Genomic DNA, 72,089 nt, shown 5'->3' on the forward strand with positions numbered 1-72,089 from the left:
GTATTCAATTATAATTTGAATAAATATAAATTCTGAATAATAGTTGAAATGTGTAAGATTATCTATGAACAAGAAATGAAATAAAAAATACTTTTCATTTCAATTCTCCTTATTTTCCGCTTTGGTCGTTCATTCTTGATCTCGTTTTAGTAACTAGCTTTTACCTTATTTTCTTTCATTTCTAACATTTCAACTACCCAGCATATTTTCTTTAAAGTAAAAAAGCTGCTATAAGTTTATGTGTGCACATATTCTTGATAATACAGCTAAACCATCAGCTTCAGAATTTTGACTAATGGATCGTAAAGGAAATTGTTTGTCAGCCAGTCGAACGATTTTGATGATCGTACCCTCTGACCCTTTCCTTCTTTCTCACACCACTTCCCTTTCATGACCACATTTTTTTACTTTTCTTGTTTCTTCATGCTACAGGCTTTGGCTTTTAGTGAAAAATTCCGTGACAACGATGTTTTTAAAAAAATGTATTTTAAATTATTTTAAGGGGATATATTTTTCATTTTTAATTTGAAAACGTAAAAGCAAATAATTCATATTATATTAAAAAAAAAAAAAAAAAAAAAAAAAAAAAAAAAAAAAAAAATGAAATTCTAGGACAAGTTGTGGAACTGATTTCAAATTAAATTCAACTGCAGTTCAATTTATGCAGCTCAATTTAATTATATGTAGATACAGTGATCTTACTGATCCTTTTATTTTGAAGAAAAATATTTTAATATAATTAAACATGATTTACAATTCATAATAATGTGTTAATCACATAATTTATTAATGAATTTAAATTTATTTTTGAAAACTGTATAAATAATTAGATAATTTAAATGTATACTTAAAATAAAATATGAAATTCAAATTACCTTAATTATTAATAGCAGATAAATATTAAATTATATTAAAGAAATTCTTGGGAAAATTACTATTTTTTAATAAATAGCTAATAATTCTTTAGCTTCATACAAAAATCATTATTGTTTTCTCTAATATTTACTTATATTTGGTAAAGAGGGCAGTTTGAATAATCAAGTATTAATATGTAGTCTAACAATGGAGTAAAATGTTCACAATTAATTTTCAGTAATTATTTACATGTTAAAAAATATATCAATACTAATTTGAGTAATTGCTATACATTGCAAATTTGTATAGTAGGTACAGACATGCTCAGTTACAATTACTTTTCCAGTTCTTAAAAGTCGAATTAATCTTAAATTTGATGAACACATTTTTATTTCTCTTGTCTATTGTTTTGTACTTCTAGAGCATTTATATATAGTATAAGAATAAGAAGGAAACATCGATGTTTTATATGTATTACTACTATTTTTACAGGTTAACTGTTAACAGAGAAGAAAAACAAGCTCACTTGACTAAAACACAATTCATATTATTGTCTAATATTATTTTTATTTAAAATTGATTGCAGTTTCAAATTACGAAACTATATAATGTAGATTATGGTATTATTGAAACTATGAATTGTAGTTATAAATCATTTATAAATGTAGAAATATTAAGCAATGGCTGTATAGAATAATTATAATAATAATTTTAAGCAAGATTTAAAGGAAATAATTTCTTTTATACTTTGATGCTTGTTAAATATATGGTAATAATGGTATAATTGATTAATTTATAATTATATTAGTGTCAGGTTTTGCGTTAAAATCTTTAAATAATTTCGTTTAGAAGGAAACAAATACAGGTATTTTAAAATTCATATTTATATGTTTATATATATATATATTTTTAAATTTTTTATTGAAAAAAGAAATTTTGAACTCCTAAGGTTGAAATAAAAAATAATATCTTTTTACTCATTTCAAAATTTTAATCTTTATATACATTTGTTAAATAAAAAAAAATTGATAATGAATTACTACGAAGTATAATTATTTAACAATATTATAATTACTTAATTTCCTGAGTATATTAATAATGTAATGTGGATGTGCACAAGTAATATATTTTATGAACAATTTGTGTGCTTGGAAAGATAATACTTATAAATTTTACTTGCTGTAACCAAAAAATCGAAAAATTTATGTATTTTTCAGAATAAAACTATCACTATAAAACTATCACTATCACTAAAGGGTATAGTGCCCTTTAGTAGATTTAACATTTTTTAATTATTAATTTATTATTATAATAATGCTAGTGAAAAGTTTAACAGCATTTTTAAATTATAGTTTTCAACGTATATTTTTCTTTTTCTTTTTCAGAATATAATGTAGAAGAATTTAAAAAAGTTTGCAGTAGATAATGTCGAAGAATCAAAACTTTCTTTTACAACAATAATTAAGTAATATGTTTTTATACGTAAATTTTTGAAACCTCATTTTTAACAATAATAATACTTTTATTTCAATTTATAATTTGTATGTTTATGTCGCTTTATATACACTATATTATATATACATTGTATGTATATTATACCTATTGATGATACAAAATACAAAATAGAAAAATTTTAAATACAAACAACATTAATTTATTTATTTTATTTCATTAGATTTCTATGTTTTCAAATATAAATATTTTATAATCTAATGTATCACAGTTTAGTATATCCACATATAAGGAGAGAATTAGTCTTAAAATGGGATGAGATAATGCCTTCCTTGTTTCTTATGTGTTGCTGTTTAATGAAGTTAAAGTGTATTAAATAAGACCAGAGACCTGAGTAAGTCGTAGTGGCCTTGTATAGTTTAATTTTCCAAGACAGTTTGCTCGTACCATTTATCCAAAGACTGCTTAATATTTATCTTTATTAAGTTCTTTATCCGTCTCTTTTAATAGTTGTATTTTGTAAAGGAAATTTTAAAAATCACTTTTATGATTTAGTGTATAGTTAATAAAATATATTAGAGTATAGTGAATATTTAGCAATAGTAGTAAAATATTTAGCATATATTTAGCATTCTCGTGAGTATGTATTAGTAATAAATATTCATATGATTATTATTTTACTTACAATACCGATTCGGATAAAATCTGTCGAATAAGAACAGACAGCAATACAAGTACCAAAGATATGTAATCTCAAGATTTTATCCACAAAAAAAAGGAAAGATTTCTATAAACATTACGTGAAACATTTAAAATTAAACTTAAATAATACTAGTTTTATTAAGCCTCGGAAGTATTATTGACATCATTAAAAATATATAGTAAAATAATATAGGTTCATGTAAACTTATAATGATAAAAATGCATAAATGAAAATTAAATAATTATCCTATAAAAATTTGTCCTAATTTTCTAATAATACCGTTAGACTTAATACTTGCATAATTATTTTATACATAAAATCCCTTGAAAGCTTTCAGTAGCAAAAATAAAGGCAAATACCTTACCAATGCTAATTTAACCTACGGGACAAAAATTTTTGCTTCGTTCATTACTTCTTCAATTTTGTTCTTTTGAAGAATTATAAAGTGAGAATTAAAAACCCCCTAAGTTGTTCATTAAGTTCCTATAATGAAACATCTAAATTAATTTTTGTTTTTTTTATAGAATATTACATTATTTGTAGTAATACTTATTTTTTGATAGTTTAATTTAATTTATAATTTATCAATAACATACTTTTTAATACAAACTGATGATTTCGATGAGAATCATTTTTTCTTAGACTTATATAAAATAAATATAAGAGTTTAATTATAATATATAATTGAAAACTCTAAAATATATAAACATACTCATTATAGATATCAAACAAATAATTGGTGGAAACATAAAATAACACTAAAAAATTCAAGCTTTATAAATCTTATTATTCATTATTCGTTTATCAAGAATTTTCAGTTTCAAGCATGAAACTTTCGACTACATAAAGATATACATTTAATACTTATATAAATAGATATGATAGATTATATCACAGAACGCGCCTTCTTTATCGTCATTTAATAAATATTGTAACTAATCAAAATGTACTGCTAGAAAAAGTATAAAAATTTAGAACTCGTGAATTCAATTCGATACAACGAATTCTACGTCCACCTAACTTTTAATTACGGTACTTATTTTTAAATCACTATTGTCTTTGGATATAACATAAGCTCGCTTAATATAGACTACAAATTTCTATCGTTTTGTATCTCAGAAAACTTATTGAATAAATATTATATACAAGAAATTATTATTTCTAATCTTTTAAAGTAAGTATTGAAATAAGGGAAAAAGTTTGTTTTTGATTCATACCTTATTAAATGTGGTCATCTGTTGTATACACACATGTATATAAGTATATATATATATATATATATATATATATATATATATAGATATGTGTGTATAGATATATATATAAACAATAATTATCATAAAAAAATATTTAACATACTTATTGATTTTCTATATCATTATTTTTTCATTTTCTACAATTATTTTATACAGTTTATTTGGACTTAAAACCATATTAAATAAAAGTTTCCATGTGAAAATAGTTTTCAATGAAAATTAATATAAATTTGGCATATTGATATATTTATTCACAAGTCTTTATTGAATCGAATTAAATGAAGGTGCGTAGAATTCGAAATATTTTTTTATTATCAGTGAATATGTATTATCGGTGAAATATATTTCACGTTTAAAATAAATAATTTAATAGTGACTTACATTTTTCTATGGACCATTTTTAATTAAAAAAATAAAAAAATAATGATGAAATAACATTTCTTACTCTAAATTAATATTAAATTGTAAGAAATATTCTTCAATTATATTTTTTAATGATACATCATAAAAATGATATCGATGTATTATTTTTTACGGATTCTATAAACAAAATATTTTTTGGATATAACTATATAATTCACCATTTTTCTAAACAGTATGTTATTAAATAATTAAAAATTAGAAGATAAATTATATAATATAAAAACTGAAAGATCAAAATAATAAATAACATAGTTCCATAATTTTAAATATTTCTTGGTTATGTAAGTTAGTCATTGTAACCCTATAATAAATAATACGATATTACTTTATTGAAGTAGCTGAATAGAGTTACGCAATGGCTTTCTTGCGGATTTATTATCAACATGAGTTACGTTAAAACGACAGATTTTATTACGTAACAAATTCTACTTGATTATGTAACAGTTTTCAAGTTTGAATTTTGTATTGAAAGAAATGCAGAACTAATGAATAATGGAAATTCAATTTTTTTATTCTTTATTAAAAATTTCTTATCTATATTCGCATTAAACGTTACGTATTTCTATATACACTATCATTAGTAATATTCTTGTTTCCTGCTATTATATTATAATATCAATTTTATTATTTTTTGTTTTACAAATTCATCTACTTATTTAAAATACTTAACACCGTTCATACAATAATTTAAAACTTTGTTCACAAGTTGCATAATTGATTCCTATGAAGTATTAACTTAATTATATAATGCTAATTAAATATTATATTAATGTTTATCTTTTTGTTTAATTGTTTGTTAAAGTGTTTGAAATTTTTTAAATTATACAGAATTTTATACTATAGTTGACTAAATTTATATTTTAACTTTTTTTTATACTATAGTTATATATTATAGTTATATAGTATTATTTATACTATAGTTGAATTAAAGTTATATTTTAACTTTTCTTGAACAGTTAAAAAAAATTTTTTTAATATAATAATAATGAATTATTAATAATTTATTACCATTATTTAACAAATTTTTGAAAATATTATTATGAACAAAAAAAAATTTTCCATATTATTTGTTTTAGGTTCGTTTTGAAACAAATTTTTGTTTATTTGAAGAAAAACATAATTCTCTATACTTAAATTTGAAAACGAGAAAAATGTCGACAGTATCAAATAATCTTGTGAATGCGACTAAAGTAGCAAGATCATCTTTCTCCGAATAAAATAAGATTCCGCGTTATTCATATTATATGAATTAGATATAAAATGGTTTGTGAGGAATTCATTCATTTTCAATGTTTTCAAGTCTTATTTATTTAAATGTGATATGGCTAATCAGTTATCAGAATACGGATTATTTAATGTCTTGTCGGAATTTTAAGTTAAGTTATTATTCATGCATGTTATAATACAATTCATTATTACATAATTCAGCTTATTTATATATATTTATATATAACAAAAAATTATTATATATATATATATATATATATATATATATATATATATATATATATATATAAGTTGTTATTTATATAACAATTTTTTGTTATTAACAAATGATTTATTTTGTAAAGTAATAAATGTAGTTGTAACTACATCATTTGCTACCGTTTGAAATATTATATGCGTTTTGATAATTTAGGCTTTATAAAATTGAACTATAGATGCAAAACTTTCCTTAATATTTAATAAAATAATTATCTAAAGTTGTTTAGATATTTACGCAATAATAAAGATAAAGGATTAAAATTTATAAGATTGTGCTTTTATTCGAAAAGTATTAGTAAGAAAAACAATAAATTTATTCATAAGTTATGTCAAGTAATTTTGTATGTAAACTCCATAGATTCATTATAATTAATAGCTTATGTCCCCCTTACGTCTGCGTTATCGATAAAAACATCGAGTCGTATTAAAGGAAGATTTCAACCGGGAAACAAATTTTTTTTAAAGTATATAAGACAATTAACACTAATTAAATACTCGATATCGCAATCACGTCCGGTATAATCCAGGCCCTATGTACAGCAGCTGGTACAAGGATGTCAGAGGCGGAAGCCCGCTAAGAGAAACGACATCAAACAATGCCAGTCGAATAGACCGGCGGGAGTGGAGACGAGTAGCAATTCGCATGACTGAGGCCGTAACCATGGCGCTCCGCTTTCCTCCTCGTCCCATAAAATATTGAATTTCCCGTTGGCTTTTTGAAAAAGGGGATGAATGGACGCTCAGCTTCTTCGGCGCGCATGTTCCTTTGGAAAAATAGTCGCGTGTTCCGGGAGAAGCTCGCACCAATAGACTAACACGTAGGAAGGAAAGAAAAGTAATAAAAGCTTGATGCGTGCATACGATCTTTGGAGCATGACGAAGTGACCCATATTTTATCGCCTTACTTAAATACCGTACATAATAGATAACACTGTACGTCCCTTAATAGATATAAAACAGATGAATTCAAAAAGCCAGATTAGAGTTTAGCTGTGCATTGTTCTTTTTTATTGAAAATATCAAGTGATTTTAAGTATATTATTTTATTAGACTTGCCCTTTAATAATGATATTTAATTAAAGAAATGGTAAATAGAATAAATTTATTTAGTTAAATTATTATAAATTAGTATGTAATAAAAGGAAATTCAACTAATTCCTTCAGGGTTTAATTTCAAATATTTATATGATGTGCAGATATGTACATGTGAAAAAAATCATTAGAATAAAGACGGAAGTATGAAAAGAACAAGTATAATGAAGAAAAAAAATTAAAAAATTATATTCCGATCTTCGAGACTATTTTAATTTATGATCAATTTAATACATAATTCTAATTGTAAAAATAAGCTTGATATCTTTTATTATGAACCTCAAAATGTCAAACATTAAATTGATATGATCACTTAAATTAATGCAATTATATATACTTCATTGCTATAAACTTATGAAATGTATTATTTAATAAATAATATCCTTAATTTACTTATCAACGATAAATAATAATACTAATCAACAGTAAATCAAACAATAATAATAATATATAGTATAGTATAGTAAATAAATAATAATATACTTAAAAAGGATTCGTTTTCAATTTTTTTATTACTCGCTATACATCTATATGTATATATATATATATATTATAGTTGTAAAAGAGTTTTTAAAGTTCTCAATGTTTACGTTTAGAGACTCTTCATGCTTTCTATTTTAAGCGACGGATATTTTGTACTCTCAGAGGACCTTAGATAAATAAAAACATTACACCACAAAAGAAGAAAATACACCGCAGATAATGCATTTATCAATTGCATAGGTGATGTACGATTATTTATTTTATACTTATATCTGTAGCGTAAATATATAGTTATTGAATTAAATAAATTAAATGTTCCAGTTATATATTCATATATTATTACGAGGAGTATTTTTACATTATTTGAGTGTAATTTTTATTTTAATTAATTTTGTTTTAAAATTTTAATTATTGAATTCACACATACATCTGATATTTATGTTATCTTCCATATTTACATCTAAATTTTACAATATTCTTTAAGTCGTACCAATAATCTTCAGCTCTGGTATAAAAAAATCTGAAAATTATCAGACGTAAACTTTTTACTAACCTTTGTTTTCATTATTTTTATTTTAATTTTCATTTTTATATAAATTACAAAGGAAGAAAATAATACTGAAGTAAATTCATGTAAATCAATAATTTTATTTAAAATTGTTGTTATACACTGAATTTTTTTTAATTATAGAAAGAATTGTCAATTAAAAAATTATTTTCATTGAAACTGTAAAAATAAAATTATCTATAATGATTTTAGCTGAAATTTCTGTGCTTAATCTTAGAGATGAATTATGTATGAATTTGAAAAAATTGATAAATTGTCTGTTATTTGCTGATTTAACAAACTTCGTTACACCGGCAGTGTTGGACGGTTAAAGAGCGAAGAGAGAAACGAATGCAAACTTAGCGTCCCACTACTGCGCCAAAGCTTAAACTTAGAAAGAAGTGGAAGGCAACCAACTCTGCCGTAAGCATAACTTGCGGTCATCATTATTTCTACAATTTTCTGAATATTGGTACGATGTTCATGTCTTGACTGATTTGATCAATATATATATATATATATATTTTTTTTTTTTTTTTTTTTGTTTCAAATATTGAAAAATAGAAGAAAGTAACTTGAAAGAAGAAAAAACTATTGATTCGATCAACGCATTATTTTATCTCTCCTGGAATATATTATTCTTAGGAGAAAAGAGCTCTATGGTTAATTGTACAATCCGCTAAAGAAAGTAACTTGAAAGAAGAAAAAACTATTGATTCGATCAACGCATTATTTTATCTCTCCTGGAATATATTATTCTTAGGAGAAAAGAGCTCTATGGTTAATTGTACAATCCGCTAAGTGAGAAATGAAATTTATTAGATTTCTCTTACTTAACAATTTATAACGATCCTCACTCAAAGATCGAAACATCAAACTATCGATTCTCAGTTTTAAATAGTATTAGAAAATAACTCTTTGGTGAAAATAATTAATTGTTTTACTATATTTATTAGAAAAGATTAATAGCCTTTTTATATTCACAAATAATATAAAAGTTGGTAATTTATATTTTCAATGGTGTGTTTAAAAAAAAATTAATTGTAAGATTCCCATAAAATTGTAGGTAATCAATAGAATGCTGTGAGAAAAAATGACACTTTAGAAACATTAGTAGAGTCGTAGAACATTCCTTTTGTTCAAGTTTATGTGATAATGCAGTTTAATGTTAATTAATGTTAATTAGTTTATAATATAATTATATTACATTTTCTATGAATGTTAAATATACACTTATCTTTATGAAATAGGCAAAAATTATAAATAAATTTTTTTTATGAAGGAACGAAGTTCAAACATACATTTACTTTTACAAAATATTAATTTTTTTTCCTCGTTCTATAAAATATCTGTATAAAAAAATTCTTTTTGATTTTTCATGCGTAATTCTCATCAAATGTTGGAGAAAGAAGAGAAAACGACATTCGAACGGAAAAAGGTGATAAAGTAACAACTTTTTATAACTTTTTTTCTCAACTCTCTTGAAAACTTTAATAAGAACTTCGTCAGTCTGTCGTTTCTTCAGGTCTTTTCAGTTCTTTTGTTTTACATTATTAATCAGTAAATTTTAACTGAGAACTTTCTTTGATTTAGAGAAACTTAAATATATTCGTAGTAAAACAGTTGTTTATACATCTCTTATATTCCAATACATATTATTATTATTTTACGATTAAATAATTTTTTAAACAAGTTTTCTTATTAAACATCATATACTTCTATTTTCGATTCATAAATATTCTTATACTAATAATTAAAATATTTTTATATAAATAATTTAAAAATAATATATAATAATATATAATGTAAGTGTTTCGTAATTAAGTATCGTCTGATTTTAATTTAAAGCAACAATTTATATCAGAATATTAATAACTTATATTTCCTAATTGAAAGTGTACATTCCAATTTAATTATCAATTTTGACTATTACAGCTACATAGCTCCAAAGAAATTTATAATAAAATATAATTTTATTAATCGACATAAAACCCATGTATTAACAATGTATTAATTATCTTTAGTTTTTATAGTATTACATGCGATTTCAATTAAATCTTAATTAAAAAAATAATTTACATATATAGTTATTGATATTTATTATGCGATTGATTAAAAAACTTTTCACTATAATAGCCAATTATGGTAATGAAAAATGTTTTTTCATTCGACTCCGATCTAAATATAGAATTGTAATCAATTACCATTACATTAATTGTATATTGATTACATTAATTGTGTATTGAGATTTACCATAACTCTAATTATAGATATTTTCCTACAAAAAAAATTTTTTAATATTTTCTCTATTGCGGCAATTAACTTACTCTATTTTAAATTTCGAAAATTATAAAGTAAATAATAAAATTCTATAATAATAAATAAAGTTCTGTAATAAATAAAATTCTTCCTTTCATCATCCTTTCCCATATTCTTTAATATTTTCTCTATTTTCATTGAATTTCAATATCTATTTTTATCATAATTATGTATAGATAATCAACAAGTTGTTTGTAACACGTCTAGATTTCTTCTTTAGTAATTACATATTTCATTCTATCGGTTGTTATATAGGCTCCACACGCAAAACTAATATTTCGTTATTAATATTCAATTTAGTGAAATAATATTATTTGGCAGGATTCTGGAGTTACAAATATTGTCTCATCTCACACGATCAAATTTCATGTAAAATGTTGTGATATCCAGTGAATTTAATACCTAGTAAATTTAATACGGCTGTTGGCGTTCGAATAATAAAAAACCTGCACTCTTCTGTTAACTTCCTGTATTTAAAGAAACTAATAAAATGATTTTTAAGATTTTTTGTTATTCAGGATTCGTTTATTTAATGTATTCACACATCCGATATATACGCTTTTTAAGACTTTGTATATATATTTTTATATTATTTATATTTTTATATATATATTTGAAAAAATTTAGCGAAGTACATATATATATATATATATATATATACACGGGTATACGTGTGTATGGTGCGTTTTTGTGTAGGAGTATGTATTAATATATATAGGATAAATTTGACATAAATGCAAATTATTATTATATATAAGCTATTATAGAGGTATATATATACACATGAAGGAATTTAAACAAATAAAAAGCTATTAAGAGATTTGAAAATATAAAACGATGAATGGTTTGACGGGAGCACTCATGCATAATTTTACAAAAAAAATGATGTTTGGTAATAGAATCATTGTTAATACTTTATTACGTTAGAGACATCTAAATATTTGCCTGCAATACTAGTATTTTTATAATAATTTTATAATATATATTCAACATTTTAAAACTAATAGATATTGGTATTATCTGTTCATTTAAAATATTTGATGTGCATAAGATGACAGGCTCTATTATTCTTGTACCGCAACAATAGCAAGCATTGAAAATTTCTTTTCACGAATCGTCTTTTCATCTTGCTTATTATGCATAGCATGAAAAATGTACAAAATTAGCTTTCAGTCATGAAAAGTAAATAAATATTAGAACATCAAGTATTGATAAAGCAATTGCAAATTGAAACTAAATCTTATTTATACAACGTACTACATTGGCTAAAATATTGAACGAATGTATGATAAAGATCAGTACGCCCTTAGTTAATAAACCGAATATCTACATAGGAAGTGAACAATAACCATTCGCATTTTCAATGACCATCCCTGATTAGATAAGTCTACCTGTTAATTAAAATCTACGTACCTCACCCTCATGATCACACGTTCAATGTAAAAACGGGGTGGCGATCATTCCGATATTTTTGGCATTATCACCCCATCGACTTTTATGCGCACGAGCACGCGCCACTGAATTGCCTCTCGCGCATAAAGTCTATCGTGCGGACCCAAATTCAGCCTCGTTGCGCAGTGAAATTTACTAGCTGTACAGATGATGCTCGTGACGCCTGATCATTTGTTCGTATGCTCGCTGGCGCCTGCTGTCGATTCGACACCTCCTGCATTTGTCAGCGGCTTGACTGTCTTTGTGAAAGCGCCTCGCTACGTTGATTTTTATGCGGAAGGGGCGGAAATTTAACTCGACAACTTCATTCAACTGTATCTGGGGAAAATTTCGGTTAGTTTCTCTTGTTTTGCCTCGTTTTTAAATTTTCTCGTGAGAAAAGGCCTGTCGGTACTAATATTCGATTATTGAGTCAGTTTACACGTGTAGAAGGATTTACAATGCTCCTAGTATCCTTCGATAATGAATTAAAAAATTTTAACATAATCGTTAAAAATTGTTTTTTAAACTATTTACTTCCAATGGGGTAAGGTATTTTCATAACAATGAAGAATATGAAAATTGGGCGGTCTAAAATATCAATATTCATCTATAGAAATTAATTCCTGCATAAAAACTATATCGTAATGGATATATAAATTGTCCAATTAATTTCTAATTATTTACAATAGAATTACTTCTATTAAGTCTATAGATTTCAAATTTTTGAATAATATTTAAAATATTGATTTGATGTATATAGTGGAATTTTATATAATAATTTATGGAATATATAGAAAAATTTTAAAATCAAATACTTTCATATAATATAAATATAAATAAATAATATAAATATATAATATAATATAAATATAAATGATAATATAAACATATAATCTTTCGTGAAATGCGACTATAAGTATTTCTTTACTAAATATTTTTCAGTTTAATTAACTTTTTATATTTTAATATAATAAAACATAATATATAATTTACTTATTTTGCGTTTCTTACTGAAAAGTTAATATTTATGAGTAACATTCAAGTTTATTATGCATAAGATTTTTTAAGAATCTATGTTTTTGAAAAAACACAACATGTATAAATCATCGGTATTCGTATAAATCAGAGATTAATTTTTCATTCCATCGTCCAATGAACATCACATTCAAAGTCAAAACATAAAAAATCTAGATAAATAATTGAATCATATTTTTAACCAGATAGCATAAAAGTAGTACTACGATAATAAATTTATATAAATAATAAACAGAATGAAGATTAGAGGAAATTGCATGAGCAAAATATTTTCGAATTTCCTTTTGTTACGTTTAAAACTAGATACTGAAACAATGAATTAGATAATATCAATAAATATATTGGTATGAGTATTTGTCTGATCTTTATACAAACAGTTTATGATTGATTTTCATTGGTTCGTTACAAAATATTATATTTTACTTTCAATCGTATATTCGCGTATACAGTAGCTTATATTGCAAAATAAAATAAAAACATACAATACGCTGCTTTATTTTCGCATTTATCAGAGATATTTTTATATAAAAATATGAAAGAAGATATAAAAATGAATGATACTCTATAAAAATTTGAATAGCGCGGAGATCAAAAACTATAATAATATGTGCAAGTTTTACAAATTGAATAATATTTATTAGTATTTTGAACTAAGAAATTTATATTAAGCTCCAATATTCGTGATATTACTTACATTTTGATATAAAATATTAAGTATAAGTCAGTTTGACTGATACGACATTCACAAGCTCTAAATGAAATATTGATGTAAATGTGAAAACAAAATGAAATCATTATTTGCTATATAAATCATTGCATTATGAAAATATCACAAGCATAAAAATGAAAAAATTTATAAAATCTTCTGATATCGGTTTAAGAAACATACTAATGCTTGCAATTAGTAAAAAAAAATTGATGATAATAGTATTGAACTAACTAGTGTGCTTCGCCTCTTTGTATTCTACTATATTCATTTAATGTCTGCAACTTCTGGGTCATGATGTTATTTGTCTCTCTCGAGAATAACAATTATGTTTGGCAATGACAGCTGTCGGATTTTACTCATATTACTACGAATTAGAGATTTTAATGTACATACTTTGTTACAAATACGAAAATAGATAAAATCCATTGTTATGACGTTATAAAAAGTTTATAGAAAATTTATGTATATATATAGCTCAATTTTTCCAAATTCCTTCATTAATAGAAAGTAAATAAAGATTACTAATAAACTTTAAAGCATAAATTAGTATAATGAATTAGTTATAGGCTTAATTTGGGCATAGAATAAATAGTAAGATAAGATATATTTGCTGAAACCTAAATTTTGTATTGTGTGTAAATTTTTAATTTTCATTATAATGTATAAAGAATATATTCCATAACATATGTATTTTAATTAATTTATTATAATAGTCTTAATAATGTTAAATAGAACATAAAATATTTAAGTTCGTGTGATTATTTAATGGAGTTAATGAACCAAATTGTTAACATTATTTATCCAACAACCAAATAAACATTTTTTCTTTGTACAGTCAATACAATAATGTTTAAGTAAATTTGCTTGTAATTATAGAATATATTATTCGTACATTTACATATAAAACAGCTCAAATACGTTATTTGAACTGTGAAAATCTCTGTATTTCAGTACTTCACTATCAATTATGGAATAACAGATCATGACAATTTTCTTGTTTGTCTATATAATTTTATATTTAACCAAAAATTATATTTATGTTTCATCCAAGTTATTTCATTTTCTCTTTTAGTGAAAAAAAATCTCGATGAAAATATAGTAATGAACATAATAATCATTAAAATCATTAAATTATTTTTCGTAACTAAAAAGTAAATATGTTTTCAAGAAAGCAATATCTGAAGTATAGGATCGTAAGTAACAAATAGAAAAAGATAAAACGTAAATGGATGAAAATTAATATATATATTATAATATTATATATTTTCATAGTGTTAAGCCTAATTATATTCATAATATGTATATATACTACTTATCTATCTGTTGATCTATATATTATCTATATAAATTTGTATAAAATTAATAAATTGAATCGTATACAATTTTTATTCAAGAATACTAATGATACGTAAAATAAAATATATGGATATAATTATAATAATTTACAATACGAGTAGTATAAAATGTATATAACAAGTTTTATAAAAAATCATATTGCAAGTCAAAAATTCAAATATATTCTAATAGTATCAGTACAACATCATAGCTTGATAGGAAATAATTAACGTGATAAGAAATTAGAAGGAATAAGCTAATAAAGTTATGTCTTTTTTTATTACGGATCGCAGTATTATACTTCTATAAATGTATTTTTTATGATATCCGTAAATATAAATTTATACATACATTTGTGTATGTTTTATCTTTATTTTTTTTTTAAATTGTTTTTTTCCACAGTTCATTTCTTCTTATGTCAACTCTTTCAAGGTAACTTACAAAATTTTCATTGCTTTACAATAATACGTTCTTCGACTTCTTCAACTCATAATGCTCGATGCCGTTTAATTTATGAATGATGTGATAAAAATATTTGTAATTGTTATTTTTAATATTTATTTCTTGTGATTTTTATTAATAACATTTTTAATTATATTCTAATTTATAATAATTTATAAATTTATCCTTAAATAGTATTTTTAATAATTATTCTTAATATTTTAATATGGATATAGCAAATTTCATAGATTAAAATTTTAAATTTTATGTAGTTATATTGATATATTGTGTAATTATATATTCGCTAAAATTTGGTAAATACAATTTCAAAACCAAAGAAATGCACGAAATTTTATTACTGCTTTATCTTTTTATCATCAATTTTGTGTAATTATACTTAACTAATGTACAGATAAATATCCTCTAGTTCCTACAATAATCGTAACAAAAAGAAAGAAAAAAAAGAATAAATAATGTTTGAAAAATATAAACTCTTCATTAAAAAAAAAATTAAAATTGGTAACAGCTTCTTTAGGTTTAATTTGTATCCATATTGAGTCTTTGGTATTTCGAGCATTTCACTTATGCAAAAGATCGATGGAAATAGTACTCGGTATAAAATAGTACAGTCGGCGCCCTTTAATTAGCACTCACAGAAAAAACCGATATTATTCAAAACAGCCGTGGTCAGAATGGTATCCACATATCAAACTTGGCACCTTGACAAACTCGGTGACTGTCGTTCAAACGAGCCAAATCATTAGCTGGAGTTACTGTACGTCATAGGGCTGGCTGTATGATCGGAAACGGAACATGCAACCAATGTAGTTATGGATGTAGTCGGTATGGCGGAGCCACCATCAGGAAGGGAAAACTTCCGTCGCGTCGACGCGGCAGATTGCCAGGAGAAGGCTTGGTTTGGCTCTCGCCTCTTGCCTCTTGCCTCACGCAGGTGCGCCAGAATTCGGAGGATAGGTCGAGCCCTCGTTGTGGACTGAGTCTCCAATGAGTGAATTGGAGGCGGGGCAAGCGGAGGCAGGACGGAGAGTCTGCGTGAAGGAATATGGGTCAATGATGCCGGCTAATAAAAGGCGGCAAGTAGCTTGTGGCTCATTGTGACGCGCGACCAAGGCGCGATTATCACTTGATCCGAGGTGCAAATTCCCCCAAAATTTATACTTGAATATAAGGAACGAATGTCGCTTGTGTTAGACGTTTCGTATGGCTGTAGTGCGTCATTAAAGAAATAAACATCGCGGTCATTGCGACGTCAAGTCCAATTAAGCTAGAGATAGTCTTGCTTGTACTTAGAAAATGATTCATTATTATCAAGGACGATGACAAATTACACCTATGCTATATTTCCTATGTACATGGAGGAGCAAAAAATTATTATAATAATGAAATAGGATTCGGTATCTATGTATTGCTTATTTCATAACTTAACATAGTTTGATTTACGAGGTAATTAAATCGACTTAATTCTACATATAATAATTACAACCAATTAATCATTACAATAATTACTACCAAATGTAATATTACTATTTAATGCCAGTTCATTCTTTATAAATCTTGTTCGTTATTCTTCATCTATTTTAGCTATATTAATTACTTGCTTAAATATGTAATTTACATTGAACTAATTTGTAATTTAATACTATCAAATATAATATTGTTTATATAAAAAATATATTATACGAAATATTTCAATTTGTTATTTACATCGTAGAATAAGATATTCAAATAATAGTAGCACTTAATAAAAAATAATATCTTAAGATATATGTTATTTATTTGTAATCCGATTAGATAATTCAACTATAATTTAAGAAATACTAATATTCTTTCGATAAAAAGTACTGGGTGATATAAGATGAGTAAAAACTAGTGAGTTTTACAATATTATATAATTATTTATTTCATTTAGCAAAGAAAAATACTATTGTTACAAATATTCGTATCTATTATAAATATCAATAATAAAAAATATTTTATAATTTTTCTAGCCTGAAATGGTTCTACTAAAAATACGAATATTATGTCCAATATCCTACCAACACACACACACACACGCATCCATATTTTAAATATAATTTAAGCAAATATAAATGTGGATTTTATACATTACATTAAATAGGAAATTATTTTATTTAGTACCAATATAATTGTCGTGCATTATTACATTCTAGATCTACTTAATGATATACATTCAAATAATTATATGAATTTTAGTTTTTTGACGTACTAAACGTAAAATTTTATTACAAATTTTATTGAAAACTGCATATTTTCTATGTACAAGCATTGTTGAAATTTTACAACCTCAGTCGATACTGCAATTAAATGAAATTTAAAATTATTTTTTATAAAATAACTATATAATTCAGTAATTAATTTAATTTTAAATTTATGATTCATATTTAAATAGTGCATAGTAGTGGAACTTGTATATCACAGAAATAATATTAATATTTCGTTAACAATATTAATTCAATAATATAACTTATCATAAATTACTTTTAACGATAAATTATTTTGATCTCTCTTGATGTCACAACTTATTGTCGAATTTACCGAGAAAATTCTACTTTGAACTTTTAGAATTATAAAATGAGTTTAACAATAGTATTTGCTTATTCAGAAAAGTCTTTGATTTGCTATAAAATATAGTAATTAATATTTATGTGCATATTTGTTATTTTCTATAAGTTACTTCTGAGATGAAACATCATTGCATCTTTATGCATAAACAGTATTTATTCTATAAAACGAATAGTGCATACCGCAGCATATAATTTGAAATCAATTCTTAAACAAATAGAATTCTATATAATTATTTGCATTAATATTATTGATGAAACGGAACGAAATCATAAATCATGGTTTTGACAAAATTAAAATTAGATTAACATTGTATATATATATATATATATAATTTAAAAGAATATTACTAATAATTCAATGGATAGGTTTTTTATTTTATAAACAAGTAAAGAATATATTAGTTTTTCAATTCACGAATTACTCCCTTTTTTGCTTCGAAAAGTATTGTGAAGTACATGTTAAAAATAGAACTTATACAAGTATAAGGAAATAAAGAAAAATGTGAAGAAAAAATAAATGAATGATAGAAGAAAGATGAAAGTATAAAAGGAAAAAGAAATGCGATGCTATTTGGTAGTAGAGCGAATGCGTTGTACTTGAGGCATCGAGATGACATGCTGTGAATACATGTAGAGAAAAAGAGAAAAATGAGTAGTGTAATAGTGGTTGGTAAGGTGCAGACATTGAAGAAATGATGAAAAAAGGAAGAAGACGAAAGAATAAGAAGCCATTTATCTTTTTGATTATTCTTTGATGCGTTTATTGTAATCGATAAATGATCACGCAACATAGTTAATTATTTTTATTTATTAAAAATCTCTTTAAAAAGAAAGATGTACTTTATTATAAGCAAAATTTACTTAGGGACAACTAATTTTAGATGCTTTGATCATTATTAAAATAACAGATTTTACGAATAGATTATATACAGTGGCGATTTTCTCCATTTATTAAATTGAATATAAATAGAACATAACGATAAATATTCTAATTAGTTCAATATAATTTCCCCTTATATTTATTTTGTAACTTATGATTTATTCATCTTAACAATCTTTATTTGATCAATTATGCTAATCGTACATTCTGATTTATTTTTTGTCCCTAAAATACATTAGTTTTTTAGTAGTAAAACTGAAAAGTTGAAAATAAAGAATTAAGATATTTGATAATAAATTAAACAATAAATCACTAAATAATTAATCCTTATCCAATCCTTTTCTTAGAGGACTTAAATACGAGATGAAAGTTAAGAATAAGATAGGAGCGTACACGTATATTCGTGTGCAGTAACCTTCAAGTGCATTAAGATGGCAAGCTTGCTGAGAGTATGTAGCGCATGACGATGGAGGAGTGCCTAGTTACATCAGTGAAACCTCGTGTAGTTGTCATCGTCAAACTTAGTTTCTCTGCAAGTCGATATACGACGGAGAGAGAGAGAGAGAGAGAGAGAGAGAGAGAGAGAGGAAGACGACACTGAAGAGACATAGAAGGCATGGGAGTACAGAGCTCCTCCCAAGAATGTCTGCTACACTTTGAAAAGGACTTGTCCCTTGAGGCGCATGTTTCCCGCCACTCGAATGCAGTGACCAACCCATTCCTCTCTTTTACTCACTCACTCATCCTTTCTTTCTATCTATCTCTGTTACTGTCCTTACACAAAGTTAATGTAACCGGAGACTTTTCGTCTTATGTAGAAATAGAGCGCGTTATATATGATGCCTTTGGGCCTTCGAAGAAAAGATCAATCGAAAACTTTTGGAAACTAATCCTTATCCAATGTGTAAGCATGCAGAAGTGTGGTTTAATATCTGTCTATTTATTCGAGGTAAATTGCGTTTCATTTTATTTGGATTACAACTTTTTCGCAAAATAAAATTATTACATTCAACAATATTACACGATTATTAAATATATTATCATATTTTATTACAAATATGAGGTAATATGAGATTTAATGTTCCTTATGTTGGGACAAAGTTATAATATAAGAAATTGAATATTTGAAATTGATATAAAAGTATTAGTAAGAGCATTAAAATTATCCATTCTCAAGTATGTTTGAGCTAACGATTTAGACAAATTAAATGTAAATTAAAAATCAGTTTTCTGCATAAGTAATAGAATTACTGGTATTTTAATTATGTTAATGATAAATTAAGAATTAATTAGAGAGTAATTATTCACAATGCATATTAGTGAAACATGTGGATATCGCAAATATTAAGAATTTCTTACTTATCCAGATATGCGAGTTTCAAATACAAATCCAAATTATAGATTTATTACACTACGGTTATAATAAGTTTAGCTAACGCGAATATCAATACATAGCGGATAATATAACGATCATTCTTTTATAACTGAATGAAAACAATGAAAATAATACAAAATCCATTTTAGTAAATTATGAATGTATTCATATAAGTATTGAATTTTCTAATTACAGAAAATAAATTTACATATATTAATATATAAGTATTAAAATTAATATTTATCAATGATATTTTAAAAATGATATTTTTGAAATTATTTTTAAGGTGAAATCGCATCAGACTTAATAACTCTACATTTGATCAAACAAGGATTATTATACGCGAAAATTATCTGATTTTCTGACGAATCTGATATTCTCATTGAAAATAAGTATTCATTATATTTTGCTGTCAATTTGTATAAATATGAATTTAATAATTTCTATTATGAAGCAAAAAATTGACTTCAAAATCAAGAAAGGTTTTATTTTTTTCTATGATAAAAATGTAAATATAAACAACATGATGAAAGTAAATATGTGTAATTAAATCTATAAAATTAAAGACTATATATATTATTTCAATAAATCATTATATTCATAAGGTTATGAATAGTAATATAAGTTAAAATAAAAAAAATATTATTGAAAAAATGAAAAATTAAATTTACATTCCATATAGAAAACTCATGCGCACATGGATGGACACGCATATTGATATTTTTTAACAGGAAGAGAGAGAAAGGTTTAAATAGATAGATAGATAGGTAGAGAGCAAGAGAAGAAGATCGAAAGAGGGAGAGAGAGGAAGAGAGGGAAATGATTATAAAATGGCAGAGAAATTCTGGATCACAATAAAAATATATGCATATAGGAAGTCAGAAAAAGTAGTTGTAAGAAGTATTGCTTGGGCGACTTCACTTCACCTCAATGGCAGCCTAGAGCTAAGGATAAAAAGCAAATAGATTTCACTTACTCGTTCAAGCTTTCCGTTAGTAAATTCAATCTTGCAAGACTCACTTTAAGATTTTACTTATAATAGGACTGCAAACGATAGGATGAAGGAAGATGTTCAGGCAAATGAAAAAGAACGGAGGGAGAAACGTAAGTATAGGCTTTGTAATTACTAGATGGTATTAGAACTTTTCTTTCATTTCTATTTTTATCAAGTGTCATATTCTAATCCCCTCACTTTTTTATATACGCATGTTATTTAATACTATATGAGTGGAAACCCATTATTATTAGCTTTCATACGATCAACTGCCAATTCAAATTTGTCGAACACGACATTTGTTTGAATACGACATTTGATTATTGAAAACTTCAATCATCAATACTATATGGAATAAAATAGTATAGGGAATAAAATTTCTTTACACCAATATAATCTCACAAATATTACTAGAAAAAAATATATATTAACTATAAATAATATACATATTTAATCTTCGGTTACCTAAGGATCCTAATTTATATTAACATTTAATTTGGACTCTGTAATACAAATATGCATGTATATGTATAAGAAGAAAACTATTGTCCGCGTAAGATCTCAACTATCAATATTCATTATTATTTATATTTTTACTGAAATTTTTAAATTTCTGAAATAACTTCAAAAGTTAATATTTTATTTCGATTTGATCTAATTAAATTCAATTTAACATAAATAAACTAGTATTAGAAAAATGAATATACTATGTATAATATATTTGAATATAAATATGTATTGAATATAAATATATATTCAATATAAATTGAAATTCTGTTATTCTATCTAAAGTATGTTATGAACATATAAGTAAAAAATGATTTATTGACTATAGAATTACAATATATAATATAAATTTATAAAAGGTATTTGGTAAAAGTATGATAATTATTATTGCAATTATATCAAAAGATTTTAATGTAATAGAATTATCAATTAATTTTGATATTAATATATTATGTAATTGAATTCAAATCAAATTTGAATTATTTCTCGTCAAGAGAATTTCGATATAGTTCTATTCAAAAGCTGTGTAGAAATGCTACATTATGTTAGTGTAAATTTGAATTTATCATAAAACTTCGAAATAATATAATTTAAACTCTATTATTATTCTATAGCAGTAGTAAAAATAGTGTAACTAAAACAATAATGCTTACCTCACTTAGTAAATTCATCTTAATAATATTTTATTCACAGAAATATTATACTATACATTTTTAAATAGTAAATAGTATTATTAATGTAATTGATTATTTAAAAACAATCAATGTTTAGTGAAAGCGCATAGGGAAGTTGTTGTGCACTATTAGATATATGATATTAGGCACATAGCCATTTGAATAGTGTAAAAATTAATACTATTATACATATATATATATATATATATATATATATATATATATATCCATCTACAATATTTTGGATAAACAAATATACTAATTTATAGCTTCATTTGTTTCAAAGGCGTTTAATGAATGACACAGTAACAATAAACTATATTTTAGTTAATTTTCAGTATTCCCTAATGATTTAATTTTATTTATATATATATCATCCTAGTCCATCAAATTATTAGTATATAATATTTTTTTTTTAAAATATGATTTAATTGTAATTGTATCAAGAAATATTTCTCAAAAATTCTTGAATTGTCAATTCTCACTGATTACGAAAATATATAGAACTTGGAGATGGTTGTATACAGCATTAGAACTTATAATATTTTGTGCAGATTTATATTATTGATATTTTTTAACTACTTATACCTAGAAGTATATTAAAAAGCTTACCCGAAGAGAGAATGAATAATTTACGTATCCCATTTACGTTATTCAGCCAGGGATAATTATGCTAATGATATTGTGTTTAATACGTATTTTCATTCATACAAATATTTCATACAAAAATTCATACAAATTGAAGTTCTTACGTAGGATTGTCTTAAAAAGTGATTTTGTAACTTTGGTTGTAAACAAAACATCTCTTTCCTTCTTCATACAATATTTTATCTTTGTAAATTTATGCAGAAACTTGATAAAAATTCTTTAGGAACTGAGCGAAAAGTCTTATTAACATCACCTTACTTAATTTTCATTTACTTTAGGAAATAAGAGTAATTTATTTTACTTTAAAGTTTGAGTAAGATTTTTATTTATATTTTATGGAAATATATTTAAACAAGCTAATTTATGAATTTAATTGTATTTTTAATTAAATATCCTATAGAATTAACAGAAAAATCTTACGATTAAGTGAATTTTTAAAAACATTGATTTATATTATGTTTACATCATTTGGCATTCTAGTCTTATCGAAAAATTTATTGATTAATCTATACTGGCAAATCAAATAGAATTAAAAAAGTAGAATTCAAAAAGAATCTATTGAAACTTTCTGATTCATTAATTTTACATTATTATAATGTTTTATTTTAAATAATTAAAAATATTTCGAACCTATAAGTAAATTCTGATTACTCTGATCTTCTGATCTAAATTACTCGGGTATCTTTTTCTGTCGATAATATTTAATAATATGATATTTTTGAGTAATATTATAATTATAGTAAACAGTATAGGAAAAGTATAGTATTTGTGAGTAATATAATAAATATAGTAAATATGAAAGAATTACCTCTAAATATATAATTATTAAAATACCGTTATATTTTTGAAAATTGAATCATTGTAAAAGCATACTAATGATTTAGTTATGTTAATATTAAGATAATATATACAAATTTCTTATAGTGAATAGGTTTTCCATTGCTTATTTATCCTCTTATACTTCTATTGTTTTAGTAGAATCTCTATATTATATATAACCTCCAATTATTTTTAATCTTGTTGAAATCATCAATTTCAATTTATAATTCGTGATTATCAAGAATGTTTACTATTAATGATTTATAATATTACAGAGTATTTATTATTCTTTAAAATTCTTACTTTTACTATCTTTATTTAAATTTCTAAGTTAAGGTTAGTTGCCTATCGTTGTTAGGGTAATACTGATTAATCACAATTAGATTGAGCGTATATAGCGTTGTTGCTAAAATTACAAGTGTATCTAATATGAAATAATAAAGTACATTACAATAATAAAAAACTATCTTTAATATGGAATAAAATTAACCCTCTATTAGGCTTCCATGGGGATTTAAAATTTAGAGCAAAGGAATACTTCATTACTAACTGAAACTCTTGAAATTTGATACACTGGCCTATATCTATAATTCAATTGTACAAAAGGACTTTAAAATAACAAAAATGTGCGGCGACTAGTGCAGTAGTGAGATAAAAACCTTTGTACTTCAGGGTGCTAAATAAATAATATGTGATATGATCTGAACATTATTATTAAAATCCATGTAGATGTGAAGAATCCAAAATTTTTAACATACCCAGAACTTTTATCCTCCTTCCTGTACAGACTTAATTATAAATCCGTAACTGAAATCCTGCTAGCGGCGGCTCACTTTCTCACGTAATATTGCCGGCATCACTCTGCGCAAGATCGAGAGACAATTGTGTATACGTATATGCGGTGGAAAGTTACGGCGTAGCTAAGAGAAGTTTCGTGGCACTAGTTAGTTCGTCTTTCTCCTTTTAAACCCTTTTACGCGAGATAATTGAGTGTCACCGGGTATAACAAATGAAGTCGAGCGTTGTCGACACGTGTGCGCTGTACACAATTATGCAAGCAAACATGCATATACACACTGCGTTCGGTAGAAGTTGCAGAGGGGCTAGGAAGCTGGTGTGGGTCAAGTAACAGCCGTAATGTCGAGATGATTAATGTGACTGAGCTAGTTTAACATGCAGCGGCATAAGGAAGAGAGAGGATGCTCACGCTTCTTGACGACTTTGAACTAAATGCTCCAAGCTGTTGATACTGTCGGAAACGACGTGTTTATTGCAAATTTTATCTATATTTTCAATGAAAATAAACAAAAATGAAAATGGTATATGCGAAATATATTAGTAAGATTGGAAAACCAATCTTATTATCAGTGTAGATAATCTAATTTTATTTTAGTAATGATTGTTTTTTTTTTTTATTAATGTATATTAAAATTGAAATGATCCATGTATATTATAATATATGTAATAATTATAACTTTCAGAATAAAAAAAAATTATGTAAAAATTTGTCTATACTTACTATATTTGATAACAAATGTATATCTTTACTTATTAGAATATAACGTCTTACATTGATATTTAAAATTGTTAATAATTTTATGTAATCAATATGAAATTTTTTAGGTAGAAATATGAAAATACATTTATATATACCATATTTAAAAAATGTACGACTTCCAACTGGTAGCTTCCAAAAACATTATTTAAAAAAAAATGATATGCATTATTATTTTATATATTTCATTAAAGCATGGATATATATAAATGAAGATTAAAAATCATACTATTAATTAGTAAAATTAGAAAAATGAACTATGGTAGTACAAAATTTGTTTACATAACTTAAAGTTATTATCTGTCTTAGATATTCAGTACAAGATTTTTTAATGATTTCCAATTATTCACACAGGATTTAAATATTTTTTCTAATAAACAATCTAATAATTATAATTATATATTATACTAGTTAATCAAACATATAAAAAGACATATTTATAAATTATTAATTAAATTACATAATATTTTTAAATTTAATAATAATTAAAATTGCTCATTGCTAAATCATTTTCTAATAATTGCACAATGCTTTGCAATTAGATTATATTATGAGAAAACCGCACGATCAATAATAATTGGTACTCCTTACAAAATTTTCGTTTCTTCGCATGTGAATTAACGATATTAATCAGTTTTGAAAAGTTATATGTAAAAGTAATATATATAACCTAAATATTAAAAATTAAACATAAAAGTGTTTTATATTTATTGAACTTATATTATGTCGTATGTCAAATTCTAAGAATTTTACATAATAGATTTTCTATGTTATTTACATTAATAATGTACTAAATTGTCTATCTATAAACTAAATATAAAAAATTATGCATACAAATCGTTTATTTTTTTTGAACTTATATTATGTTAAATATCAAATTCTAAAAATTTTACATATTACATTTTCTATGTTACTGATAAATTTCCAACAACATACAATGAGAGTAATAGCAGAACTATGATCATTAGCTATAATATAGTTATAATAATTCCCGGAATCTACTTTTTAACTTACTATTACATTGAACTAAATTTGGAATTCTATAAACGAAAAAGAGAAATACGTTTCTTTTAAAATATTAATTAAATACATATGTTGAAATATTATACAGTATTAGAAAATTTACTGAAACTTGTATCTTAATTAAATAATTTTTAATTACAGGCAGTGAAGAATAAATTTTATACTATTTCTTTCTTATTTATTGGTTTCACACTTTACATAATTGTGCCTCTGTACACAGTAATGTATACTACATATGCAATTATGAAGCGGTTATATTGAATGAATCTAGTTTGATATATTGAAATAATCGAATCGAAATGAAATAATTGAAATAATATGAAACATTAAACAAATTGTATATCGTACGTTTCAGGATATCGGAGCATAATCGTAGGCGCTTCTATGTATATTTTAAGTAGTTTGAAACACTTACCTATAACAGAAATAGAAAAAATTTCGTTAGACTATATAATTATATCTGGTAATAAAATTAACTTATTCTAATTTAGAAAAAATGATATAATTATTTACAGCACATTTAAATAATATGAATTTCTTTCGTTTACAAATGTTTATACTTGTTATATTTGTAGCTATTGTGTTTATTATTAATAATTAATTTATGTTATTAATTTTATAAGTATTTGCACATATTTTTGTTATACGTAAGCAACTGTTAATTTTAATTGTAAAAAGATGTTTAACAGACAAATATAGTAGGCTTTTAGAAGGAAGGTATAGGAATAATATCGGTATAGGAAATAATATTTACAGAATAAATTTCGTTAATAAGGATTCCTATGCTTGGTTTCAATTACTTCTAGAAGTACAGTTGTACATAATTAAAAAATTGATACAGGTGATTATATAAAATGGGATGAAAAGTAATGGTAATAAGCTTTCGAATTTTAGGCTAATCAATAAATGAGTTAATTAATCAATAAATCAAGTAATGAAATATATTATTTCATTAATTTCCTATAACAGGTTTTAAGAAAACTATGTTTTTTTTCGTATACGCTTACGATTTTATGAAGTATTAAAAATAATAACAAAATAAGTAGCAGTATTTTTAATATATTATAGTTTGTCATATCTGACAACAATGCATGTGAATTTAAATTTGATCGCGTATATTAAGGATATTATAGATGAATTAACATATAATAAATGATTCAAAAAGTATTAAGAGAATAATTTCAATTTAATGGCATCGAAAATCTTTAATTACTCGACATGAATAATTAAAGGTAATGTTGCTCTTCTTAGTAAGAAGTCAGAGTAATAATAAAATTGATATTCAAACACATTTTATCATCAAGGAATTTATTTTGAATAAAATTTAATATATGTTATATATATCACAATTCCACACAAATTAAACACTTGAATTTTTAAGTTCTTATATATCTATACAGCAAATAGTCATTAGTAATTTTAATTTCGCTTACTTTTTGTGATTACTTTCATTTTCAAATTGACATTTTCAAACAATATTTATTTTGTACCTTTTTTTTATATTCATATGAAATCGTTAATATAATATTCTATAGCAAGGAAACAGTTGTTTTATATTTACTTTAGTGAAACATTGAGCGTGTCAGGTTGGAACTGTAAAGTTCTAATGCTAATAACTGCTCGGCATCTCATTAACGCGTTAATCAACTTTGCTAAATTTCAGTAGCTTATCCCTTTCTCTCTTGCTCTCTATATAACCTCTCACCTACATATCTACATCTGCCTTTCTGTTACTCCTTATTACAGAGACGATCAAAGTTTCACGTAGTGATCAAGCCTGTGGACCCTTCGAATCTTCTTAAGAACGTAAAGCCAGAGGCGTGATTTACAGTTTTAATGAAGTAATTGTGTGTTGCGCAAAATATACGAAGATTATTAGGCTCTTATTAAAACTATGGATATAAATTTTGCCTTAATTACCTGCAAATATTCGATTTGTAATTAATACCTAATAATTTATAGTTGTAATAATTAATATGTAAGAAAATTTGTCAAACTTAGATTATCTTTCATAATAATCAATATATATATATATATATACATATATACACATAAAAATGAATTTCATTATTTATATGTAACGTTCTTCTGATAAATATAATATAAATAAATTGAAGACGTAATATAATTATACAGACATAAATAAACATAATTAATAATCTGCATACAATCATTAATATTTACTTTTAATGTACTATGTAGTTTAAAAAAATAACAAAAAATAAATTAGCTCATACTAATATTCATTTTAGCATTAGAAGAATGGATCGATTATTTCATATGATAATGACTTGGAGAAGACTTCAACATCAACGAGTAATTTTTTAAGACATTGAAGTTCCAGAATCTTATTGAGAAATATTCACTGTACAGAAAACAGTTATAAGAAAGAGATAAAATGAATTGAGCAAGAAATTAAGTTTTTTACAGAATGCTCCAAGAATTATTAACTCCCATCATTTTTATACCTTCACAGTTCTATCATATTTCATTTCCATTCTCACATATATAAATAATATTTAAATATAAGAAATTAACATTTTTCATATTTTAATATAAAGTCTTAGCTGACATAATAACTAGGCAATAGAATTACCAAAACAAAAAAATATAATTTCAAAATATATGTGTATGGATATGTATTTCTATATTAAAATAGATGCCGAAAATTATATCTTTTTGTAACAATTAGAATTCATTCATTTTAAGTGGAATATAAATGTTTATATCACATGTAAATATAATATATTTATATTGAATGAAGATTATTGAAGAAACATTATGTGAATACACAATTTAACTAACGAAGGTCTAAGGTAATTTGGGAGAAATCATATTTAGGAATTCAACTGAACGAATTGAATTGAACGAAATGACTGAAACACTACAAATGACTTTTATATACTTTTAAAGAATACCATATTTATTAATAATGAATAATGAAAATCACTCATTATTATCAGTAAATTTAAGTCGGAAATTTTATAATTATTATTAACAAAGGATAATAATAAAACTTATAATTTATAATCAAATTATTCAAATATATAATAATTTGTTGTATGATTACCATCAGAAATGTTTAAATTGATTTTCAATTTCATTAGATATTCAGTAATGTAATAATATAGAAGTAGATGAATTGAAATTCGAATATTTAGTAACAAGACTAAGCAGATTATATAACAAAAATAAGCTTCCAAGCAGAAATTTGCTATCAAAGCAATGAAACAAACCTTAAACATTAACCTGTAATAATTTGTAGTCAACGAAGTATGATCATTAATGCAAATAATACACGAATTTCGAATTATAATTAATCTTACATGTAATGAGAACGACTTATTTATATAAGCGTATGTATGCTTTAGTAGTCCATGATATTGATTGTCATTAAATTAGTTATTTCCAACATTAGTACCAAATCGAACTTTGTACAAATTAATTAGTTCCAATATTATTATGTCAAATAATTTTAAACACTGATGATATTTATATGAGATTTAAACACCGATAACTTAAACATATGATGATACATCGCAAAAGAAATAGAAAAAATATATTTTGTTAGATTGAACAATTTATAAAATAATAATTAAAACTATCCCCTTAATTGCGCTCTATATATATGTTGATATATATGTTCATAATCCATGAAGAACCTAAAATTATTTAAAGTTTTATAATATAAACTCAAATCTAAATTATAAAAATTACAGCAAAAATTTTTTAATTTTGTTTATAAGTGGTTATTATTGCTTTTATTGCATACAGAATTATATATATAAAATTTTTTTAAATAATATATACTATACATTTATAAAATCTTCCATAATAGTAATATTATCAATGATTAAATTTCATATTATATTATTTTTAAGCACTTGTACGTTTCTTTGAATATTATAATTTATGTAGATTTTAATAAGAATTCAGATTTTGATTTAAAATTCAACACTTATCTAAATGAATAGAATATAAATTTTACAAGAATTTATCCATAGTTTGAGTATAATTTATTTTATTTTAATATATTAAAAAGTATGTGTAAAAAAGAAGATTATTAATTTTCTTTGTACGGTAAGATGATGATTAAATTTTAAATAACATTATTTATAACTATTTATCTAAAACATACAGTCTAAATATATAATGATTTGAATTTTTCAAAATTATAATTATTTGTAACATATATGTAATCATGTTTAACCTATTTTTATTTTCATATTATTTTATTTCTGTTATTTTACATGATAAATATATCATATGGAGTATTGTTAATAATACTATGTATTACACTATTATTACTTAATAGTTTGATTATTTAGTTGGTATTTGATTTTATATTAAATATAAAGAAACGATAAACACCCATTGCTGTCGCTTATTTGCTTATTGTAATTGAAAATATAGTATTATTATTATTTTAATTATTTTTAAAATTATTGTAATAAATCCCATTTCTTAAATATGAAACATTAAGTATTAATTAACTTTCTGTTATAACAACAAAAATGTGTCAAATAATATAACTTCTTGTAATATTTCTTGTAAAATTTGGAATCTATCAAAATCATATTCTATAAAAATATATTTAAAAGACCTTGGAACTATGTGTTTTTCATAATAATTATAAGCAAATATTTATATGAATAATAATCAATACATGAATATACATTTTCTTTTATTTTATAAGTTTAAAAATAGAACGATTAATGTACTATTCTGATATTCAAAAATGTAATTTTATTTTATTTACAAGAAAAATACCCAAATTCAAGGATGACGATTATTGACAGATAAATAATATTTACTATTTTATATTATTTAGATTTGCAGAAATACCTATTATTTATATTTACATGCTTATCACGTTTGATAAGATAATGTTCGGCGAAAAAGAAGTAGAATGTAATAAATAAGAAATACGAAGAATTAATTATCATAGAGTGAATAGCCATTCATCCGACACATCCAAAATATAAGACATTGAAGAAAATTAACTTCAAAAATTATAGTTTAATTCCAAGGCATACTGTAAGTGTTATTAGCAATTATAAATTAATTATTTCAAAAATGTTATGGAAATTTTATGGAAAATTTTATATTTCCTTTTTCTAGATTCAAAAGTTAAAATGAAATATTTACTATTCACAATATTATTTTCTCTCATTTCTATATTAATGGCAGAAGGTATGTACAACTATATAAATTAATTTGTGTTCAAATAATAATTATATTCTAATTGTGTCTATTTATCCCGAATTTAAAGAAACTCTGGACGAATGCTTGAAAAGATGCTCTCGTAAGTACAACGTAATTTAAAAATTTAAAAATTTCCAACTCTTTTTAAATGCAATATATACTCTTAATAAATACAATCTAACATTAAATACAACTTATTTAAGATAAAAAATGATTTGAGTAAGGATTAAAACAATATTAGTAGCTATATAACAATTAGAATTTAGTTTCATCTAAAAAATAAAATTTACAATAAATATTTAAAAGATGCTGATTTTACCACTAGTCACATTAATTCTTAATTATTGTTTTAAATTCTTACACAAATATTTAAAAGATACTAATTTCACTACTAGTCAAATGAATTCTTAATTTTGTTTTAAACACAGATTACTTAGTAATTATTGATGTAAAATTATTGTTAGTTTCCATAGCTACAATATCTTATATTAATTCGAATCGAAATATAAGATTTTTAATCATTTATTCAATTAATAGATAAAAACAATTAAATAATTATAAAAAAGTATATGTTAATGGTTAATATATCATAGTACATGAAAAACGTAGTAATTATTATAAATTACCATATTTCGGCCTCTGATGACAAAGAAAAATATAAAGTAATTTAAAAATAGTTGCAAAAAAATATTTTTAATCTCTCTAATAAGATGGTTTTAAGATAATTTAAAATAATAATAAATCATTATTTCCAGTTGCTCCTGATAAATACAAACGGGAGGGATGCGAATGGGATTGCCATGATAGATTGGGAGGGTGAGTATAAATGTAAATACGAAATAAGATTGTTTATAATATAATAAGATTAACTAATGCTCACATATTTTGTCATTTGCAGATAAGCAATAATACTCAAAGCACTTTTCAAGGGAAATTATTACCTAATAGATATATGTATATAAGAGATATATGACGCAAGATAAAAATTTTTCTTTTTCTTAATGTATCTAGTAATAATTAGGAAATAAAGAAACAAGATATTATATTCGACTTCTGATTTATATTTTATTTCAAATATTTAACTCAAATGTTAACATTTTTTTATTGAATTGTAAAACTTTCAGCCAATTAATGAAATAATTAATCACGTTACTGAATACAATTATCACTCATCTAATACAGAAATTTATAGGCAGCAAATCATTCAGATTGCTAAAGTCATTGTATACTATTATTATAATACCTTAAAACAATTATCATTAACCGTCCTTTTCAATATCTATACCAACGTACTTATACAATAATAGTATTAAGAACTTTTTATATTATGTGCATTGATCATACGTTGTGCATTAAACACTAACAAGTCAAAAAAATGTACTGAGATGACAATTATTTTATATCTTCTCTGTCGTGATAAAATCTTACTGAAAAACAGATAAGTTCTGTTAAATACGAAAATACAGAATTATTTCTAAATTCTTAATTGGAAAAGTACTTTTGTATATAGAAATACATAGAAATTCAACATCGAAACAACGATGACAAACACTGATAGATTTTGAGAAAATATCATTTACTGACGTACTTTATGCAATATTCAATTTATGAAGACATTATTTAATAAATTATGATAAAATAATATGCTTGGACTATTATCATTGTATAAAATGCTAATCATTTCTGGCGTTTGCAAGTTTCTGCCACACAGAAAGGATCAATTTGGTTCCGAAGCTCCTAAAGATAATTTATTTATTGTAGGCGCCAAAATGTGTTTGACTTTCCTGGGAGGCGATTACTTAGCACATCTTTTGTCGAGCGTTCGATTTTCTTTTATATTTTGCTTTAATTTATTGAATATGCCCAATTTCAATCTTTTTAATAATGCTGTAGCATACCAACAGCATTAGATTTTCTTCATTCCATCTATTGATTATCATTAATTTTCCATTATATGATAATGACCAACTATTCCTAAAATTTCCTTAATAAGATACAGAAATATAAAATAACTGAAATAGTGTTCAATTTATTTATCTATTATGTAGGCATATACCATAAATTTTTTTGTTTATTGTAGAATGGATCAATAATGAATATATATAAAAATAACAAACCGTATTAGAAAAAAAGCATTGACATAAATAAATTTAAGTAAATATTGTGTTTTTCTAAAATAGTAAGAACAATTTAATTTAATATTCTCATTCTTAATGAAACAGCGGTTGTACTCCATTTTTTATATACACATGCATTTATTTACCTTGAACTTTTACTAATGTTCCCTTGATTTGCCCTACATGTATACTATATGTACATTATTTAGCTATAATAATTTACATAATTACATACATATTACATAATTAAACAGCTCTGATCTTAATATTTATTAACTTTTTATTTAATATTCATTCCAGGTCTACTTTCATGCTAAAATTGAGTTTAGATTATTTAATTATTTATTCTCAAAACTATCAATCGGCAAAGAATATATTTTAAATAAAAAATTATATTTGAAATTTTTAAATATAAATTTTCAATTTTATGAATATTGAAAAATATGCCACAATATGAACATAATAAAACTAATATATTTTTATCAATTTTATTTTATTTCCTATTATTTGATAATTAAATATATGATATAGCGTTCGAATGGAAAATATTTTCAGTTATTTTTAAACTTCAATTTAATTTAATCATTTATTATTATTCGGCAGCTATAAAACAATGATAATAAATTGAAGTTTTATTATAAATTAAAATATTCTATATAAACTTAGAAATTATTTTGAATTGTGTAAAATAAGGGGTTTATACAAAACAAAATTTGTACATTATAATTTTAAGTTTTGAATAACATTACCATTAAAAAATAGAACGCATACGTACGTAATATACGTAATATAACGCATACATATATTTAATTTGTTGTTCTTAATTTCATGATAATTCGTGTAAGCTATAATTTTTGTATTTTTAATGTAAATTTTACAAAAAAAATTAAATGATTGAAATATTTATAAAATGAATCAAATGATTTATTATTTGATATCTTTTTAGTTTCCTCCCAATTTTTACTGTGAAAATGAAAGTCATATTATTTACATTATTTGCTGTCATTTCACATATCGTTTTGGTCAAAGGTATATGTAGAAACATATCATTACATATATATTAAACAATTTATCATAAAAAATAAAAATTTATATATAATTACGCAAGTGTGCGCATATACACATACGTCTAATATATATATCATATAAATATATGAATTCATTTTTGTATAATTAAAAATTTTCAATATTGTATTCTGGTTTCTATTATTTCCTAACAGGTGCTTCATTGAAGGAATGTTTAACTAAATGTGCAGGTAAGTTATGAACATTCATTTACTCTCTTGAATTACATCAAAATGGATTTCCATGTTTATTAACTGTATGGGATAGACATTTGTATAAATGATATATGTATTTTTTTGTTTTCTTTGAAAAATATTGTTTCACCATTAAAGATTACATACGATAGCACGTACATAAAATCGGTAAATTTATCGATATAAATATTTATAAATTGCAATATTTTTATGTATATGTTATATTTACATCTATATCATTTTAATTCCTTTCTAAAATACTTAGCAATTGAAATACAAATTTATAAAGCTATTTTAACTTATTTTTAAATTTTATAAAGCACCTTGTACATTTTACATTAATATTGTTTAATTAGAGCAGAGACATAATGTGATAAATATATGTCTGCTAGTAATTGCAATATTAACTTAGTATAGCATATACTTTATTCTCAAGTCTTATAAATTATTTTGTATAGGTGAATTAAATCCGAGTAAGAAAGCTGAGTGTTTAAATAATTGTGCTGGTAAGTGGAATTTGATGAAAACAATTATATTATTCAATGAATATCTACATTAATCGACTAACATACTAATTTTAAATAATAAAAACGTTTTTATATTCTCAGGTTAATAAAATTACAAAAAAGCAGTATACAATATTGAAGTATTACTTGACTTCTCACCAAAAATATTAATACTTTAAATGAATATGTTTGTCATCTATTCCAAGCATGCATATTTTAAATTGACACATCTAATTATATAATAAAGAGGAGCTTTGTAGAAAAGCATATTGGAATATGTATTTATATATATCGAATCCATTTAATAAAATTTTTTAATACTAAAATCTTAAAGTTGTAAATATAAATATTATGTTCCTTATATATTTGTGTATGTGTATGCCAATAAATTGATTGAAGCTAAGCTTTCTTTTTATGAAAAGTGTATCTTCAATTTTTTTCAATTTATATTATTTCAATTTTTGCTTAAATTCAGTTTCTCTTTCTGATAAAAATACATGAAGACAGTAAAAGGACCATAGTAAATAATAGTGTAAATCGTTGAATAAAAGCATAATAACAATGGTCTTTTCAAAATCAATATATGTTTATATCAGATTAGTCGATGTAAGATGTACATTGTGTGCATATACATTCGACCGACGTTTGGTTAACAGGTTCAAAATTATTTTATTACGCATATGTATGCATAGTGCGTTAAATTCTAAAAATAAAATGCGCGTTCTGACTTATCTCGACCTTCACTCCCAACTATATAGTTTAAAGGATCATCTTGTTAAAAAAATTTGTAAAATAGTTCCAGCTGAATAATTCCACTTGTGGTAAAAATTTTATACAGCAATCTTGTAAAGCAATTATTAGCACATTCATTCTATCCATTATTATATTTTATATATTTCTTCAAGAGATTATCCATAAGACTTTGTTAATTCTAGAACTCGTGAGCGAATGTTTCCTAGAATTGAAATCGATCTAAAATTTCTTATTTACTTTTGACTTTCTTAACATCATAATAAACTATGCATAATCCTACTTGGTAAGTGATAATTTTTTTTCCAGGAATACAAACGCCGTTTACTGATTCATGTTTTTCAAATTTTATGGAAAACTTACTAATTATATTTATACCCGTATGATGAACGATAAGATAATATAGAGTACCAAAGACAAGTAAAGTAATATAAAGGAAATTCAAAGCATCAATTATCATAGAGTGAATAGCCATTTGTCTGACGCATCCAAAGTGTAATTTATAGTTTCATTGCAAGGAGAAACTGTAAGTATTATTATTAGAAATTTTAATTAATTATGTAAAAAACGTTATTGAATATTTTTAACAAAATTTTATATTTCCTTTTTCTAGATTCAAAAGTCAAAATGAAATATTTACTATTCACAATATTATTTTCTCTCATTTCTATATTAATGGCAGAAGGTATGTACAACTACATAAATCAATTTGTGTTCAAATAATAATTATATTCTAATTGTATCTATTTATCCCGAATTTAAAGAAACTCTGGAGGAATGCTTGAAAAGATGCGCTCGTAAGTTATATATTTAATCGTTACTTTTTATTATCCTTAATTATATAATTATGAATTTATTGTTCAATATAATATTTTAATTGCTTTGATTAATATCATTAAATATCATTTATTATTATTATTATTATTATTATTATTATTATTATTATTATTGTTATTGTTATTACTATTAGAAAATTCGACGTAAAAATACATTTTTCAAGGTGATTGAAACCAATGACTTTCAACACAAGAAATATATTTATCTAGTATTTTATTGCTTCTTGATTAAATAATTTCATTAATGAAAAATCAATTTTAACATAAATTATATCGAATGTAATAAACATATTTAGTTGCAAATAAAAATTCATAATCTATCATAAGCCATCGGCATTGCAGTAAATATGAACTTAATATTTTTAATTTTCGCGAACATAAATAAATATGGAGTGTTTCACAATTTTCGCAATTGCTACAACTTTTTGGATGCGATTGATAAAATGTAACTTCATATACAATGTAAACTTCGTATTATTCTACCTATTTATTATTTACAGTTGCACCAGATAAATACAAACGGAAGGGATGCGAATTGGACTGCCGTCTTAGATTGGGTAAAGGTACGTAACATTATAAATAAGAAATATGATTCATTAAAATGAAATCGTCCAATAATTCTTACATGTGTTACGTCTTATTTACAGGTCATTAATCATAATCGAAGTAATTGAAAGTACTTTTCAATGGAAACGACTATCGATTTACATAAATTAGGATACAAAAATATTCTACACAAGATAAACAATGTAAATGTTCCTTCTAATAATTAAGAAATAAAGTAATGAAAATTCTATTTGCTTCTCGTTTTTTTTTAAACTATTTTAAAATTTTTCTTCGTGTAAATGTAATAATTTTAGCCAATTAACGAAATAATTAATCACGTTGCTAGATACAATTATCACTCATATAATACAGAAATTTATAGGCACGAAAATATTCAGATTGCTAAAGTAATTATTGTATACTTTTATTATGATCCCTTAAAACAATTATCATTAGCCGTCCTTTTCAATATGTTAACTAATGTATTTATAGAATAATAGTGTTAGAAACTTTTTATATTATGTGCATTCAGCATACGTTGTACATTAAACACTAATAACTTGAAAAAATATACTGAGATGACAATTATTTTATATCTTCTCTGTCGTAATAAAATCTTACTGAAAAACAGATAAGTTCTGTTAAATACGAAAATACTGAATTATTTCTAAATTCTTAATTGAAAAAGTACTATCTTACATATAAATACATAGAAATTCAACATCGAAACAACGATGAGAGCACTGATAGATGATAATTAACAAAACATCGTTTACTGATGACCATTATACAATATTTAATTTATGAAGACAATACATAATAAATTCTAATAAAATAATATGATGGGAGTATTATCTGTCCGCTTGGCTAAATACCTTGTTTTTTAATGTTGTTATTTAATCATTAGTATTTATGTTACAAAAAAATGAGATAATGAATTTTTTGAATTTTCGTTTAAAATCATTTAAATTATTTTGAAAAAATGAAATTGAAAGAACAATGGAAATTTACTTTGTTATTTCAATAAATTATAAAGAATATTATTTATGATAATCATAATATTATATGCTTATCTTTGTTTACATTATATATGTGTATAAAAATTTATATATTGCTCATAAATTTTTTTTATTTATATTAATAAAAGACATAGTTTGTAATAAATAATATCAAAATAACAAAGCTATAACTAATATTAATTATTCAAGATGAAGGCATATATATGAACAGTATAAAAAAATATTCGTTAATTTGGTTTAATCGATTGATAAATATCATTGCTATTCATTTTAATTAGCCGTTATTATTATAATTCTTTAAAAAGAAGTAAAATAAAATAAAAAAATGAAATTATTAATTATTCTATTATTTTTTGTTGCTTCTTTTATGTTAGCTGCTGAAGGTACGCATATATTTAATTTTTTTATGATACACAAATTAATTGTTTGCTTTAATTTTTTAAGGTATTCCCGATTATAATTCCTGCGTTATTGGTTGTCAAAGTAATATATTATTATATATTTCATCATTTGAAAATATATTTATTCTTATATATTGAAAATAATTATTAGATTTAATATTAAATAATTGTAGGTTATTTAACTAAAAATGGTTATTGCTTTTTACTTTTTTTTATCTATTGGAAAAATTTGGTGAAAAATTACTGTTATAATATTTATATAATTAATGCAATAATAATTCAATTATTTAATGAGACAAAAAATTTAAAAATAAGTAGAGATAAGCGTGTAAAGTTAAATAATTCGTATTCAAATAATTGAAGATTAAAACGTAAGAGAATCCTATCAAAAACCGAATGAATTAGTATATAAATTAATTGAATAAGTAAAATAAATTCATAGAAATATTAATTAGATTTTATAAATCCTTGACAGTGACGGATTTTATAATAGATATAAAAATTGATTTAATATATATGTATTATTTATTTATATATTAGAAAACAGGTTACTTTTATAATTTGAACTTTACTTTAATATATTACAATTTTATAATTCTAAATAGCTTCATTATTTCTAAATGAAATTATGGCATTATAATGTATAAAATATCTTACGTAACTACTTTCTATTACAAATATAAAACCAATTTTTAAGTTATCTTTTTAAAATTATTTTTATTAATCGTTTAAAAAATAAGCTTGAATAAGAAGTGTATATAAAAATAGTTCATCAATAATTATATATTGATAACATTTTTCTATTAAATTTACACGTAATATTTTGTATTATTGCTCTAAGCTTCAGCCAGTGATCATGAGAAGACCGTATGCCTTAATAAATGTAGCCATAATCTTAGTAAGTAAATTTAAATAGAGAAAAATGGCTTTCTTCTAATCAATGTACTTAATAAACAAATTTTCCTTTAGTTGGACGATGATAAAATATGGAATGTATTTTCTTCGAAATAAACAATAAAAATTATATTTAGTTATTATTTACTCATTTCCTTAGTCGATAATGTTCTCTAGACATTTAATTTAAATTTAAATCCTATCTTTCCTTACTTTCTTACAAGAAATAAAGTACTGTCTTCACAATTCTACCACTAAAGTAATTGAATGCATACTAAAGAGTTTTAAGAAATTTGTATTCATAATTATTTCTTGTAATAAAATTAAAAAAGAAAATAAGTACTAACGAATACCTACATTTCGATTAAGTTATCGATTTTTTGATTTCTGTTCTTAATAAACAGTTGTGTATCATTTTTATTCTGGTAGATATTATAATGTTTATTGAATTAAAAAAGAAGATAGTATAAAGAATGTAAAAATAATTAAACGATGTAAAAAGAAAGGAAAACAGATAAAAGATATTATAGGTAGATAACTTAGAGCAGATTAATTTTCTCAGAAATTCAGAATATTTAAATCATTCACAAAATGTATTCATATAACTATATGGTTATTATAAATTATAGATAAAAATTTTAACATAATTGTTCATGATATTCAAATAACGAATACTGCACTAAAAAGTATATAAAATAATATGAAAATAGATAAATAAAAGATAATATAAAAAAGAGTTTAGCATAATGTTTCCTACAGATTACTGTTATATGGTAATATAGCAACAGAAGCTTATCGTATCAAGACATATATGTTCCTATGGTTGTACTTACAAATTACAAATACTTGTAATCGTTGAATTATATGATATTTTGTATAGTATTTATAAATAACGAACAGCAATTTCATGAATAAATTTCAATTACTGATATACACTGTTGAACTACTATTACTGTTGAACATCCAATTCCCTTTAATTGCTCTATTAAAACATTTAGTTTGTGTTAATTATATATAATCCACAGCAATTATACATATATTTTCCATACTTTTTAGTATTTATTAATTATTTATTATAAATAAAAATTATAAATAAAAGAATTAGCTTATTGAGGAAACTAATATTTTATTTGTTGATCCAACAGGTTTTTCACAAAAAGTCGTTGGTTCAAACCTGTTGAAAAAGTAATTTGCAAATGCTGGAAAATAAAACATATTTGAACACATATTGAATTCCAATACACATAAATTAATGAATCAATAAACATATTACTTTAATAAGCTTTAATAGCTATTTATTATTTTGGTAATAATTACATTATTACATCAAAATTGTACAACCAAAATCTATTTCTAATTATGATATTCAAAATAATTTTCGATACAAAAAGAATATATATATATTTATATTAATTTAATGCTTTTGATGTTTTATTCTTAATCTGTTTAAAGCAATAAATAATTGTCATTTATTAAATTATTATGTAAGAGGTAATAGCTTGAAAATCTGTTTTAAGAGAATTTCTTTATTTTAATTTTATGATGTAAATATTTTCACATTTATATAATTTAAGGTACCAAAAATAAATTATTTGCTATAATTTTTATGTAGATTAAATAAAACTCAGTATTCTATATTATACGATCATTTTGATTGATTCATGTATAATTTAAGATTAGTGTGATTCTACAAATAATAAATTATAAACAGTTAATATTTTATAAATGTAATAAATAATTATTTGCGATGTAATGATTACTTTACAAATAGAAAATAGAAAATGTTTAAAAAGTATGTAAAAATGTATAAATATGGGTGGAAACTGTTTTATGAAAAGGTTTTCATAGAAATTTTACTAAAGTGAATAAATTCTAGTATTTTCAAAAAAAGATTAAATTATTTATTATTTAATATTTTACAATTAATGAAAAATTTATTAATGCCAATAATAAGATCCATTTATTGATATTATTTATTGTTGTTTCGTGCTAAATACATTTTTTACTATAAATCGTGGTAAAATTTTTTATTTATTTACATGCATATGTGTATATACATATATGTTACAATTATTTACATGGTTAAAAAAAACAATTTAAAATCTGGAAATAAATTTGTATATCCTAAAATATAATAAATACTTTTATTTTTTAAATAACTATAATATTTAATTCTTTCAAAATTTTAAATTTTTTACAGAGTTTTCAAAGTTTCTTTATCAAAGTTATATTTTTTCATGATTGTCACATAACTATTAAATTATTTTCGTAATATGAAAGTGATCTAGTTATAAGAAAATTTGAATAATGTTAAAATTTAAATAGAATTACCCAATATACTAATAACATATCTTGTAGAATAATTTTTTAAACGAAATAATATTAAATTTTTGTCCCAGTCTTTTGTTCCCTAATCTGCTCATTTGTATTTAAGATGGCAATTCACTCTAATCTCTATAACTTAGCTTTTACATTATTTACATTGCAAGAACTTTATGCAGGAAAATTGGTCTACATTATAGTGTAATTTAAAAATCTCAGTAAAATACTAGCCTAATTACCTAACCTACAGCGAGGTTGTATAATTTAATACAATATATAAATTATATCAGCGTTACTAATATTTAGATTAGATTAAAGAAATATTACAATTGTAACAGGTACATCGTGTTCATAACTATAGCTTAATAACAAAAATATTAAAAGGCTTCATGTATATTTATTGTAAAATCGTGATTGTAACGTTTTATGTTTTTTCTATTTATTCAACATAAAACTATATATTTACAATAGTTAAATTATACATTTTATCGAAAAATTTAATTATTCCAATTGAAATTTTGAAAAATACTTTTAATATGAAATATGAAACTTCTGAAGCTTGTCATATTATTTGCTCTCTCATCAATAGTATTAAGTGACGGTATGTTTTGAAAATCTAATTAATCGAACGGTTTATATCAATAAATTTTTGTTTTTTAATACAGATTCTAAAATTATACCGTGCATGGGAAAATGTTTTAGTAAGATTTATTTTATTTTCTCTACAATATTAATTTAATAAATCAAAATATTTAAAAATACATAATAAACCCACTCATTTTATAAATGATGAAATAGTACACAACACAATTTTATACAATACAGTATAATATTTTAGTAAAATAATTATTTTTATTGTTATCAATAAAGTCCAAATATACGTATATAGAAAATAAAATAAAAAGAAAAATTTCATTATCAAGAAATTTTTTATTCTAATATTTAATTAATTTCTTTAATGAAGCTATTTTGTTGTGTAAAACAACTTTATTTTTTAAAGAATTCAGAACTAAATCTAAAAGATCTCATTGCCACACGACTGTAATCGAAAATATCGTGGAAAATAAATTCAAATTTTGAAAAGGTATTTTATTTTTAATGTTATTTCCTGTTCTGTCAATGCATCAAATGTAAAATAAGAAATTGAATTTTAAAAATATATATTAATTTTCAGGTTAATAACGTTTTTATCAATTAATGTGGTAACTCAAAAAATATTTTATAAATAAAGAGTGGATCAGAATATTATTTTGATTGCTTTCTTAATATTATAACTGTAGTGATTCGTATATAATATTACTTGTGATATACAAGTAATAACTTATGATTACACATCTCTTACACTCTGGCTCTCTTCATCTCTGTCTTACCGTTTCACAATTTTTAACTCTTTTTTTCACTTTATAGCCTATTCTTATGTAGATGTATTTTTATTATAGTTAGCGTATAATGTCAAGGAAATGTGGCTTAGAATAATATCTTTTCACTTGCAAAAAAAAACTGTCGAATATTTACATAAGCAAATTATTTATATCTACCATATTATTATATACATTTAACCAAATATTTCTGATTAATAATTCCGAAAGAATTCTACAGGTATTCTCGCAAGTAAACAATTACTTTATTAGGAATAAAGTACATCGTTGATACATAATAATAAATAAATTCTGGCTCGGTAATCGCAAGATGAATATAATATATATGGACTATATAAAGCTAATTTATGGAGTCATCGCAACGTAAAAATTATTCTAGCAGCTATGCAAACTGGGATGCAGAGTGGTATATTAGTGAATATCCATGAATTGACTGATATAAAAGAATGCATACGAAAATGGTCTTGTAATTTCATATAAAATTATAAGAAATTAGAAAATAAATTCATTTAATCTCTAATTATTATTCTAAATAATTCACTAATTCTTTTTAAAATTTAATATATTATGAAAATGTATCAAAGCCCAGTATTAGTCGAGAGTGCAATTGCATTTTATTTAAATATTTGACTTCGTACCAAGACGCACAAATAAAATATATAAAGCTCTATAGAAAAAATTAAGTCGGTGACTACTCATAAAATATATATAAATATATTCTATCAGACTTTTGAATAATTCTATTAAATTCCAAGTCCATTTTGTACATTACAGATCAAATTTATAAGTATATATTGTATTTATATAAATAAATTACATTATATATATAATATAATATAAATATAATATATAAATAGGATAATATTTGCATTTGAGACGAAATAATGTAGTCAAGTCAAAGAATGTGGTTAAATTCAATATGATCTATATTAAATAATTTCTGAAAGTTATATTTAATAAGGTTAATATATGAAAGCAAATTCTCCTCGCAATGTATAAGGCAGGATTGGTATATGACTATAGCAGTCTGTTTAGAATTTCAGTCATCCAGTGGTCGTAGGACCAGGATGATTGGATTAGACTATAACAGCCAGTTTACTGGTGGGAGAAAGTAAGGATAAATGGAAGGGATTGTACTTTATTCAGTAATTAACAGGTCTGTTTTTCGTACTATTTGATGTGTTTATTTACAATTACACGATAATGATTTTCAGTTAATAACGAGCGTTCTTGTGATCTTTGCAGTTCCTTGGTGATTTCTACTTGCTGGTAGCACGCACTACATGTCAAGCTAGGAGGTCGTAAATCTCTCTATCATCTGGTGTAGTACTATTTATGGTGTCTTGTGAAATGTAAGAGTGTGTGGGTGCACCGCAAATAGGGTTACATATGGTCGGAAATTATGTTCTTTAGACTTAGTAGTCAAGGTTGGAGACAGAGAATCTGCTCTCCTTGGCAGTCCAAATGATAGTAGCCCGTTGAATACGCACGCGAGGCGTGTTCACTCCGTCGCGGCTTTGCTTATAGAGAGCGCCTGTTCCTGGTGATGATTCTGCTCAGGCAGACGGTGTTCTGTGTCGTGGCGCCTTCACTAAGAGAGCGCGAGGCTCGTCGTGTGCTTGCCTTATATATCCACGTGACTGTTTAAATAGATGGCAACAATTGATAGACGTTGCTATGCGGAGGACAATTAAACATTGTAGGACGTTTGAAACCAAAACATCACAAATATTCGAGAATTCTCGGATCCAAATGTTTATAGAAATTCGAGAGCTAGAAGGATTAATAATTCCTTGAACAAACGGTCTTGGAAATTGCTTCAATCCTGAACACAGTCATGTTGACAGGTCCATATTCTCCATCCAGATTCTATATTAAACATTCCTACAATTATTTTTTATTTCAAGAATATTTAAATGTAATATTTTACATTTTACACATAATATAGAGTAACTTAATAACTCTTACTGTGTACCAGTTAATATTTATATTTTCAATTCAAAGAAAATTCTATTTACGACTTACATTTGTTTTTATATGACTAATTTTTAAAATAAATTTTAATAATTTTTTTTGATAATTAATATTTCCTTCAACTATTTTCTTTTATATCTATAGTCATATGATATATTATAACGTCTTAATTTTATAATTCTTATTAATAAGCATAATATATCATACGAAATACACGTATTTTAAATAATTTAAATCTTTTCACAATCTTTACGTAAATTTGATGTAAATAATTTGCAAAAATATTGTAATCAATGTGGTTTCAATGATTTTTTATGATATCCAGACTGTATGACTAATGTGAGTTTTAGGAAAACCTTGCATTTCCTTTGATTTTTGTATGCCTTAAGTATTGAATATATATTCACCGATGGTCTCGTATAAATTGGCGAACCAATTTATATGGAAGACACAAAGGTATGATTCGCATTCGCAACATCTGGAATTGACAATTAGTTCCCTGACTGGTATATAATCGCAGCCTGTTGAGAACGACTAATTCACCGAATGCAATTTCTAATTGGCAGTTTCTTATGTATTACATCTCTGTCGTTCTTACTCAGACCTCGTCATTCCCATATCACGATAAATTAACCTTTATTAACCCAAGTTTTACAAAATCATTCAACTATTCAAGTTCTAATTTTACATATATATATATTTAATATTTTTAATATTTGATATCAATAAATATAATTTTAGTTTTAAAATATGATATAATACAGATTAATTACAATCATAATTCTAAATAATAATTAATAACATAAAAAGTGTTGTATGTAGTGTAGTGTAGTATGGTATTATTATTTAGAAGGACAATTCCTTTATAGAAAGTGTTATAAATAATATTATAAATTATTAATTAGTAAATTAGTCTATTTGAAAAGCTTTCATTTTTTCATTTTTTTTCATCAAATGTTTCACTAATTACTTTAAAAAGATTTGTTATTCAATAAAAATAATAACCTTCTATTGTCAACACATTAAAATATTATTATTAATATGGTTTTATTGATAGAATTATATATAAAATATAAGAATACAAATTATGTTAAAAGTCAAAAAAGTTCATTAGACGCAAACCAACATATCAAAATAAAATTTCATGTTAAGTTACCAAATTCAAACACCATAAAGTTTATAGGAAGTTTGATACTGAAGGATTATACAATCTATTATAAATAGATAAATAATTATTTAATATAATTTGTTTATTAATATATATTTTAATATTATTTATATTAATTATTTTCAGTAAAATGTAGTTGAAAAAATTAACATAATATTTACATACTTAATATTATACATACAGATATTTTAAGTTCTCGTATACTTTGTACTTATCTTTACACATTAGTAGCATTTTCAAATCCGGTTTACACGCAGATGTACGAATTAAAGTAAACTAATATAATTATACTACTATAATTAAACTAATATAATACTTTTATTGCTAATTATTTTGTAAATATATATTATCGTCATTTGTGTAAAATTAGTTTCGCCTAGTTTTGTATTTAATTATTTTATATTCAAATATTGTCGATGAATATTGTACACAAGTTACTAAAATTATTTCTTTTTTTACTTTAGTTTTAAATCACTCTCTCATGTTTATATTCCACTTATACTTTTATTTTATTATAGATTACACATTCCTTATAATATTTTTATGACCTTATTATATTTATCTAAAATAATTTATTGTCAATTATCCTCAGTACATGATAATATTATATGTTGAATAATATATGAAATATGCCATTGTGACATATTTTATAACCCTTTTTTATTTACGGATCAATATATCAATGAATTTGTATAAGTAATATTATTGCAAAATATGATCCTACAATATGACACGAAGGCTTACCTTAATTTGCATTACTTTCTTATTAAGTAAAAAAAATATAAGTATTAAAATATGCAAATGAATTTACTATTAATAAAAAATTATTTATATTAAATTATTTATATTAGAAATAATTTATTAAAGATTTTTTATTTACTTACAAATGACCGATTAGTTTATATGAACATTCTGCCTATAAATTAATTAATGAAACAGAATGAAGAAGTGAATGTTTGAAAATGAAAAATATTAATTGGCCAATGAAAATGATGAAAGTAATTTTGTATGACTATGATTTCATATTGACAACATATTATCAGCATAATATACAGTATATTAATCAAAAATTCAATAAGGAAATGAATATAATTATTCATAGAGGAATATATGCTAAAAAAGCCGGAAACATTATCTTACAAAAGTTTTGAGTTTATCATTCGTTTTCATATTCTTATATTGCTAATAAAATCATTGTTGTAATACAATTTTTAGCTATTATAAAATTTATATGTTATTAAAGTAAAGGTACATGGGGGCAACCGAAGCTCCTCGACACTTATAATGCGTTCGCTTTTCTAGCCTTTCACATAAATAATCTAGTTTGTATACTGATGTCAAGGTCGACTTTATTTCTCCACGATTCGATCATAAAGTAGCTAATAAAGGCACACATGCAAAAATGTACGAACGAAAATTTTCTCGTACACTCTCTCGTAACTGAGGAAATTTATCGTGCGGTAAAACAATGAAACAGCTTGATATTTTACCTTTTTCATAGATAGCATATCACGTAAAAAGTACGAGAGAGAAAAATTAAAATAAAAGTCTCTTCTCGATCAGATAAATAAGCACTATCTAAATAAATGATAATTGAATGTATATATAAATAATATAGATTATATTAGGAAAATTATATAATATAATATTATATTATAAAACTATTTTAAGACTATTTTAAAGTAATGTAAATATTGAATTGATTGAATAATAGCCAATACTATACGAAGTTTTCTTCAAACGTCTATCATCTCAGCATTTATCTTCTAATAATTATTCTAATCCATTTGTCACCAATTCATGCATATCGATTTATTTATCCATTTATTATTTAATTATAGTAGACTCAAGCCAAACGCCTCTTAATAATGTGCATCGCTGTAACAGAAAGGTATTCAAGTAGGTACGATTTATAATGCAAAAGCGAACATCGTATAGACTTTGTTCTGATCCTTCCATCAATCCTTCCTTAAATCTCATTCTCTCGAGCAACCAACTCCGAATTTCCGAGGCGGGCACATGCGCCTCCTTTGTTCATGCTCAAGCCCTACAGGTTAAATGTAAAAAGACAGGCGCCGTTCAGATTGGATTGAAGTTTGCAAAGAAGGCCCGATCAAAGCGAGACAACTACCGACGTTTCCTCCACTGACTCGATTCCGCCTGCTAACCAAAGCCGAGCTTCACCTGCACAACCAACCAGGCTACAATCTTGGATATTGAAAATCCTACGTGATTCTATCAGGACATTGTACTTGCCGTAACATCGCTCTGCTTTCTCTGTGAGATTCTCCGTTTGAACTTTGTCACGATATCGCATACAGATGACTGATTTCACTCGCCTATTGTTTCCTGCCATCATAACGAATAATAATAATAAAACAATTTTATATGCTTATGTGCATATTATATATATTGGAATTTTGTGTTTTGACTTTAAGAGTGCTAAAACTTCATTCGACATAGTCAATATAGTTATTATATCTTCAAAATTATATCTTTCATAAAGTCCTATAAGAATTTCGTCAGTAACAAGCTACTAAATTGTTTTGCATGAAATTACTGCTTCTATCATATTTTCAGAATGACTGCTTGAAAGCAAATTCATCATTTTATATGTATGTATAAATTATTTAATGGTATTGAATAACCCAGTATGTATTTTCGTATTTTAAGTTTCCATATAATATTCAATTTTGCATAAACTTTACCTGTAACGATCGACACTTTTTCCCTTTTCTTCTATTATACTATCCCTCTATTTCATTTACTACTACTGAACCCCGTCATTTTATAATTCTAGATCTTCTTGTCTGTCTGTTATATCTCTATCTGTCAATTTGTCCATATCTCCTTATTTCACATACTCCGCATTTTCTTCAGCTCACCTTTTTCATTTTACCTTTTCGTACTTCAATCTGACTTTAGGCATCTAAAACAGTATTATAGTAGCAGTTTTCGATTTTAAAGATACACAAAAGCGTAATCAGATTTCAAATCGAATTGGAGTCGTCCGCATGATTATTTTAACAAGATATTTACGTGTATATGTGTAAATAAATGATAAATGGGCTGAATTGAAAAGATTTATGTTATTTCTATTTATCTTAAAGATGGAGAAATTGCTATTGATATGTCATATTTTTTAATATTAATAAATTAAAAATTTTATACGAATTTAATACAATGTTTTAAATAATTAAGTACTTCTGATGTTTAAATAATATATAAAAAATAATTTATAAATTAAATGAAATTTTTAAATATATGTGTCACATATATAATAGTATAAAAATTATTTTAGTAATTGTAAAAATAATTATAGTTTATGAGAATTTTCATAAAATGGAATAATTTTAAAAAATTGTGAACTAGTACAGGTATATTTATACTTACACTTATTTTTATTTATAATTTATATTTATTCTTATAAATGTAATAAATTTTAATTATTATTTATTTAATCTTTAATATTTATTTATTGAATAGTTATCACACAGGCGTTTATTATTTTTATATAACAATATTATAATTATTGTATAATTAATATATATTTATCTAAATAATTTTTTAGATTTCATGGAATATAATTTTTCACTATTTAATAGAAATCTTATATAAGTCCGAAGAACACTTGTAATTGATTAATAATCTAATGAATTTAAAATTCTTTTATACAAAATATTTTGTTCTTCATATTTTTACAAATCACATAAATCAAAATATTTAGTTATGATTGTTATCCATGATTTTAAGCTAACATTAATTTTATATAATAAATTTATGTTGTTCATAAAAAATATATAATATTAATAATTTTAAATTATCTTATATTTCTTGATTAATATAATACAGAGTCTTCATTGAATATTAAATTTATTGATAGAATAGATAATTAAAAAATTATTAATTTAGCTTAATTCGAGCCTATATTATTATGAGTTATTCAAATATAATTACTAAAATCTTTTAATTGTTCTAATCTATTAAATTAATGATCTTCTTATGTATTTACTACAATTAATTATCTAAATATCTCATAATTATTCTAAATTTACAGAATGATATATCTAATTTATCATTAAGTGATCTAATCGGATACATAAATAGATAACGTATACAAGGAAGATTATCTATCATATTGTGCATATTTCATAGTACAATAAAAATAAAATATATAAACATATTGATTGAAATATTTCAAGATTTCTCTTATATACGTTAAGTAATTTTCAAATATATCCATGAGAAAAATATTATCCGATCTTTTTATAAAATTTGATCAGCTCAATTTAATTTTAATAGGTATATAATAATGGATTTCAAGCATTAATTAATATCGACTAAAAATAGCAATTGATGAAAGATATTTCCAGAATTCCAAGCATTTCATAATTATAGCTAATAATACCTCGACAAATGTCGGAATGCATTACTAGTTTGGCACCAATGTTTATATAATATTAATATATCGTTTTTATTTTGTTTTATATTATGTTTGAAATACATTTTTAAATTAATAAATAGAGTAAATTTGATCAGAAAATAATAAATAAGAAAATCTAGTTGCAATAATGTGCGTTTTCTATCCATTATTTTTATCCGAGTCACCTCTAAATGGCGATAAATGACAATCAGTCACTGACCATTAAAAAACTTGAATTTGATTATTAATGTGTCTTATATTTCTTGATCACTGAATTTGAACGAAATCTCTATTAATCGCTATTCATAAATAATTAATGTCACAGCGTTCATTTATGGAACTTGCCCAAAATTTTGTATTCATACTAATAGTTTATAGTAAAAATATTGTACAAAATACGAATATGAAATATGAAAAAAATATTACATAAAACCTATTTTAAAATAATTTAATAAAATACATACTAATAGTATGTCAATGAGTAAATACATTACATTGTTGTTGTACAAAATACAAAAATCGATATTTAAACTAATAAAAAACATTCAGAAATTCAAAATTTTTCCATTCATCCCAAACTTTCATATACTTTGCTTGAAATTATGAATTTTCTACATTGAACAGATTTTTAAAACCGTTAAAAACTCTAGCAAAAAATAAAATAAAACTTTCAACTCTTTTAAGAATGTTGTATCGACCTTCACTAATTTCTGTACACCCTAAAGTAAACTTAAAAATATCTAATTATATTTTGAATTGAATTTTAATATTTGAAAACTATACATGTTTGAATTTTTTCAAATGAAAATACATTATATTCTAATATGCCAGCATCAGTAACGATTATATATATAATCATTAACTTTTCGGCTTATTTAAATACAGTAAGTTCTGTAAGTAATTTCTGTTGATTACAAATTTAAATTTGATAGAATCTATATCATATTTAATCATACAGTAATCCAAATTTAGTAATGTGGAAACTACATCATTACTACTGTAACATATCAATATATGCACGTGCCTTTCTACCATAAACATATTAGATCATATATAGTTTATAGTTGTATAGTACAAATATAATAATATGAACTTAATTTATTATATAAATTTATATGTAACACTGCTCAGTAATTTAAAAAGTCATTACAGTCTAAAGAGTTCGAAGAATAAAAGTTATTTTAAGATAATTTTCCAACAATTTAAATGCTTCGAACTTAAGTCAATATTTGGATAAAAATATGTACAGGTTTGGTCTCAAACAATTTTTCCAATCACAGTTTTCATTTACTTAATTATTGTATTATAGTAATAGTCTATTTATTGCTATTCTTATACTAGCAAATTAAATTCTTTATAATTATTAAAAATTTTTGTACAATTATTTATTATAAGTTATATTTTTAACTTGAATATGTACGCTTCTATTATATGAAGCGTCTTAAAAATAGTTAAAAATACTAAAAAATGTTATAATAATAAATATCCGGATATATATAATTTATAATATATTTTGCAAAGTTATAATTTACAATTCCATATTAAATATGAAAAAAAAAATCAAATTACACTTTTACATTATCATGATACAAAAGAGAGATAAGACATGCCCGATATTTTTTCCAAATTCAATTACTTGGTGTGTATAAAAGGCCATAATAACAAATTATCACATCCATTTCTTAACATTGATGTTTTTGTAGTGGATTTTTATTATATCAATAGCAATTATTATTATTATCATTTAATGTTGATTTTATTAAATTGATTATAAATAAGATAACTATTTTTATACAAAAAAAAACAGTTTATTTATGAAGGTTCGTGTCGGTATATTTAAATTTTTGCAGTATGTAAAATTGTATGTCATTGAAATGTAATTTTTACGCAACGTCTACTCTGAAAAAGGAGTGATATACGAGGTCTCATAAAATAAACGGTAATTCATTTTCAGATATTTTCTAGCTTTTCCATAGCACTAAATAAATGTTCGAGGTAACTACATTATATTTTAATGTAAATACGATTATGTTTATATCCAATATAGTTTTATACATTAGCTCGTAAAAATATGCCATTTGGCTAAAATGATTATATTTATCAAATGATGAAAAAAAAGACACGGAAAGTTTAATCACAAATTTCGTATCTAAAGTGTTAAATCAATGTGCCCTTAAATAAACACTAAATAGTCAAATTAATTTTTTTTTTGAATTGCTTAATTGTTTAATATACTATAATAACCAAGTTAATTCTATGGATTAAATTTTACTTAAAAGTAACGACTATTAATAGCATATCTTACTAAATCTTTCGTCGTAAAATTTTAAAAACAATCACGTTCGCAACCATCAGTTCAAGTACAGGGAAAATTTATAATTGAAGCGTTGATCCGACAGCGGATAAAATGGTTAGTTATCGTGATCACGCCTGTCGAAGCGCTAGTGTCGCGACGCTGACAAAGATACCACGAGCAAAACGTCGTCGCCCCGGGATACGAGAGCATTCGTTGAACAGCAGCACTGGTCCAGTGCCGGGAACCTGTGTACGTGGTGCCATCCTGCGTTAGGATGCAAAAGCTCATTGCCGTGAAGGAAAAGTGCCGCGGATAAGAGCAAGTTGATAAAGAGGACTCGAAGATATCCTAGCACTGAAGATGATACCGGCTGTAGGATTCGAGAAACATTAAATTTTTTGTTTTTTGTTCGATATATAAGAACGTAGCTGTCTTGACTTTCAAGATCTTGCCGATAAATGGAACATGAAGGAAGAAAATAATAAACGATACGAAGTTTTGAATTAATAATTTATTTATTAAGGAGAATACATTGATACGAAAATACTTGTATTAGATACGATTAAATGAGTTTTTCTTTTTTAAAAGCGATTATGTAAATATATTCTTTCAATCGATGCCAGCATCCAAATCAACGTCCAAATTGATAATAATAACGTATTTATGATAACATTGTTTAATTTAATTATATGTGATAGAATTTATAATAGCGAAAAAATCAAAAGTGTAATAAAAATATATGTAAATTTTTACGTGCATTGATATTCAAAGTAAGAATTTAATTGAAAATAATTAATAATTGAAAATTTATGTAATCATTATGAAAAATATTAATTTCAGTTAAGAATGGAATTAATATGTATGATGTAATTGGTTCACATTTATTTACCAGAGATAATGTTATAATATTTACTTTTAAACTTTACTCGCTTCTCGGTAATAACAAATTTAATTCAAAAAACTTTAATTGTGAATACGTAATACGTTCTGGTATAAATGTTTTCAATATAATCAATTAAAAATGCCGTTAATATATCCGTATATTATTTTAATGTATCTGTATGTTACTTTATACCAAAATAAATGAGTAGAAGAATGAAATATATAGCATCGTCATATTTACTAATATTTTGAGATATTCATTTAATGAATTATAAAACGTCCTTAGATAAAGAAGAATGATTAATGTTAAAAGAAGTTCAATTTTATTAAAACATCTACAAAGCAATACAATTGGATTAATAACAATGTATTAATCCCTTTAAAGATTTAGATAAGAAGTTTTCTTGAAGTATACCATAAGAATAGAAAGTCTAGTTCAATCTATCTAATATCTATCCATTTGGAACAAGCTAAATATATTACAATTAAAACATTTATAAATAGTTTTTATATCATATTATTTTATTATTATATTATTTATTTTCTCAATTACTATATACTATCAATGGAAAAAGATTTAAGTCAAATATAGATCACAGGTATTTGGATAAAATATAAAACAAATTGTAAATATAGATCAAATGCATAAAATAAATGCAAATATAGATCACAGGTATTTGGATAAAATATAAAACAAATTGAGTTGTTATAAAGAAAAATTAGTGTTTAATTATTATAATAAAAATTCTATATCTAACTATAACCACCTACAATATTATAACTATTAAATAAAATATACGAATAAATGTTTTGCAAGTAATAAAAGAATTACTTGTTCGTTTATATGAGAGATCGTATTAGCAGTCAGAAAATATTTTGATTGAAGTTACTAAATATAAGCGGCAGATGGCGCTAGCGATGACGAACCGTCAACATAGTCAATTTATAACACCTTTGCTTTGGTGATGTAAATGGCTTCGAAAAAGGTGAAAAATTTTAGGTATAGATAAACAATGTTTCGTAATAAAATTTTGTCCATTGATAATTACCAAATCACTGTTCTTTCTCATAAAATATTTATATTAAAAATCATTATAAATCATACAACTCTGACAACAAAAATAATCATATAATTATGAATGAAATATAGTTGATTTGTAGAATGCATACACAGTATTATTCTAATTCTTTAGTTTGAAATATATTTATATCACTTTTAACAACAGCTGTTATATATATAATATTTTTCTTTCACCAAAAATATTAAGCAAAATGTTGAAAAGAATAAAAAATAATTTAACTTATATTGAATGGTTAATATTTTCCTAATTCATTATCAACTTTTTAAATAATTAACATTAAATTATGTACTGGACAATATTTGTACATTAATTTTTAATAATATTAAAGTTATACAGTAATATATATTGGTTAAAAGCAACATTCTTTATTAAATAAAAAGTATCTTTGAATGTAATATTTGCATTTTGAAAATTTTAAATGGTGAAATCAATAATAAATAGACTAATAACAGTTCTAATTAATACTACTTCGTAGAAATGCTTTATATTCTAAGTTTAATTAATTTGAAATCTGTACTAATTAGAATAGCTTCTAAACAATTACAGTTTTAAAGGCTTTCATTTTTCATATTTTTAGTCATAACCACGAAGTTGTTTGGAATAAATTTCATATTTTTAAAAATGTTATAATTGTGATTATTTCCATTTTTAATATAATTTTAATTCATAAATTGTTTAAAAGTTTCAGAACATACAAAAATATCTATATTTAAGTATTTATATGTGTATGCGCCCTCGCGTATGCTAATGTATGATATGATGATACTAAAAGTAATTAGTAATTATTTATGAAAAAAAAAAATATATATATATATATAAGTCTGTCTGTCTGTCTGTCTCTCTGTCTCTCTGTCGCTCTCTCTCTCTCTCTCTCTCTCTCTCTCTCTCTCTCTCTCTCTCTCTCTTTGTATGTGTGTAAGTGAAATGTAGATAGCCAATAAATAACGTTTACGTATAATTTAGCATAAAAGTAGCAAAGAAATGTTTCAAGTTAAGAATATTTACGAATACATGCATAGAAGTTACGAATCTACTTACGAAATGTGAGCATCAATCGTCTAACATATTTATTGATACTGTAACGCGTGATTTAAAAATGTTATTTACTTTAATATTGAATAAAAATATATACAATTGATTAAATATTAAAATATATTATGTTTAAAAAAATCTATAAAAAGAAATGTATACTTTAAAAAGGTTTTATATGTTTTATTTTATTTTATTTTCACAATGATAGAATTTTGGATGTTTATTTAATTAATTTAAGTATTTCTAGTACAATTTAATATTAAAATTGTTATATGTATAAATGAATAAAACCAGGTTTTATATGTTTTATTTTATTTTATTTTCGCAATGATATATATATATATATATATCATTGTGAAAATAAAATAAAATAAAAAATATAAAAGCTTTTCAAAGTATACATTTTCTTTTTAGAAAGAAAACAGAATTTAATTATTTTTTAACAATTTTAAGACCTGTTGCGCGTAGAAATTCTAAGAATTGTTGAGGTGATAGTGTGCTAGAGTGTAGTAATATATTGTACATTATATTGCACCTAATATTAAATGCTTCAATACATTTCTCCTGTATATATATCTCTTCTATTTTCAAGGGAATTTTTTACTTTTATTTTTATTATTTAAAAAGTAGAAAATTAGGAAACGTATAAAAGAAAATAAAAACTTAAAATTTTGTTAAATAATATAAAAATTCACTATTTTTTCAAACATAGATTATTTTTTTTTCTATAGTTTTGAACTTTACCTTTCCCTTATGTGCTTTTAAATTAAATAATTTTTAGTGATGATAGATATATAGATATTATTATACTTATATATGCATTTAAATTTTCAGCTATTATTTTTATGGTTGGTGTTTAATTTTAAATTTTATCTAGAAATTATATTAAATTAGATCTTAAATAGTGTTGAATTAATCAAAATTCAGATGAAAAAGTAATTAATTTTGAAAATCCAATATAGGAATATATAAAATGGATCGTAAAGTAAATAAAAATTCAAGATTCTCATTTCTTTGTAATGGCGAGACAATAGCCACGCTAGTGTCACACACCGTAGAAGATTGTTCTTATTAATAATTATATAATTGACTTTCCGCCTTCTGCAGAAATGAAACAGTACAACAAATTTTTAAATATTTGAGTTACAGATTCAAACAAATAATAGGTGCTTCCACATATTTTTTTTATGAATTTTACTTATCAATCGGGCGGTAAAAATCCTTCCGCTAGAAGAATTAACAAATTATGAAGACATCAAATGGAAAAATGTTGAAAAGTAGGAAACACCGTTATGTAAAAAGTGTAAATTGAAAAATAAATTCTAAGTCATATTTCCGACAGCTGTAGAAATATCCTTGTATACAAGTCCGATGCATTGACAACAGGCATTTTACGTAGCACCGACTTTATCTTTACAACGGTATCGTAAAATATTTATTTTTCGACCTGCTTTACCGGATGAGTATTCTCTTTTTCACGACTCGTGCACCAAGTTTTATTTTTTTTTCTTTTGCCGCTGAGAAGAGTTTTCTTTTATAGTCTCTTTATATTTTAAACTATAATGTAGTGATACTAAATTTTTTCAAAAAGTCTCATATGGTGCGAATATAAATAAAATTTTCCTGGATAGAACTATTAATTAAAATTATTATAATTAACAGATGGAAGTTAAATTTAAACAATTTTTTGGATAATTAAAGGAATTATAAAATTGTAAAATTACAGAATCATAATAATTATAGATGAAAATTACAAATAGATTTATTTATGTTAATAATAAATGAAATAAAATAATTATTTTTGATTAGCTATAATAATAAAAAATATTAAAAATAAATAATTCATTTTACATTGTTTTACGTGACAGAAAAGGTATTCAATATTGTAGCATTAAACAGATTTTAATAAAATTAAAAGAGATTTTTTGAAATAATGAGTTTTACTACGTAATTACTCCTTAGAATTTAATATGATTACTTTTATCTTACTCTCTAAATACGAATTTATAGTATACTTGATTTTTTAAGGAAGCTTTTTCGTTCAAATTATAAAAATGTATTATATTTGTTTTATATAATGTAGCTAATCGTTTAAAAGGTCTATGTGATTGGGATCCGAGTCTTAATTCTCCTTCTAAAATTAATGTAATTGTATGTTACATCCATTATTCGAGTAATAATAATTTTTTTAAGCAATAGCCCTTAAGCATTAAATGAAATGCAGATGCTTAATAGTAAGGGAAAATTAAAAACAAACTTCTGTAGGAGCTAATAATTTAATTGACCCAATTTTATCCATTCGTATTCCCAACTTAACCGAGACGTGTCAAAAATATTTCAGCAGTCTCTCGGCGCCATCTGGTCGAAATTGAAAAATACAGTCGAGTATCAGCTTATGCGCGAAACACATGCGAGCGTAATACTGTGCATAGTGAAACGAAAAATGAGGAAGACGCCGACCCACTTGGTACACATTCCAAGATTACAACTGGGAGAAAATTGCTTTAGAAAGCGCCTGCTCCTGCTATCTCATTTGGCTAATCATTTTTCTACGTTTGCTCTATTTTTTTGCTCTTATTCATAGTGGCACCTTTTCAAAACTAACTCTACAAGCTTTGTTCAACATATGCTTTTTAATTAATTATATGAATATTGTTTCATTATTTGCGGAGCCAGTCTAGTTTAATTTCGTGAATTTCATTACGCTTATTATTATACAGAAATAGAATTTAATTTCGTGAATTTCATTACGCTTATTATTATACAGAAATAATATGCATTTACTTATGGATTTGATATTTGATCCTTCTATAACATAATCATATTATTAATGAGTATAGATAGATCGAAAGAAGCCTTCTTTTTGCTGTTCTAAATAATCCTACATTACTTAATTGGTACTTCAAACTATATATTTCATTGATGAGCCATAAATACATAAGGAAGAGCAAAATATGAAGCTCAGCTATTCGATCCAAAATATTGAAATAACATCTTATAATCATTGTAATATGTAATGTTACGGATAAATAAACCGTTAATTTTCATATCTGTATATATTCACTCAGTATGTAAACAATCAATATATAGAACAAAATTATTCATTACTTTTATTGTTATTTTTTAAAGCTAAATATATAAGATATTAAAAATCTGCTTTTAGGTTTTTAAGTAAAATAATCTTCGGAAATAAATTCGGAAAAATCTAGAGCCATTAATATTTTTACTTACTTAAGCATTCGACGAGCAATCTAAACATGCAAACGAACTAAGCGGAGTAGGAATAAATATTAACCTTAAACGAAATCAATTGCCTAAGTACAAATAATTATTAAAAAAGTTAAATATAAATATATATTTCCTTATTCAACGATATTAAGAATGTTTAGAGTACAATTAATAATAATATTAACGAATAAATTTTTTATAGAAATACTTTGTATATAAAATAATTGAAAACAAACACGAATAATACTGTATTTTTATAATACCCATTCTGTAGACTATCAATAAAAGAAGGAAAAACAGACTCAAGTCAGCATTTTTATAAACTTTTCTATCTCTTGTGAAAGAGTCTACGCACGCGTATATATCACAGACATTCATTCTTTAATACCGGAGTGCGACATGTCTGCCGGGAAAAAACGGTGTTGCAGCTGTGCACCAGTACTTCGATGTAAGAGAAAAGGAAAAATTTCCACATATTTGAAATCTGTTCATCTACAATGAATGGATCTCTTCGGAACTTTTCTTTTCCTTTTAATACGATTGGATGAAATTATACGAGCATTAAAATAAAACGAATGTAATATTCAACTTGCATTAGTTTTGATCTTAATTTCTGTGCACCCATTTATTATTTATAATATTGTTAAATATACTCGTAAAATATTGTGAAAAAAGTAGAAGATGATTTTATGATTTCAATATTTAAATCATACCCGAGTGTTTAAAATATTACAATTTAATACCCAAGATCACATATAAATATATATATATTATTGCATGCATAAATTCATATGGGTTGAATGTGTAAATACATTTAAATAAATCGATTAAATATCATACAATAAATTTCATTGATATCATAAATCCATCAAGAATTATTAATTATATTTTTTAGTCGATCAATATCTACTATATTTTTAATGTTCAATTGTTTTGAACTAAATAATATTCATATAAAATATCAAATTGGAATTACGATTGTATCACAGCGGCATTCTCTATAATTTTTGAGAAATCATATATGTATAATCAGAAATAATAATGTAATGATTCTTTTATCATTTAAACATACATTGACCAATGAAAGTTCTTAGAATACTCAAATATATCTATCGATTTCGCTTGGTTTCACGCTGTACACGTACACAATTACCCAAGAATCTAACTTTTCGCTCTATCTACCTACGTCTTCGGTACATCTTAGTGAACTTTCGTCTTCCAGTTAAAGTAAATATTCATACACCCGTATAAGTTAGGCTTTTCCTTCATTCATCCATATGCATGCCGTAAACGATACCGGCACAGCCAAAAATGAAGGTTTTCATTTTAAAGTTACAAGTCTAATGCTACGCAGGATGGAGGATTTACCATTATAATAATACGAAATGTATATACGGATTACCAAAGCTTTATATTTATAAAAAAATATTAACTGATGAATTATTTTACAATCTGTTTATTGGAACGAATTAATGCTTAATTTACAATATTACTGCTATTGGAACAAATTAATGGTTATAATATAATGGTACGTATAGAAAAAGTTATATGTACTACCGTTGTATTTTCATTTTATATATCATTATTCTAACTAATTTTTAATTTCATTATATGTATTTCTTACTTAAATTTCATTATATGTATTTGATATTGTTATATTTTAAAAATATTATCTTCTTTTTAGATGTGTTTTTTATTTTGAACATTATTGATATGATTGTTATATTAACATATTATATCACTATTATAATGTAAAGTAGTATATTATATATATAATATATAAGAAATATGAAATATATTGTTATTGATATATTGAAATATAACATTATAATAAAGTGATTAATGTAATACATGTATCTATGCGACTGATTTGCATATAAAGTTACGAATAAATTATGGGGATTTGTGGTCTCACTCAAGCTCCACTCAAGGGGCATAGAAACATCGAGCGTCTGTTCGTACTTGTCCCGATAAGAAAGGACATTCTGATCGAATTTTCGCGTCAAAAATAGGAATTCTTCGTACTTAAAAGAATGAATTGACCATGAGATATGGCGTAAAAAGATGCGGAAGGATCGTGATTGGTGGAATTGCGATATTCAATATGAAAGTGTCTGGCAGATATGATCCAGTAAAAAGATATAAGAAATAATTGTTGCTAGCCTAATGCCACCTGCTGGAGACCAATGTAATTCTATCTCAATGGAATCGCTGGGCTCTTTTTTATCATCATAAAGTGAAATAGGGTACCGTTTCTACACTTAGCTTAAGATTTATTGTAGGAAAACTTCACTAAGCCAGTATCTATAGCTATTTTATTCTATTTATTCTATGCTTTCTGTCTGCCTTAAAATTCAAATTAGGAAACTTACTAAATTTATATATTTAATTATGAATAGACATAATTAAAGATAAAATTAATGTACAACTTTCTTTAAATTCAATGGAATAATCGAATCTTCAATGGAGTACTAATTTGTTTTTTAATTTCTTGGCAAAATATACTAGCTAAGATTGTGAAACGAACAAGAAATTGGGATGCAAGTCCTTACTAATGTCAAAATAAGGTGGTTAAAAACATAAGTGCATGTATGTAATAAAAAATATTACAACTAAATGGAGAATCAGTATAAAATTTTAACGTCGAAAAGTAGTTTCTCAATATTTACAGCACAAGTTGAAAGAGAAGTTTTGTTTTTTGCATTTATACATTTTTAAATGATTTTTTTGATATTCTAAGCCACCGCACGAATTGCTATTAATAGCTTAATATATATTAATAGATTCAATTAATAGTTCTATTTTATTTTATAATAAAATTTATAATTAATTTTGTTATATTATTCAAATTTATTTCTATAAAATAATATTTTACTATAGTAACTAATAATTCAGTGCAAAACTAAAAAGAAAAATAACATATATATTTCAGTTTTATTACATTCAAGATAACGATATTTCAAAAAATAAATCCGTGATTTTAATCGCATTTAGATGAAAGTTAGAGGAAATCGAAATTGTAAGAAAAAATTTTACTCAAGAACGCGAAAATGCACTTTAAAATATAGCATAGTCCTACATCACTTTTAAAGTATATTCCAAGTATAACTCTTGGAACAAGGATTACGTACAAGAAAACTTAGTTTTTGCGCTGACCTCTCCTCTCGGATCACTCCTTTTCTTTATTCTTTTCAGAAATACGCGCGTGGAAAACGCGATCACGAACCCTTTTCTCGATTAAGAGAGTGGAGTGTGCCATGCGATTAGGTCTTTCATTCATGGGCAATTGGGTTACGGAAATTCGAAGGGAAAGTTTTCATATTGTAGTTTCAAGACGCGTACCGATAAAGACTTGATTCTATTACAGTTCCGTATCTCAATCCTCTCTCTCTCCCTCCGTCCCTTTTTATCTATCTTACCTTGTCCATCGATAGCATTATTATTCGTAGTCTTTACATTCTGTCTCTAGACATACTGTCTTTAGATTCTCTCTCTAAAATCTATGTCTGTTACCGCTTTCTTAAATTGAAGTTTATATACGGATGCTAGTTGATTTTATGAGTTTGCTTAAAAGATATTTCAAAACGAAAATTAGTGAAAATTTTTCTTATTCATCCAATAAAAGTGAAATTTTAACGAAAAAATATTTAAAAATTTCCTCCCACATGTAATTACAGAAATATAACGTATATATAAATGTATTCATGATATTGTGCATGTGGTTTCCGTTTAAAAATTAAATCTTAAATTAAATAACAACATTAAATGAGTCATCGTTAATTAATTTTTATAAGAAGAGTTATACTTCTTAAAAATTAGAGTTATATTTCCTAAAAATTATTTTCCGTGATCTTAGGTTTAATTATATAGTCATAACTACTTTGATTTTTTGTTATTCCTATGATAACTGTTAAGTATGTTGTCTCTATATTTTATAAATTGATTACAATATAATAGGAAAATTTATAATATATATTTTCAATATTTTTAAAATAAATTGATATATTGCTTTTTTTTAATTTTTGAAAATAAATTATAAAGTAATGAATAAAACCATATATTATAAATATATATATATATATATATGAAGTATAATAAATTTATAAATACTTTCGTTAATTTAGGAGCAATAATAAATTGCACTTAATCACAAATGGTAATAGGGACAAATCTTCAAATTGCTGTTGTTTATAATGCATCTAGTACTGTTTACGTATAATATCAATCAATTTTCGATATACTGGAATCTATATTATCGGCATACCACAGCTCTACTTGAAATCTATTTTATTAAATCTTAACTGTCTAGAGAATTATTGCAAAAGAATTTTAAAAAATTCAATATTGTATTACATGATAAATATTCGTATTTAGATATCATAGATATGCGATAAAAATGTAGTTCGGTTTGTTAAATATAAAATATACTGTTAAATAATTTTATTAAAAAAGAATTAAAATTTGTTTTTCTTTAAAATAAGATCCAAATAATCTAGTATAATGGAAAGTAATTTCGAAAAATTCACTTTTTCATACTTATTTCCAGAACATCAATATTCATAAAATTTGTAATTTTATTACTTGCTTTCAAAAGAATTAAGAAGAAGAATAATACATTTTTGATAAAAATAAAAATATTAATATCTGTAAAATTTACAGGTTTATACATATATTCATATCGATTCTTAATTTCTAAAATAATTTTAAATTCTTCAATTCTTGATTGAATAATAGAATATTTTTTACCATCCGATGTATATAAACGATGAAAATGAACTAGAGAGTGCAATTTGGAAATTGAACTCTCGAAAAATGATTGAATAATCAATCGTTAAAAACTTATTTATAGAAAACTAAATGAAAATATGCTTGCATTTCGTGTTCGCCAACTATGCACTTTTCGTCTCAATATTGATATATGAAGAGATCCTCTGGGAGACGAAATTTTTTCGACTGCCGACTCCGACTTTCACGTTTATTCCGAGAATAACAGCAGCAGCAGTAGCAGCAGTCGCAAAGTTATTGCTTCCATTCAACGACCGGAAGAATCCTCGGCACCTGGTGCATGAAGACAACTCACCGGAATACGGCGAGACACAAGATACATGTAGACACACGGGCATGGAAAGTTACCGAAGTTGAATCGTTTCATGTCTCATAAACACGTACGATACACCTGGGCTTAAATACCTTTGCCGTTAATATTCCCGCGTGGCTAAGACGGATACAGAAGGCGGAAGGAAAAAAGATTCGCTAGGCCATCAGAGTTTCAAATGCATGTGGAAGTGCAAATAACTTGAAATTAAAGTTGGATATATCAGTTCTAGGTTATTGGCCGCTTATTGACTCATTCTTTTTGTAATAAAAACAATAATTTCTAAGTGCTTGTTATGAATCTTCTAGTACTTTTTGCAATATAATATTTATAAATACAATAAATCTCATAATCATTAATTTAATTTTTATCGAAGTTTTTCAACTGTAAAAATTAAAATATATATCATTAATTTAATTTTTTTTAAATTATGTGAGGATGAAGATGATTTATTAAAAAAAATCTTGCACATGCTATTTATTAGTAAAATTAATCACTTTTATTAATCAGTAGTTAATATAAGTAGTTAATAATAGTAGTTAATGAATTATTTTCTACATAGTAATTTATAATAATATAAATTGATTTAAAATCATTAATATTATTATCAAAATGGTGAATATACAAAATAAATCAGTTATCTTCATATGCCAATATCTTCATATGCCATACAATTTCTAACTTCATTTATACATATTTCTTTATAAAATAATTAATACAAAACTACCCTTGATATAGATTGACATAATTTCGATAGACAAAAAAGATTTTAAATATCATGTAGCCTGCATAATAATAGCTCTGCTTGTTATTATCACCATTAAATTGCCTTTTAAATTGATAAGGTATCTGCGTATACCATTAGGATGCGATGTGTGATCCCTGTCAACTGCCCGTCAAGCCTCCCTCATTCAACTTAGATTAGATATATGAATCAGACATACTATTGACTTGATACCAAAATTTTTTTAAAAGGTTGACTGAATTTATTTGAATCAAGGCATTCATGTGTCATATTTTATGTGTTGAAAATTTTCTTATGTTGCAGCAGCACATTGCTCAAAACTCAGCGAAATAAATTTATTTATCCAAAGATAAGAATATTTGATTACATCAGTTTTGTATCAATTGAACCATTATTATATAATTAAAACTAAATTCAGCGAATTTCTTAAAAAATTATGATTATAATATTCTAATGCCTAATTGTACGTACCTGAATTGAAAAATTTATAAGAATTTGGAGCTTGAAATATTATTTACATGAAATAGCAAAAATTAATCATTTTAAAATTTAATTAGTAAAATAAAATTAATAAATTATATAAAAATTAATATAATTATTCTACAGAATTATACATTAAATATATTATATATATAATTATAGATTAAAGAATTATACACATTAATATTAAAATTAATTTGAAAAAAATATGTTAATATTTCTAAATACATTGCTTCCCTATACCAATATATATCAATTAGCATTCAATTATAATGTATGTAATATATGTAATAACAAATTTCAATGTTAAATTTAATAATAATTAGTAGTAAAATCAGTACTAAAACATTAAGTTAAAAAATTTCATAAAATTTTTATTCATTCATAAAAATAAGAAAATTATCGAGCGATACCTGTGCGATGGAAACCAGTTATACGTTATTTCGTAATTGTGAATTTTATAATAATTTTGGATAAGAGCCAGTCGAGCGACTTGCAGGTTACCACTTAGATGTTGAAAAGAGCAGAGAACGAGAACGAGCATAAGAAGCTAAGTGCGTCCCTCGAGATGATGAATACCATCTTTTCACAGCGAAGAATGGCAGTCGTAGATGAAAAAGGGCAGTGAACCCGCGAAAATGAGTTACATACGAAAGCTCGGTCACCATTAATTTATCACTGACGAGCAAGAAGTTTAGCATCTTGGACAGATACAGGAGGTAACGAGGCATGTCGAATGACGCGATACCCCCCACCTTAGGCAAAACTTTCGAGTCGTGTAAAACGACGTCACTGCATTTTATAGGGGTTGCCTGGTCGGAAAAAGGTATTTTCTGGGTGGAAGGGTGAGAAGATGAGAAGAGCGCGTTATACGCCTGGAAAGTTTTTACTCTTTCGTGCTCTCGCGTCGACGACATAGATTAAGATGACGGTGCACACTCACTAAGGCACCCGCGATGCGGGATCGTGTATACTTATGACTTGCTTTCGTTCTACTTTACCGAATTGTAAACATTTATTGAAACCATACTTATGGAGCTCACCAGTCAGGGCTTTTTCAATTTTCATTTTCTCCCTGCGAACTGCATTCAAGAAATACCCACCCACTCGTCTACGCACGCACGCGCGCGCGCGCGCATACACACACACAGTATAGCACATAAACAACGATTTTATACTTAATTTTCTAATACAATTTTCATATCATATAATGACTAAATTTTTCACAAACAGCTAGTATCTTCTGATTTTTTAAATTTAAATTTAATTATTCGGATGGATAAAATCAATTGTGATAAACAATATTGTATGACAAGGGTTAGCGTTGCTTATTTTCTATTCCATATAAAACATTATATACACATTCTGAAATATGGAAAATTCTAGTATAAAGAAACTACACAGTGTCACGTTTTCATTTAAACATTAGTTTCTAAAATCTCCCATCACGTGAGCTCACGTTCCAGTCTTAAAGTTTGCATAAAAAGCTAGACACAAAGGACGAAAAATATATACCTGAATACAACACAAAAGGCTTGCGAAGTGCACAGAGACGAAACTCGGCTGCTGTTGGGTGGATGTAAAATCCTAGGGTTTAGGGAACCACTTTATATTCAAAGGCACCGACGAACATCCCTACAAATACAATCGAAAAGCACAAGGGTCTGTGTTACTTTTTTTCGCGCCCTCGTTCAAGGACATATCATAAAATGTGATGTATATTATGCTATAGTGAGAGGTTGTTACACAGTTCAATATATTAATAAAATTCAAGAACTAGAGAAAATGGACCACGGCAGAGGCAAATAACACAATAATGGGCCTGTAGAATTTTTATTTTCATTGTCCTTTTCATGGTTACGATTCATTCTTACTTATTCATTTCTGGTATCGTAGTCTTTGCTGGAAAACTTTCTATGTAAAATTACCAATCAATATTACAAAATTTTATAGGTTCCGACATTTTTCATATGGCATTCCAGATTTGATGGTCTTTGTTCCTTTTTTTCGATGCACCAATTGCTTATTGTAATTATCGAAGCGTTTAAATATAATCAAATATATTTGCATATCTAAACGATAATCGAAAATTATCAATTAAGCAAGCATCTATATTTATAATTTATAATGGTATTACATGAATAAACAAATATATATTTTATATAATTTTACATTTTAGTACAATAACACAAATATTCGTGTATTAAAATAAAACGATGTTTCATACTAACTGATTAGCTCAATTTTATAATTATCAATAAATAATAGTTCTATGTATGAATTTCAATATTTTCGATACATCGCGACCACGCGTTGTTATTGTACTACATGCTAAAATAAAATCAAACTTTATTCTTTATTTTAATACAAATAAAAATTTAGTCCTGTTCTACGAGCGTATTACATGGTTTGCAATTGCAAAATGCAAATGTTATCGTGAATTTTGCATATAATCAGAATATATGAATAATTAAATTTGAATTTGCATTTCATTTTTAGTGAAAAATTGTAGAACTATTCTTTTTTTTTCGTGTCATATTTTATAAATAAAATGATTCTATACTGAACAGTATCGTTTAAATTTAAAAAGTTTAATGTAATGTGGATTTTTTAATTTAACATTAATTATAGAACAGATAAAAACTGAATATACATAATAGTAGGAAATTCAGTAGTAAATATTTCATTAATTCTATAACATGCAGTAATGTAATATTCTCCGATAAAAGAGTACATTTGAAAATAAATTTTTGATATTGAGCATACTAAAAAGAGAAAGGCATCGTATTATAAATAATTATTTTTTTACTGTTTTATTTTTGTCTACATTTTGCAGCAGTTCGCAGAGTGAAAATGTTTATATATATATTACGAAAGATTTGGACTAATTACAATGAAAATCTAATAATTTGAGTACTCTTACATCATCGTAATTTATTTATATAATATAAGAATGTAATAGCTTAACACTAAAATATTTTAATGATAAAATATAATAAAGACACATGTGCGTGCACGTATTTATGTACTAATAATGTTTCATCTAATAACATGGATGATGAAATTAATTAAGATTAATTAGTAAAAAATTAACAGATAAGAAATTAATTAAAAGAGAATTCGTTAAGTTCACAAAATATTTATAACGCATTCCTGTCAAACGTTGCTGTATCATTATTTAGTTCAAAATTATTTTTTTGCACAACTGCTGACTATTTATTACACGTTGGCTTATTCATATACAGCCGCACACGTACGTCTCTTACTCAGTTTTCGCCCTGACATACGCGTGTGCCCGCACACATAAGCACACATTCTCTTCCTCTAGGTTTCCCGTTCATGCGATGAGGAAAAGTAATACCGCGGAGTCGATCGCTCGCGCCCGAAAAGCTTAACGCACGGCTTAAAGTACATTTACATGACTAGCAGTTTCGGACTCGCGCATGAAATATTCATGCCTGATCATTTTCGAGTATTCGACGAAGATCCGAGGCGTTATAAATGGGTTAACAGTTCGGCGCAATTCATATTCAAACGCGCGTCGAGAGGGCGGATCGTTAAACCACAGGGTCGCGAATAGCCCTTAAATCGAAATGCCGTCCTCGAACTTGACTCCCTGATTCTGTTCTCACTTTTCCTCTGTAACGAAGGCCAAAGGACTGGTGAGTAATTCAATGCGTACACGCGAAGCCACTATACATACGTTGCTTCGATTAAGATAGAATTAAAGATGGGCAAGGTGTTTATAGAAGAAATTTGCTACATTGCAACTTGAATTAAGGGTAGAAATTAATGACAATCCGTATATGCAAAAACATGCATATAAACACACACACACACACACACACACGCACACACACACACACACACACACACACACATACACACACACACACACACAGCGACAAGAAAATGAGTATTATATTTTCTAATACTAAATTTCTTTTCTAAATCTATGAGAATTATGATTTATAAAACAGTAATGTATCAAATTGGTTTATTGAAAAAATAATCTTGAATTTGTGTTTTATATAAATGATAGCTAAATCGTCATATAATTATCGGCATATGCGTAATAGCGAATGTAAAAACAAAGAGATACTTTTATATTCATTATTCGTAAGATTATTGAAATTTGTTATATTTATCCAGTAGAAAGTAAACAGTATAAATCATTTTTCTAGCGACAATTATTCAATACTTTTATAATCATCCCACTAACGAATAATTTTTAAATAGTTATACAACGATAATTTATTAATACTTTGCTTATATAATCAATCCAAAGTAAGAAACATTGCGCAAATCAATATTTAAAACCATCAAAATTTCGTAAGAACAAATTATTTAAAATAATAAGAATAAGTAGATTGATATTTCTTAAGCTATAAGGAGTAGGAAAGTCCATAAAAATGAGGAGCTTATGATTTTCTAAAACAAAAAGTAAATCTATGGGTACGGAATCGTAGGAGTGACGTGTTGTATTGGATCGAAAAGAACGCAAATGAAGTCGGTCCATGCGCTACCATTTGCTGACCGAGACAGCTTTTGTTCTTCCGGACCGCGTGTCTAGCTTATTCGGAAAGTTAAGCGGAAGCAATCCAGGGTAAGGCAACGTCGACTCACCGTAATGGCGTGGCAGTGGAGAGGGTGAGGGGATGTCTGGCAGTCCTCGAAGCGGTTTGCATCGACAGTTCCGACTTCCGCAAATCCGAAAGTGCCCGGGCCTTGAAGCGGAGTGTAGAATTGGGGAAACGTTTCATCGATCGCGTGAGTCTTTGAACCAGAGGAGATTATCTTGAAGCTGGGAAAGTGCGAGAGCGGAGTCAAGTTGTTCGCGCATACGTACGTACGTGCATGAGAGAGTGTACGTGCACGTGTATTTGCGCGTGAGCGAGCGAGCGTGAGTACACGCGCGTGTGTATATTTCACAGGCCAAGGGGATAACGACCGCTGAACTTTTGATTATGTCTGTTGGTTGGCCAACTTGTGATCGGATCTGAATAATTTGTGACTACTTTTATTAATAACAAATTTGAATGGAGAGTTTTATTGAAATGAGGATGACCATTCTACTCTTTATCAAATCTTTCAATTTTATTTAACTTCCTTACAGGACAATATAGCTGTAGATAAGATGATTTAAGTAAAAAACAACAAATATTAACAAATGCAGGCAAAAATTGTGCGTATTGTATTTACTTTATTTATCAGAAATACTTATCAATTTAAAATCATGTTTTTGAAATTGGTACAATGTATTACATGATGGTTTCTCCGTTAATATTTGCAGTTATAAGATTTATTTGATATTTCACGTTTCTATTTCATTAATACAAAACGTAATACATTTTTGTAAATTTATGTTATTTTATTTTAAATGAATTCATAATTTATAGATATTTCAAACTCCATGTATCCAAAGTAAATTCTCATTGCCGCTGCTAAAAATTTGAATATAATTTTGTTTCGTTTACTTTGAAATAATGATAATTGGATTAGAATAAATATTATCGTTATATTTATATTCTCGTTGAAATTATTCCATTCATTTGTTATACACTTTATCATTTATTTATAAATGTATTCTTGTATTAGTTATCATCTTTATCATTTTTAAATTTAATTCGATATTTATAAAATCAATTGATAATATAAAATAGAAGAATCTATCAGTATTGTTATGAATTATTTCTTTCTTTTCATTATTTATTCATTATTTTAAACGATCCAAATACCTTAAAGAATCTATTTAACGAATCTACCGATTTAAACAGTACACAAATTATTTATTAAGAAT

At 24.7% G+C, this 72,089-nt stretch overlaps 4 long non-coding RNA genes across 4 annotated transcripts; all 4 read left to right on the forward strand.

The window, feature by feature from the left end:
- Window positions 1-31,805: 31,805 nt before the first annotated feature.
- Window positions 31,806-32,683, forward strand: LOC105361821 (uncharacterized). Its single transcript, XR_912851.1, has 3 exons — window positions 31,806-31,843; window positions 31,923-31,955; window positions 32,611-32,683. It is a non-coding gene; the product is annotated as an uncharacterized LOC105361821 (long non-coding RNA).
- A 2,217-nt stretch (window positions 32,684-34,900) lies between these two features.
- On the forward strand, window positions 34,901-35,913 carry LOC105361827 (uncharacterized). Its single transcript, XR_912852.1, has 4 exons — window positions 34,901-35,001; window positions 35,193-35,228; window positions 35,690-35,737; window positions 35,840-35,913. It is a non-coding gene; the product is annotated as an uncharacterized LOC105361827 (long non-coding RNA).
- A 1,222-nt stretch (window positions 35,914-37,135) lies between these two features.
- LOC105361835 (uncharacterized) lies at window positions 37,136-37,881 on the forward strand. The gene is made up of 3 exons (XR_912853.1): window positions 37,136-37,172; window positions 37,252-37,284; window positions 37,824-37,881. It is a non-coding gene; the product is annotated as an uncharacterized LOC105361835 (long non-coding RNA).
- Window positions 37,882-39,336: 1,455 nt separating this feature from the next.
- LOC105361842 (uncharacterized) lies at window positions 39,337-40,321 on the forward strand. Its single transcript, XR_912854.1, has 3 exons — window positions 39,337-39,371; window positions 40,131-40,187; window positions 40,259-40,321. It is a non-coding gene; the product is annotated as an uncharacterized LOC105361842 (long non-coding RNA).
- The last annotated feature ends 31,768 nt before the right edge of the window (window positions 40,322-72,089 follow it).

This window comes from Ceratosolen solmsi, unplaced genomic scaffold, assembly GCF_000503995.2.
Source record: "Ceratosolen solmsi marchali unplaced genomic scaffold, CerSol_1.0 scaffold10, whole genome shotgun sequence".
Classification (NCBI taxonomy): domain Eukaryota; kingdom Metazoa; phylum Arthropoda; class Insecta; order Hymenoptera; family Agaonidae; genus Ceratosolen; species Ceratosolen solmsi.